This window comes from Alnus glutinosa, chromosome 1 (genome assembly GCF_958979055.1).
Source record: "Alnus glutinosa chromosome 1, dhAlnGlut1.1, whole genome shotgun sequence".
NCBI lineage: Eukaryota > Viridiplantae > Streptophyta > Magnoliopsida > Fagales > Betulaceae > Alnus > Alnus glutinosa.
In genome coordinates this window covers 36,816,423-36,877,370 of record NC_084886.1, presented here as the reverse complement: position 1 = coordinate 36,877,370, position 60,948 = coordinate 36,816,423, and the positions used below count along the sequence as shown (strand labels likewise).

At 37.6% G+C, this 60,948-nt stretch overlaps 2 protein-coding genes and 2 non-coding genes across 4 annotated transcripts; 2 read left to right on the top strand and 2 right to left on the bottom strand.

Moving 5' to 3' along the window:
• Nucleotides 1-13,098: 13,098 nt before the first annotated feature.
• On the top strand, nt 13,099-17,755 carry LOC133879781 (probable protein phosphatase 2C 42). Its single transcript, XM_062318557.1, has 4 exons — nt 13,099-13,691; nt 14,404-14,774; nt 16,151-16,387; nt 17,235-17,755. The coding sequence occupies exons 1-4, from the start codon at nt 13,367-13,369 to the stop codon at nt 17,448-17,450; spliced, it is 1,149 nt and encodes a 382-aa protein (XP_062174541.1). The 5' UTR covers nt 13,099-13,366; the 3' UTR covers nt 17,451-17,755.
• Nucleotides 17,756-23,537: 5,782 nt separating this feature from the next.
• On the top strand, nt 23,538-31,750 carry LOC133879771 (uncharacterized). Its single transcript, XM_062318550.1, has 16 exons — nt 23,538-23,892; nt 24,420-24,614; nt 24,711-24,785; nt 24,899-25,066; nt 25,213-25,376; nt 26,292-26,510; nt 26,889-27,015; nt 27,489-27,677; nt 28,027-28,113; nt 28,283-28,437; nt 29,102-29,221; nt 30,136-30,361; nt 30,554-30,613; nt 30,690-30,863; nt 30,954-31,063; nt 31,232-31,750. Exons 1-16 carry the CDS (start codon nt 23,692-23,694, stop codon nt 31,395-31,397), a joined length of 2,436 nt encoding a protein of 811 aa, XP_062174534.1. The 5' UTR covers nt 23,538-23,691; the 3' UTR covers nt 31,398-31,750.
• Nucleotides 31,751-34,271: 2,521 nt separating this feature from the next.
• On the bottom strand, nt 34,272-34,363 carry LOC133859037 (small nucleolar RNA snoR118). The gene has a single exon (XR_009898703.1). It is a non-coding gene; the product is annotated as a small nucleolar RNA snoR118 (small nucleolar RNA).
• Nucleotides 34,364-34,432: 69 nt separating this feature from the next.
• Nucleotides 34,433-34,506, bottom strand: LOC133858999 (small nucleolar RNA R66). Its single transcript, XR_009898667.1, has one exon. It is a non-coding gene; the product is annotated as a small nucleolar RNA R66 (small nucleolar RNA).
• Between the last annotated feature and the right edge of the window lie 26,442 nt (nt 34,507-60,948).

The window sequence follows — 60,948 nt, the reverse complement described above, 5'->3', positions numbered from 1 at the left end:
TGGATGTAGACCTAGCAGTAGCTACCCCTGTAGAGAAAACTGTAGTATGTACCTTCATAGTTAGAAACTGTCCTATTTCCATACAAGGACATGTCATGCCGGCTAACCTTGTTATATTTGAAATGAGCGAGTTTGACGTGATCCTAGGTATGGATTGGTTATCCATGTACCATGCTTGTGTCGTTTGTTTTTGCAAGGAAGTAGTGTTCAGACCACCAAGAGCAGCAGAATTCAAAATTCAAGGGAATAAGGGTTTCAACTTACCCAAGCTAGTATCAGCAATGCAAGCGACTCGGCTTTTGAAGCAAGGGTGCTCGGGATTCTTGGCATGTGTGACAAAAGAAGCACTAGAAGCAATGCTCGAGGAGATACCTATCATGCGGGATTTTGTAGATGTGTTTCCAGAGGATCTACCTAGGTTACCTCCAGACAGGGAGACCGAGTTTACTATAGACTTATTACCTGGCACGGGACCTATATCCAAGGCACCGTACCGGATGGCACCACTTGAACTGAGAGAGTTGAAAGAGCAGTTGCAAGAACTCCTAGACAGAGGATTCATTCGCCCAAGTGTATCTCCTTGGGGAGCTCCCGTTTTATTTGTGAAGAAAAAGGATGGATCGATGGGGTTGTGTATCGACTATAGGGAATTGAACAAGGTAACCGTCAAGAACAGATACCCGCTACCAAGAATTGATGACCTTTTTGATCAATTACATGGTTCCCAAGTATTCTCTAAGATCGACCTAAGGTCCGGATACCATCAACTCAAGATTAAGGAAGAAGATATCCAAAAGACAGCATTCAGAACGCGTTACGGGCACTACGAGTCCCTGGTGATGCCGTTCAGACTAACCAATGCCCCGGCCGCATTCATGGACATGATGAATCGAACCTTTCGAGAACTCGTTGATAGGTGTGTGGTGGTATTTATTGATGATATATTAATTTATTCGAAGAGTCGAGAAGAGCACGAGGAGCATTTGTCTACGGTATTGAGTATCTTGAGGAAACATAAACTTTTTGAGAAATTCAAGAAGTGTGAATTCTGCTTGGAAGAAGTAACATTCTTGGGGCATGTTATATCAAAGGAAGGAATTTCGGTGGATCCTAGTAAGGTGGAGGCCGTGGTTAATTGGGCAAGGCCTACGAGTGTCCATGAGATACGAAGCTTCTTGGGCCTCGCAAGTTATTATAGAAGATTTGTTGAAGGGTTTTCCAAGCTAGCTGCACCCTTAACCAAACTTACCAAGAAGAATGAGGCTTTCATTTGGTCGGAGGATTGTGAAAGAAGTTTTCAAGAACTGAAACACCGACTGGTCTCAGCACCTATTCTCACTCTCCCATCCGGGACTGTGGATTCGTAATTTACAGCGACGCTTCCTACAAGGGATTAGGTTATGTTCTGATGCAAAATGGGAAAGTGATTGCCTATGCCTCAAGGCAACTAAAAGTGCATGAACGTAATTATCCGACTCATGATCTTGAACTTGCTGCAGTGGTTTTCGCCTTGAAGATTTGGCGACACTATCTTTACGGGGAGCATTGCAAAATTTACACAGATCACAAGAGCTTAAAGTATTTCTTTACCCAGAAAGAACTCAACATGCGCCAAAGACGGTGGCTGGAACTCCTCAATGATCATGACTGCTCCATCAACTATCACCCTGGGAAAGCAAACGTGGTGGCCGACGCCCTCAGCAGGAAGACTACAGTGGGAAGGGTAGCAGCAATGTTTACAACTCAAAAGGAGTTACTTCTGGATATGGATAGAGCGGGCATTGAACTGGCAGTGGAAGAAGAGTAGTCTTACCTCGGAAGGTTAAACTTGGAACTAACCTTACTAGAACAGATTAGAGTGGCCCAGCTAGTAGACGATGAACTAGTTAAAATTCGGGCGGAAGTCGGTAAAAGTGGACGGGAAGATTTTGGTATTTCTGAAGATGGGGTGCTAAGGTACCGGAACCGTTTATGTGTACCTAAGGAAGACAATTTGAAAAGGGTGATCTTAGCAGAAGCTCACCAATCACTGTATACAGTACATCCGGGAAGAACCAAAATGTATCGGGACTTAAAGGAGCACTATTGGTGGAACGGCATGAAGAGGGAAGTTGCACAGTTTGTAGAACGTTGCCTTACCTGTCAGCGGATCAAAGCAGAACATCAGAAACCAGTAGGGATGCTCAAACCATTAACCATTCTAGAATGGAAGTGGGAACATATAGCCATGGACTTCGTCACAAGTTTACCGAAGACGGTGACTGGATTGGATGCAGTTTGGGTAGTGGTCAATCATCTGACGAAGTCAGCACATTTTCTGCCCATTAAAACAACATATGACATGAGTCGTTTGGCAAAGGAGTATGTGAGTGAGATTGTACGACTACCCGGTGTGCTAGTGTCAATCATTTTAGATCGTGACCCACGCTTTACTTCTCGATTTTGGCAGAGCCTGCAAGCTGCAATGGGAACGAAGCTAAACTTTAGTACCGCATTCCACCCTCAAACGAACGGGCAATCGGAAAGAACAATCCAGACATTGGAAGACATGTTGAGAGCGTGTGTTCTGGATTTCAAAGGTAGCTGGAGTCAATATATTCCTTTAATAGAATTTGCATACAATAATAGTTACCAAGCAAGCATCAAGATGGCACCATATGAAGCCCTCTACGGGAGAAGGTGCCGATCACCACTCTATTGGGACGAGGTTGGAGAAAGACAATTGACAGGACCAGAACTAATCCAAGAAACTGCAGAGAAGATTACCTTAATCAGACAGAGACTGACCGAGGTTCAGAACCGGCAAAAGAGCTGTACGGATCACCGACAGAGAGATTTGGAGTTCACAAATGGAGATAAAGTATTTCTAAAGGTAGCACCGATGAAAGGAGTGACCCGTTTTGGGAAGAGAGGTAAGCTGAACCCTCGATACATTGGACCTTACGAAATCTTGGATCGAGTTGGCCCTTTAGCATATCGCTTGGCATTGCCGCCCCATTTGTCTGGAGTGCACAATGTTTTCCATGTATCGACTTTACGAAAATATGTTGTAGACCCCTCACATGTGTTGGAGGCTGAAACGATTCCCTTACGGGAAAATTTGTCATACGAGGAGATACCCATGAAGATCATTGATAAGAAAGAGAACGAATTACGCCGGAGACGGATCTCAATGGTCAAGGTAATGTGGAGTAACCACCAATCGCCAGAGGAAGCTTCGTGGGAATTGGAAGAGACTATGCGTGACAATTATCCGCATTTGTTTGCCTAGTAACCGAATAAGGAAGTTGAGGTAGGTAAAACTAATTTTCGATAAATTCCGCAGATTTACTGATATTTTTCTCTCCCCCTTCTTTTTGTAGTTATTGGAATTAAGTATGCCTATTAGTTAACTATTCAATTAACATGTGCAATAACGACCTCAGGGCATACACTAGACGAACCAAAGCGCACGACCCTAGTTCCTGACCTCGTCAAGCATGGGACCGATTTATTAAGGAGTTGAAGAACATACTAAGTACAACTCTGATACTTCAGGTACCTTTCGTAACTACTATTGTAGTTGATTACCGAATTTCGAGGACGAAATTCTTATAAGGAGGGGAGATTGTAATGACCCTGATCCTTTTCGAGGGTAGAATAGTCTTTACCACCTATGAGAATAGATAACTAGACGGGAATAATAAACGCCTGATTTTTACATATGAAAATTTATTTTATTCCTTTTTGTTAAATAACCGCTTCAATATTTTATTAAATACCTGGCTTTAAATTTAATAATTTTATATCAATTTAAACTTCACTTTTACTGTTAATATTTTATGTTATAGTTAAAAACCCTAGCAGCCAATTTCTCCTCTCATCACCGAAAAGGATTTTCAGCTTCCTTCACTTCTACCTGCAGGTATATTTTTCATATTTCTGTTCTTTTCTTTCTTTTCTGTTGTATCGACGTAATGTACGTCTTTCTTGTTCTTTTGTTTTTTTTTTCTCTCTTCTTTCTTTTCCTTACTGACTATCGTAGCGGCCTTAACGTGCGGTGGCATGGCCTTTTTAGTTTAGTGCAATCATCTCAAGTCTCTAGGACTAGCTAGATTTTTTTTTTTTTCTTTAGCTTTGCTCTTGACTTTTCTTTTTGGCCTTGATATTTTACTTTTCTGCTTGGCATACAGTCAAGGCTCTTGTCCTATTTGCATGTTGTTTTTTTTTTACTCTTTCTTTTTCTAGCACCAACGTCACCCTCCTATTTCCTCCAATTCCCTTACAGAAATTCTGTAGTACCACTTGCCAAACTTGCAATTCCTTTTATTATCATTATTCTTATTCCTTCAAGAAGCTTCACGCCGAGTGCCTCTCTCGGTTTCTTAATTTATTTATTTCTTTTCTTTTCTTTTCTTTCCTAGCAACAAAATCACAAGAGGCATAGCCTTTATTATTTTTATTATTTCCTTCTTTTTGGACAGCAGGGTCTCCACGCCCGAGTGATTCATGTTATTTATATATATATATATATATTCTCTTCTAGCCGTAAACATAGCAAACTAGCCTTACTGTTTATTCTTTTATTTTTATTTTATTTTATTTTTCTTTTAAATCTTTTCCACAGAGAAGCAAAACTATTTTAGTTCAACTGTTTCAAACCTTCTCGTAAATTTCTTAAAAATCATGGATCATTTTTATAAACCATTTTTATTAAGAGTATAGTTCGTGATATCGGAATTTATTAAACTTTATTATATTGAAGGAGAATATTTCTGATGACAATTATCTTTATTAATGTCTTTAAACATATCTAGGGAATCCATTCTCAATATGCTAGCAAGACGAACCGTAGTAGTGTTTGGATATTTTCTAGTGTCGAGTATGTAGTATTAATTTGTTGGAACCTGTACTCAGGTGACTAGTTAGCTGTCAAGGAATTTGCTTTAGTTGCATTCGGAGAGGTAAGGGATCCTCTACCCCTTTTCAAATTGTTTTATGTCATATTACTTTATCATTTTTTTTAAGCATATTTGCAATTAATTGTTCTTGTTCTATATTTCAAATTATATTGATACATGAAGGACTGTTTTAAAAATAGTTTTGAGATGAAAATTATCGGTATAAATGTTAATCTTGAAATCACTGTTTTAAAAGAAGCTTTGGTTATAAAGGATTTTCTAATTATTAGTAAATTGTTTAGTTGGTTCCCGAGACGGGAAGTTACAGCTTTTTGAAATTAATGAGAAAAGGAGAGTAAAAACCCTCCCACACGTTGCTTCAAGAGTTATCAAAGTTATAAGAATAATTTATGATAATGAAAATTTTATAAATGATGCACGTGTGTGGAGGAGACTATTATTTTGGCCCTAGATATATTCACAGAGATTTGCAGAGTTTAAGCTCGGTACCGTTGCTTGGATGGAAGCGCAACCGCTAAAGGACTTAGAGAATGCGGTAATCCATCCCTATGTCATGCTAAGTGCACTTCAATTAATTAGCTGATGTGATGTAGCACATGAAGGTCCCTAGAAGTTTCTAGAAGGTCCCTAATAAATAGCTTTTCTTTATTTGATTTCTTTTTAGAATAAGGTTTACTTTTACTATTAGGATAAGGTTTACTATTGTTATTAGAATAAAGTTTACTATTACTATTAGGATTAGGATTACTTTCTCTACAAGTATTTCTCTTCTATAAATAGGTTTGCTTATTATGTAAAAACTCAATCAATGGAATTGTTATAAAATTAGGGAATTCTCTCTCAAATACTCTGCGGAGTTTTATCTTTATTTTAGCCTGTGGGCTTGTTTTATCTTTTGGGGTAGAAGACAAAGACGCTTCTCCTTGCAAAATCGAAGACACTGTTCTTTGATTAGTTACCTTAGTCTTCCGCTACGTCAGTTGGTATCAGAGCAGGCTTTATCCTGATCATGGCCAATCAACGCAACGGTGACAATCCCCCTAACGACGCTGATCGTGACAGGGAGGCTCCTTGGAAAGCCGAATTCCAAGAGTTCCAGCAAACAATGCGAGAAGAGATGCGACAAGAGATGCGCCAGATGCGAGAGATGATGGAGCGCATGCACATGGGTCCTAATCGTAATCATAGGGACAATGATGCCCATGATGACGATGGGATTCGAGTGAGGCCTATTCTTCACCGACAACTTGCACCCATAAACCGACCACCGGTCTATGAGGATCTTAGTGACGATGAAGACTTTGCTGAAGGGGTGTTCGGACAGAACGATGGAGTAGATCGATGAGGGGAAGGACGTAGGCGCGCCGGTCATGGCGGCGGCGCAGGCTTCAGAGGTTATGAGCGCGGTGGAGCTGGCCATATGGGGAATGTCTATGAAGGCGCTGGCCACCGGGATGCTTATGGAGAGCAACCCAGACGTCAGGATCACGGTAGGGAGGAATCCCATGAATACCGAATGAAGATTGGTCTCCCATCATTCAACGGGCATCTTCAAATTGAAGATTTCCTAGATTGGGTGACAGAGGTAGAGAGGTTCTTTGATTACATGAATATTCGCGAGGATCGCAAGGTGAAATTAGTGGCATACAAATTCAAGGGAGGAGCTTCTGCTTGGTGGGAGAAATTATAGATTTCCCGTGCCTGACAAGGGAAGGGACCGGTAACTTCATGGTTGAAGATGAAGCGGCTACTCAAAGCACGGTTTTTACCACCGGATTTTGAGCAACAACTATTCTAGCAATACCAAGAATGTCGACAAGGAGGTCGAACCATCCAGGCGTATGTTGATGATTTCTATCGCCTATCCGCCCTGAATGATCTCATGGAGACAGAAGATCAACAAGTTGCAAGGTTTATTGGTGGACTGCGTGTAGCAATACAAGATAAAGTCTCTATGCATCCTGTCTTTACTTTGAACGAGGCAGTTAGCTTGGCAACTCGAGCCGAGAAGCAATTGGAGCGGCCTAGAGCACCAACTTGGGAGCGAAACCCGAGCGATTCAACGAGAGCAACACAAGGTCGGGGAAAGCAATCTCTAGTTCCGACGGTCACACCAAGTCAACCAGTGACCTCCACGGGAAAAGGAGCCAGTAGCAGTTCAAACATCCCGAGACAACCATCCAACAATCCATACGCACGGCCCGGTCCAGACAAGTGTTTCAAATGCAACCAACCAAGACATAGATTTCATTAATGTCCCCGGAGACAGATGGTAAACTTGATCGAACCTGAGCCAAAAGAAGGATCCGAGCATGGAGATGATGATACACCCGAATATGAGGAAGAGGAGTTGGCTGACGCTGATGAGGGAATCCCACTTTCCCGATCCTTAGTAATTCAACGTTTACTCTTGACCCCGAGGCAAGAAGATCAATCCCAAAGGCACAAGATTTTTCGTACTCGCTGCACAGTCAACCAAAGGGTATGTGATGTGATTATTGATGGTGGTAGTGAGGAGAATGTAGTGTCAAAGGAGATGGTATCGAAGTTGGGTTTGAAAACTGAGAAGCACCCTGCTCCATACAAGATCGAATGGATCAAGCGAGGAACCAAGACACTAGTAACCGAGAGAAGTCGTTTCACATTCTCAATCGGTAAACATTACTCAGATTCTATTTTATGTGATGTAGTGGAGATGGACGCATGCCACTTAATCCTAGGAAGACCTTGGCAATTTGATGTGGATGCCCAGCACCAAGGAAGGGCTAATGTTTACATTATCTTTTGGGATGGTCGGAAGATAATATTTCGACCCTTACAAGAAGTCGAAAATTCAACTCATTCCAAGGGTAAGCCGGTCCTCCTATCCACTGGTTCAGAATTTATAGAAGAAGTTAAGGAGGCCCGAGACATCGTAGCATTGGTGACTAAGGGAACGCCGAATTCTGTCTCACAAGAAGTTCCCAAGATAATGCAACCGATATTAGAAGAATTTCGAGACATCATGCCTGAAGAGATGCCCGAAGGCCTGCCACCCATGAGAGATATCCAGCACTGTATTGACTTAATGCCAGGAGCAAGTCTCCCAAACTTGCCACACTATCGAATGAGCCCAAAAGAGAATGCTATTTTGCAAGAGCAGGTAGATGGGTTAATTCAGAAGGGACATCTGCGTGAGAGTATGAGTCCATTCGCAGTACCGGCCCTACTTGTACCGAAGAAAGATGGAAGTTGGCGAATGTGCGTGGATAGCCGGGCAATAAACAAGATCACGATCAAGTATCGATTTCCAATTCCCCGAATAAGTGACATGTTTGATATGCTATCTGGGGCTAAGGTTTTTTCGAAGATTGACTTGAGGAGTGGATATCACCAAATTCGTATACGACCGAGAGATGAATGGAAAACTGCGTTCAAGACTAAAGAGGGGCTTTACAAGTGGATGGTAATGCCTTTCGGTCTTTCAAATGCACTAAGCACTTTCATGCGACTCATGAATCAGGTATTGAAACCTTTTATTAGAAATTTTATTGTTGTCTATTTCGATGATATTCTTATCTATAGTCGCAACCCGGTGAATCACATGGATCACGTGAGGAAAGTATTGGAGGTCCTCCGTGAAAATAAGTTGTTTATCAACTTAAAGAAGTGTAGCTTCATGATGGATCAATTAGTCTTCCTCGGATTTGTGGTTAGTGCCAATGGAATCAGAGTGGATGAAGAAAAGGTGAAAGCCATCAGAGAATGGCCTACGCCCAAGACAGTGGGAGAAGTAAGAAGTTTCCATGGGTTAGCAACTTTCTATAGAAGGTTCGTTCGGAATTTCAGTAGTATTGTAGCACCAATCACTGAGTGTATGAAGAAAGGAAAATTCAACTGGGGTGACGAAGCTGAGCAAAGTTTCTCAATCATCAAAGAAAAACTATGCACGGCACCTGTACTTGCCTTACCCGACTTTGACAAGCTGTTTGAAGTTGAGTGTGATGCATCAATCATCGGGATATGAGCTGTGTTATCTCAAGAAGGGAAGCCTGTGGAATTTTGTAGTGAAAAGCTCGGAGAAGCAAGACAAAATATGAGTTGGAGCTTTATGCTGTCTTAAGAGCGCTCAAGGTGTAGGAGCACTACCTAATCCAACGAGAGTTTGTCCTCTATACCGATCATCAAGCATTAAAGTTCATCAATAGTCAAAAGAATCTAAATCGGATGCATGCTCGGTGGGTTTCTTATATCCAACGGTTCACTTTTTCTCTCAAGCATAAGTCGGGCAAACTGAATCGTGTAGCTGATGCTTTGAGCCGTCGAGCTACCTTGCTGATAACCATGAAAGCTGAAGTGACTGGATTCGAGTGCCTAAAGGAGTTATATGAGGAAGATGAGGATTTTGGTGAGACTTGGAAGTGTTGCAAGGCGGGGCAACCAGTTTCCGAGATACACATTCAGGAGGAGTATTTATTTCGTGGGAATCGGCTATGCATTCCGAGGAGTTCCTTACGGGAACAAATAATCCGAGAATTACATGCTAGAGGATTGGGTGGTCATCTGGGAAGAGACAAGACTATTGCTCTGGTAGAGGAGCGATATTACTGGCCGCAACTAAAAAAAGAAGTAGGTAATTTTGTCCGACGATGCCAGACTTGTCAGGTCGCCAAGGGGCAAACTCAAAATATAGGACTATACATGCCTTTACCAATACCGGAAGAACCGTGGGAAGATGTATCTATGGATTTTGTATTGGGTCTCCCGAGAACCCAACGAGGAGCAGATTCTATAATGGTAATTGTGGATAGATTTTCCAAAATGGCTCACTTTGTTGCTTGTAAGAAAACATCTGATGTTGTTCAAGTGGCCAATCTATTTTTTCGAGAGGTGGTTCGATTGCATGGGATCCCAAAGTCTATCACTTCTGATCGAGACACCAAGTTCTTGTCTCACTTTTGGCGAACATTATGGAGGCGGTTCGACACAGCATTGAAGTTCAGTAGCATGAGCCATCCGCAAACGGACGGGCAGACAGAAGTTGTTAATCGAAATCTAGGTAATTTACTTCGTTGTATTGCAGGCGATAAACCGAGGCAATGGGACCTGGCTTTAGCTCAGGCTGAGTTTGCCTACAACAACATGGTGAATCGATCTTCTGGGAAGGCACCATTCGAAGTCGTCTATGGGAGAACTCCGAGACTTGCAGTAGATCTGGCAGTTTTACCTAAGTTATCGGGAGCAAGCGTCGCAGCAGAGCATTTAGCAGAACAGGTGAAAGCTACCCAAGAGGAAGTTCGTCAGCATCTAGAAAAATCCTATGCTAAGTACAAGGCAGCAGCAGACAAGGGTCGGCGATCAAAGATTTTTCAAGAAGGAGATCTTGTGATGGTATATCTACGCAAGGGACGATTACCGACTGGTGTTTCTGGAAAGCTGAGGAATAAGAAGTATGGTCCATGCAAAATACTTAAAAAGATTAAAGATAATGCATATGTCGTTGATCTTCCCGAGGACTTGGCAGTATCTTCAACATTCAACGTGGCAGACATTTTTGAATACTTTCCACAAGAGGAGTCGGAATTTGACTCGAGGACGAGTTCTTTTCAAGAAGGGGAGACTGATGTAGCACATGAAGGTCCCTAGAAGTTTCTAGAAGGTCCCTAATAAATAGCTTTTCTTTATTTGATTTCCTTTTAGAATAAGGTTTACTTTTACTACTAGGATAAGGTTTACTATTGTTATTAGAATAAAATTTACTATTACTATTAGGATTATGATTACTTTCTCTACAAGTATTTCTCTTCTATAAATAGACGCTTCTCCTTATAGAATCGAAGACGCTGTTCTTTGATTAGTTACCTTAGTCTTCCGCTACGTCATGATGGGGCAGGGCCTGTGACTATAGTTTACCTGCCTGAGGTCGCAGTAGACCGTGCAACCCTAGTACACAGGGCGTAATAGTGTACATGGACCCTATATATGAGAAGTCTTAATTGTTAACGGGTATTTTATGTGTTAAGTAAAATGCCGAATTTTGAATTGTGTTCTAGAAATTTAGATTTCAAGTATATTTTAATAATTGTTTTAAAGAAAATGAAGTTAACTCAACCGTTTTATGGTTGAGGGTTGTCTTACTGAGCATTTCTCGCTCACCCCTTATTTTTGTTTTGTTTTCAGGTTATGAGCAGAGAGACCTAGGCGGCCGGGATGGGATCTAGGCTAGCATTAGGACATTACATCTCAGTACCTCAATAAGTGCACTTGCACAATAAATTTGGTTTTTCTTTAGATTTTCAATTATTGAATCAAACATAATTGCTCTTTTTGAAATAACTGTTTCTGCATTTATTAAAGCTCTGAGTTTTAAAATTATTATTATTATTTTTTTATTTAAATCAGCATATTAGCTAGGTTATCTGGTAGACCTTACGAATCTTTGCAGTTTGGTGTATGAAAATGGACGAACCTAACCCTTAGCGGTTTGGGGGCGTTACACCATTAGTCTCCTCTATTCCATCCTTTACAATTTACGCCATGCACTCTCATTTGTTTTGACCCTCATTTGTGTCTTCTTTGCCACATCGGTTTACCTTGAGTATGCTGGTGCAGTTGTTTCTTTGTTGGGCTAGAGATTGAATTATTGGATCGTTCGAGGTTTGTAGTCCTTGTGCCTCTAGGCTACCCCATTCGTGGTGCGTCTTACTAAACAGCCTTAATTTGCGATCACTTTTCTTGGTCTTCGTACCAAGAATATATAGGATCACGTCATTTATTTAATGCAGTTCCTTTTAATTTATATTTACCACCACCGATGAGGTTAATTCGGAACTCTTTGTTGGGTTATTTTTAGTTGTTGTAATTTCTTTGTTGATGTACCATAATGGGGGTATTTGGCTAAAGAACTACTAGACATCCCAAATTTTTTTTTTTTCCAAAAAATTGGTTCCCAAATGATGTGTCACAATCCCATGAAATTATGACACATTTTTCAAAATGATAAATCATATGAGATTGTGACACATCATTTGGAAGTCAACTTTTTAAAAAAAAAATTGGGATATCTAGCATTCCTCATTTGGCTATGGCGTCCAACTTTGTCACTAACATACACTGACCGGTCCACCGCAAATGGCTCTTGATCCGGCATGAAATTCAGCGCATAGACCGGAACATGTCCCAATCAGGCTGTAATTAGCTTCCGATGAAAAAAAAAAAAATCCCGACCAATTCCAAGAGAAGAAAAATCCATCATCTAGTACAAAAACAAAAATGATAACATGGGGCTCTCGACAAATGTTGGAAGCAAACCCACCGTCCAACAGGTGAAAGAAAACAACAGAATGGCTACTCGACAAATGTCTCAAAAGCTTTTGCGTTTGATTGAAAATTTGCTACCCAGAACGCCGTCAAACTGCCCCCATTAGTTGCTCGGTGGCATCGGCGTTGCGCTCTTTTCAGGAACCAAGCACTAATTTAGATGGTGCCACAAGGGCAATCATGTATGGTGGAGCTTCATTTCGGTTGGCCTGTCCCGTAAAGCGCAACACCTTTTGACTGAAGTGAAAGGAAAATATGATGCCAATGAACATGACGATGCATGCGGCTACAAAACAAAACTAACCCAACCCCATCACAAATCTTTTACCATCTGATTCTCTCCGGTTCAATTGAAGCGGACAGCATCCGGTTGGTTATATTTAGATGGTAAAATTATCTTTAAAAAAATGTAGAAAAACAATTTTACCCTTAAAATGAGACCGACTTAATACTGTCCACCGGAGAGAATCCTTGTCCAATCTTTTAGTCCCAGTCCGTCCAATCCTCATCCATGCTGACCGTTTATGCCTGCCTTCATCAACTTTACTAAAGCAAATGTGAATTGCCTCGAACGTATATTCAAACATTTGAAATCTCATGTAAAGACCAAAGAAACAAAGGTAGGCTGGCTTTTGACTTCCATCTCCAAACACCAAACGGAGCATCAAAATTATTAATTTAACAATCTAGGCCTTTCTTTCTTATAATCTTTGATATTTTATTATTTTTTTAATTAGAGCATTCATCTTTAAAAAGTATCAATTTAAAATATTTATCTTTCAATTTTTTTTTTTTTAATTTCAACTTTCAATTAAAATTTTTCATTAAATCTTATTAAAAAAAAAAAAATTCTCAAAATACCCGTAATTCTCAAAACTTATATGACGGACATCGAAAACAACACTCAACAAAAAGGCTTCCCCACAAGGGCACACACCATCTTCCTCCCACAATGCGATGCCCCCTGCGCTGTTCCTCTACCACCGTACAGCCGCAAACCTACGCACCCTCCCCCTCTTAACCTAAGCACCCCCTTCTTTAAACCTAGAGTTTCCCTTCCCCTCTTTTTCTCTTCAAAACTTGGAGACCCATTTTCTTAGACGACGAAAAAGGTTCCAGTGCTCTCTCTGGCTAGAGTTTGGGTTAGGGTTTATGAGAGATGTGGGATGCTCCAGGCATTGATGAATCTGTTCTCTCTCTGCTTGAAGCCATTCGGCGGTGAGAAACTCGATTCCGTCGGCGTGCTCGGCACCAATTGCAGCGACGGTTCCGGTGGAAGAGAAGGCAAGCATGGACTGCTGTGGTTTCGCGATATCGGAAGGTCTGCGGCCGGAGATTTCTCCATGGCCGTGGTCCAGGCCAACCAGGTCCTCGAGGACCAGAGCCAGATCGAGTCCGGGCCCTTCGGGACCTTCGTTGGCGTCTACGACGGCCACGGTGGCCCCGAGGCTTCTCGCTATGTCTGCGACCACTTGTTCCGCCATTTCCAAGGTCCGTGGTTTCGGAACCCCAATTTTGTATATATACGGTGATATTAGGGTTTTGGTACTTGTAGTTTTCAATTGGCCACGTCTGGGAACTATGTGTGTGATTGCTTTCATGGATTGCAACTGTTTTTGTGATTAGTTAGCAGTGCTTTTCGAGGATCAAATTTGCTTTCCGTGATTATGAAACCCCCCAACTTTTCTTTATATACAGTAGTTTTAGGGTTTTTGGTGCTTCTTGTGCTTTTCAATTGGCCACGTCTTTGAACTATTTGTATGATTTTTAGTGTGCTTTCAATGGAATGCAACCGTTTTTTGTAATTAGTTATTTGTGATTTTTGGATCAAATTTTGCTTTTCGTGAGCCTTTGAAAAGTTGTGGTTTTTGATTGGGGCACTTTGAGATTTTAGATTGCAAAGAATGGTATCGGGTACAGTTGAAAGAGGCTGTACAAATGTGTGGTACTGTTTAGTTAGTACTTTTTTTTTTTTTTTTTTGCTTTTTAATAGCTTAAAGCAATTTTGATTTTGTTTTCAAAAGCAAGAAAAGTGCTTCAGAAAATGCATGCTTAATAAGTAATTTGACATTAAGTTATCCTTTACCCTTTTCTCTTTCTTTCTTTCTTTCTTTTTTTTTAGTTTTAAATTTTCTTATTTGTTTAGTTTAATAGGGAAGGAGACTTTCTTATGTTGGCTATCTTAGGCTTTGTGTTTATGCAGCAATATCAGCGGAGGCAGAGGGAGTTGTGTCGACTGATACCATTCAAAGAGCTTTCCGCGAAACAGAGGAAGGGTTTACTGCCCTTGTGTCAGAGTTATGGAGTACTCGACCCAACATAGCAACTGTTGGGTCATGCTGTCTGGTTGGAGTTATATTTCGGCAGACCCTCTTCGTGGCAAACCTTGGAGATTCCCGTGTTGTATTGGGCAAGAAAGTTGGCAACACTGGAGGAATTGCTGCCATACAGTTATCGACAGAACACAATGCAAACATTGAGGCTGTCAGGCAGGAGCTTAAAGAGTTACACCCTGATGATCCTCAAATTGTTGTTCTTAAGCATGGAGTTTGGAGAGTAAAGGGCATTATCCAGGTTATTTCAAAATTTTACTTTTTGTCTAGTGTTTCGAATTTTGGTAATTTCCTTGAGTTTTATACTGTTGCTTGAAATCTCCAGCATATATTTTAGTGGATAGAATTTAGTTTTAGCTGAATTTTTTTTTTTTCGAGAAATGACTAAACTTAGAGATCTTTAGGTGCTTCCCTTGTGATTGCCTAATGTATGTCAGTACATTTGATCCAGAAAAGTTTGAAGTCCATGTGTCAAGACGGTGCAAAGAGACGACCTAGGTGATTGCCTTTTGAAGTGTTTTTATTAGCGATTGCCTAATGTATGTCAGTACATTTGATCCAGAAAAGTTTGAAGTCCATGTGTCAAGACGGTGCAAAGAGACAACCTAGGTGATTGCCTTTTGAAGTGTTTTTATTAGCCCCGTCATTCATGGAGGTTTAAAAAAAAAAAAATCTCTTACTTATCAAAAAAAAATAAAAAATAAAAAAATTACAACTTCCATCACATATGGACTAATTGGCATCTGTGCTCTGGTATGTACCATATTGGCATGAGAGATGAGTTTAAGGATAATTGTTAATCACTTGGGAAATCGATGAAGAGAATGGGCCTTTTGAAGTTTTTCTTTCCTATTCTTATTTTATTTCATTTATGTTGCTGCATTAGTATCAATTTTTGTCAGAATCTTTCTTCTCTTTTCTCGTAAGTAAAGTATCAATTTTTGTAAGAATCTTTCAAACCCAAAATCACCATAACTTGATCAGTCAGTTTCTTTATACATTAGTAAGCAAAAAAAATAAAAAAATGTTAAGCATCTTATTGATCAATGAGTAGCTATTGTTACTGAAAAATGAGACTTTTCAGTAAATTGTTCTTAACTTTGAATAACTTTGTCTAAATATTGTGTAAAAAGAAAAGAATTTGCACCGACTTAGGAAACTATTGAATTTCCTGTTTTGTCATAATGGATGAAATGTTTAGTCATATGTAGGAAAAGGTCCAATAGTGTATGGTTTTTGCTAAATGCTATTGATACAATTTTAGAAAAGTGAAAAGTTTGTTTACATAAAAGAAAATTTAATCACTTTTTTCCACAGCTTGATTTACTTATTAAAAAAAATGTTTGTTTACATAGAAGAAAATTTTAATAACTACTTATCAAAAAAATAAAATTTATTAACTTTTTTTTTTGACAGCTCAATACAAACTTTCATAGAAAATTAATTATGAAAACAACTGTTTGATTTTATTTTTCTTGAGGAATTTCTTATGATTATTCTAATTTGGATCAATGTGAGAATCTATATCTTTTATTTTTTTTTCTTTCCAACTTTCTATGACCATGTTCCCTTCTTAAAGTGATATCTTTTCATAGACGTGATTATAATTTGATTCAGGTTTCTAGATCCATAGGGGATGTATATATGAAAGATGCGCAGTACAACAGGGAACCGTTTAGTGCGAAATTCAGACTTCCTGAACCTCTGAAGATGCCAATCTTGTCTGCTGTTCCAACTATTCTTTCTCATCATATCCAACCAAATGATTCTTTCCTCATATTTGCATCTGATGGTCTATGGGAACACTTGAGTAATGAGAAGGCTGTGGATATTGTCCAGAGTCATCCACGAGCAGTAAGATTTTGTCCCGTATAATCTATTAATATTGCAGCTTTTTTTATTGCTAGTCAGATTGTTGACCGATCGGGATTTACTTAATTCATCTAGATGTGAGGAAAGTAACTGAGGATATTAAGCCATGTACTGGAATTGAGTGTTGCAATATCATTATCAGATGCACTTATAATTTATATGTCCATTTTCTTTTTGCTTGACAACGTTTAGATTTTATCTTGCAGTCTTCCTCTTTGATTGATCAGGCAATTTCATAAGCTCATTCATATATGATCATCTAGCTTCTTGTTCACGTCTGTTGGCTATGTGTTCTGGATTCAGGAGTTTATTATTTTAATGTAGATGTGTATGAGATGTTAAAGACCATCACAATGTTCTGCTTTGTTTAAACAGCTTCTTCTAAATAACTCAGCATTGATGATTGAACGGATTGTTCTGCTGTTATCTGCTAGTGTCATGTGCTTTATAATTCTACTGGCCCCTCAGTTTTTACAAATCCTGCCCTACTTCTTCTGGTCAAATGAAAATATGGTTATTTAAAGCTAGCCTCCAATTTGACTGCCATTAGAGCCTATTGAGGAGTTTTTCATGTAGAAGGTTTAGAGCCTTTGATGCTGATAATAAATAATAACCGTGGGAGTGCTCCCCATGAGGCTGCCGAATTTTTTACATTCTCAGAAACAGAATCTTATATCTTCATATATGGGGCTGAGCTGAATCATTATACTTTTACATTCACGATGCAGTGAAGGGATTTGATCCATTTGCTTGTGTTTATTTTATATATCATTTTGATAGTGTTCTGGTTTTCTGGCGTATACGGTGCTCACCAACTTCTTAAATGCAGGGAAGTGCAAAAAGACTTGTCAAGGCTGCCCTGCAAGAGGCGGCTAGAAAACGAGAAATGAGATATTCAGATCTTCGTAAAATTGACAAGAAGGTTCGTCGCCATTTTCATGATGATATAACTGTTATTGTTTTGTTCTTAAACCACGACCTTATAACCAGAGGCATGGTGCAAGAGCCCCCGCTCTCAATCCGAAGCGCTATTGATCACTCATAATTTCTGAAAGCAAACGTGTTTCTGCAACATCTGATTTTGGCCGACATCCTTAAAACCGACCACTCTACCAGCATAAGATATGATTGCATGGCTTGAGAGCAGCACTGACAAAGCAGTTTCACTGCTTGGATACCTATACCGAGATACCTTATCTGAAAGAGGCTTAAAATTTGTATAATGTTGTGAGAGATTACTTTAATTACTACAAATTGCATGTTATACATGGATATAGTTTATTATTTAAATGCACCTTCTTTGATTTCCAATCACATATACTTGTGGCCACGTTCTTTAGGCAGTATTAATATTTGCATTTGTTAATCATTATGGATAATGTATCTGTATAATCTATGGTTTATTAAAATCAAACGTAGGAAGAATCATCATGCATCAGCTTCTTGAGTCTCTGCTACTTTCCATATGGGAGTGAGCCAGTGAGGGCCGCCCAAAGATTGGCTGTTCGTCATCCCGAGGAAGGTTCCGAGCATTGACGATGGAAGTCTTTAAGACTAGAGCTGCTGGTCTTGACCTTTTGTTTTGTTTTTCTTTTCCTTCCCATCTCCAAAATTAGGGTTACAGAACGGAAAGTAGTCTTCTCCTCAGGCATAAAACCTTCGCATCGATGTCAATTGGCAAGAATACATGGTTGTAATTTGAAAATTGCAAAAACATGTAGTTCGAACTTTGATGAACTTACTGTGTTTGAGCCAAAGGTCAGAAACTCTGGTACCAAAATCTCCCAGAAAAGTTTAGATCTTGATTGATCTCATAGATTTTTTTATTTTTTTTTTGGTAAGTACATATCAAGAATAATTACAACTAAGAATAACAAATTAGGGCCGGGCAATCTAACAAGAAGCACCAGATAAAATATAAATTAAAAGGGAATACATCAAATAAATGATTCGGCTCTATTATATCTTGGGACGAACGCCAAGAAATGTGGCTGCCAATTAAGGCGGTAAAGCAGGTCATTGATAGGGGTATTGTAACAGCTCATTCTAACAACACAATATTATCTGTTTTTGGCTCATTTGAACTAGACTTTTTCAAGAGATCACCTATCTTGGTACTACTCTCGCAAAAGCACGCTTAACTGCAGAATTCTGATAGGTTCATGGTCATTGCAGCTTTAAAACGAGTTATGTCAAGAATAATGTAAATATACATGTAAGCACATCCACATTCCCATAGCTAGGCGATGTGGGACGTCACAGGTATGACTGTTGCAAGACCCTTCAACCTTATTCGAACTCTGCGAGAAAATAATTTAGATAGGGGCATAACTCTTGTGATACCCTTCAACTCTACCTAAACGCATGAAGGGGAACATAGACAACAAAAGCATACAATGAAAGAGAAAGAAATTTAAGAACAATACTACGACTAAAAGCCCCGAAAAAAACAAAAGTAACACAGCAAAACCAGCATTGGAAACAAGTAGGAGGCCGTTGTCTTCAATCCCATCCTCCCGCGCATAGTGGTCATGTTCAGACTCAAAATGACCAGAAGAGAGAATACCACCTCAGGAGACCCGTAGCAATAGCGAAAGACAGAGGAGGAGGCAACACGCCCAATGGAGGCTTGTCCGTCGACAACCATTGGGTGTATTGGTTGTTTTCAGGGGAGAGAAGAGAGTGTTTGGCTCTCTATGTCTAAGGGAGTCTTTTTGAACTAAAAGATTTTAAATTTGACACGAAGTGATAAGATTGCTCTTTAAATTAACATTTCTCTTGCCACTAGAAATCAACCATTGATTTTAAACGTATCATATCTGGTAGCAGATTGACTGATATTCAATTGAGATGGTGTGGCACTAAATAACATTACTCTCTTTAAAAAGTGGCAATTATCACTTTGGAACCACACTAGATTTCTACGTGGTCTAGTAATTATCTAGTGCGTGTGAGGAAGGAGAGACGTGCTCAATATTAATTGGGACAAAGTTACATACACTCATTATCCAAAATAAATAAATAAATAAATTAATTTTTAAAATTACGTTTCTTTTTTACCTCACAACTATCTCAAACATTTTCTTATTTACTATATCTAATTTTGTAGTAAAGAAAAATCACGACCCAAATACCAAAATAGCCCAACATGTAGTTGCGTAACTATTATCAAAAGTGGGGCCATTTTAGGGATTAAGTATCCACAACTTCCAACATTCACCCCAGCAGAGCTCAATAACCCCCTGCAGGTTGCAGTACTGCGCTCGAGGGGCGATCACCATTTTCAGGCATGCCAAAGACCAACCAATAGTACGGATTGTTGGGTTGGGTTTCCCTCCTAAGTGAGGATGGCCCAAACTTGCCCAATACTAGCCCATGTGTGGAAGGACCAGAATCTTCTCCAGTTGAGAGAGGAATTGGAGAGGAGCCGGTCCTTTATACACAGGGGCATTTTTGTAATTTCATATCATGTGAAATTACAAAAATGCCCCTGTGTATAAACGATTGGCTCCTCTCCAGTTGAAAATCAATTGGAGAGGATCTTGGTGCTATGTGGAGAGGACTATTTGGGAGAATATGGTTAATAACCTTATCCTTTACTGCTGCAAAGTGTAAGTGAGCAATCAAAAAAATAAGAAGAAAAAGAAGAGAGAGTTGCCGCCAGAGAGAGAGAAAGAAAATAGAGTTTTTGAAATTTTATGTCCAATCTTGATCAACTGCTCGGATCAATAAGCGTTTGTGGTTTGATTGAACTACAATTTTACAAGGATGTTCATGACACATGAATCTTAATTGTGAACGGTGAAGATTGGATTCTGAGCATTCGGTGTCAGTTTTTTAACTTGTGATAGTAGCCTCTGTTTTGGCGAGATCTTTCTTTAATTATTGTAGAAGTTGATTTAAGCCATGAAATTGTATTTGTTGAAGATTGTTGAGACAATTTCCAGCATGGTGACGTGTCGGATGATGAATTCGGCTGAAGATTCGCTTTATTCTTTATGATCTGCAAAATAATAAACACTGCGTCGGGGGGGTGCCGATGATCCCCCTCCAATGCCCAAGTCAAATGATAGTTTGAATATGAGCAAAGTAATTTTTAGAAGCATAGAATCTCTCACAGTATCTGAAGAGACTTTGGTATTTATAGAGATTGAGGAGCAATTAGGATTGTTCCCAGTTTGTGCAGGGATCGGTAGTTGAGGAAGACGTGGCCTCGGGCACACGGACATTTCGGGTTCCATGACCGCCTATCTTGGGCGCACGATCCTTTATGGGTGACATGTTGTTTGGAGAAACTTCGGGCGCACGATCTAGTTGTGTATTGTGCGATGTGTCCCTTAAATCTCGGGTAATACCGAGATGTTCGCGAACTCGAGTGTTACGAGGTATCCGGGTCGACTACCCAGGTCGGGTCGGTTGAACCGGTTGGGCCCAAATGATTTTGATGGGTTTTGATAAACTAATATTTTCCCTAACAAAGATAATTGCTGATTGTATGCCTCTAGTTGAGACTAAAGAAGGCTCATGTATTCCAATAATTGTTGATAGTGTAATTGTTTGAGTGGACTATGGTCCTGTGGTTTTTCCTTCTCACACCAAGAAGGTTTTCCACGTAAAAATCTTGTGTCTTGTGCTTGTGGTGTTTGGATATATATTTTCGGCATATATATTGCTCTATTTTATAGTTTCCTACAAATGCATACAAAGAGGGAGTTTGAGTATTGTTGTTGATACCCTTCAACCCTACCTAAATGCATGCGGGGAACATATACAACAAAAACACACAATGAAAGAGAAAAAAATTTAAGAACAACAACACTACAATAAAAGTCAAGAAAAAATAGAAGCAACACAGCAAAACCAGCATCAGAAACAAATAGGAGGCCGTTGTCTTCGATCCCACGCTTCGGCGCATAGTGGTCATGCTCTAACTCAAAATGGCTGGAAGAGAGAAGACCACCTTAGGAGACCCATAGTAGTGGCGAAAGACGGAGGAGGAGGCAACACGCCCGATGGAGGGTTGTCCGTTGGCAGCCATGGGGTGTATTGGTTGTTTTCAAGGGAGAGAAGAGAGTGTTTTGCTCTCTATGGCTAATGGAGTCTTTTTGAACTCAAGGATTTTAAATTTGACACGAAGTGATAAGCTTGCTCTTTAAATTAACATTACTCTTACCACTGAAAATTAACCATTGATTTTAAACGTATTATATTTCTTAGTAGATTGACTGACATTCAATTGGGATGGTGTAACACTAAATAACATTACTCTCTTTAAAAAGTGGCAATTGTCTCTTTGGAACCACACTAGGCTTTTACGTGGTCTAGTAATTATCTAGTGTGTGTGATGAAGGAGACTACACGTGCTCAAGATTAATTAGGACAAAGTTACATACACTCATTATCCAAAATAAAAAATAATAATAAAAAAAGGTTGATGTTTAAAATTACAATTTTTTTTTTTTAATCTCACAACTATCTCAAACATTTTCTTATTTACTAGGGGTAATTACATTTTCCCTCTATGAACTACCGGTCATTGTCAACATCTACTATGAACTGACTCCTTCGCCAAAAGAGAGCATTGAACTACCATTTACATACCAAAATCCCACTTTTGTTAGTCAAATTTGTGAAAAGACTAAAATACCCTAACTTAAAATTAAAAATTATACAAAATATCCTCAATATTAAACAAATAATAATAAAAAAAAAAAAAAAAAAAAGAAAATGGGTGGTTGCCACCTTAGGGGGAGGGGGTGGTCGCGCAAGCTACTCCCGGGTTTCATTTGAGGTGGCTCGCGGGATACCCCAGGTTTCGGGGTGGCCACGAGCCACCCTAAAAGTGGCGCCATTGAGAGGTCTTGCAAGCCACCCGCCTCTCCCTAAGGGGGTGGTTGCCATCGGCAAATACTCATTTTTTTTTTCTTTTCTTTTTGTCTTTATTATATATATTAAGTTTAATATTTTTTATTAAATTATTGTTTGAGGGCATTTTTGTTTTTAAATAAAATTTAACTTATAAAAATATCATATTCCCTTAGATTTAACTAAATTCTTTAACAGATCGAGAGTTTTGATATATAAATGGTCGTTTAATACTTTTTTTTATAAAGGTGTCTGTTTGGAATAGCATACTGACACTGACACTAACCGATAATTCATGAAAAGAAAAAGTAGGAAAAATTGCACCGTTGGTCCTTGTGGTATGCCATAATTATTTTTTACTCCCTATGGTTTAAAAAATTATTAGGAGGTCCTCGTGGTATGCAATAATTACAAATCGATCTCTGGCGTCAAATTATGTTAAATTTTTTAACAGATTCTGTCAAATGCCACATCATCGATGGCGACACGTGTCCATCTTAATAAAAAAAATATAAATTTATTAAAAAATAAATAAAAATACTTATTATTATTTTTTTTTAAAAAAAAAATTTCAAAAAAAAAAAAAACTAAACAGGTGGCTTGGCCACCCATTTGGGGGTGGCCTGGCTGCCCCCAGCTACTGGGGCTGGCCGCGCGCCACCCCCAGTTGCCTGGGGTGGCCCGAAGGCCACCCCCTGTAGCTTGGGGGTGGCCGCGCGCCACTCCTTGCGGCCACTGGGGGTGGCACGCGGCCACACCCAGTGGCTGGGGGTGGCCAAGCCACCCGTTCATTTTTTTTTTTTTTTGAATTTTTTTTTTGAATTTTTTTTTTAAAAAAAATAAGAATTTTTATTTATTTTTAATAAATTTATATTTTTTTATTAAGATGGACACGTGCCACTGTAAGATGGCGACACGTGTCGCTGACGTGACATTTGACGGAATCTGTTAAAAAATTTAACAGAATTTGACGTCAGGGATCGATTTGTAATTTTTGCATACCACGAGGACCTCCCAGTAATTTTTTAAACCATAGGGAGTAAAAAATAATTATGAAATACCACAAGGACCAACGGTACAATTATCCTGAAAAAGTAATTACATCTATTTACAATGTCTAATTTTGTAGTAAAAGGAAATCACGACCCAAATACCAAAATAGTCCAACACGTAGTTGGGTAATTATTATCAAAAAGTGGGGGCATTTTGAGGATTAAGTCTCCACAACTTCCAATGATTCACCCCAGCGGAGCTCAATAACCCTCTGCAGGCTGCAGTAGTGCGCAGTGTGCGCTGGAGGGGCGATCACCATTTTCAGGCACGTCAAAGAAGACAAAGACCAACCAATAGTACGGATTCGACTTAAATCCTATATATATCCATTTGCGTAAAAAAACTTGCGGCTAATTCTCAGAGCGCTCATGGCTCTGAAAAGCTCATTATTATCATTAGCATACGCTTTAGTCCTCGCTCTGAATCTACTCGTAATCCCATCTGAGTCGGCAGCACGGCAAGCATTTCGGAGAGATCCGGGACATCCTCAGTGGCACCACGGAGCCTTCCACGACGTCAGAGATACCGTCCGAACCGATGTCCATCGCTTGCTCCATACTCGCGCCGAGGTACTCATTTGGCTTCGATTTTTAGTTTTTTCGAATTTTTCTGGTTTACAATATGAAAAATTAATTTATTTATCTAAAGATTGAGATTTCATAAATTTCCTCAGCTCGATTCAATGGAATACTCACTGTTAATTTTAAAAGTAGATTGTGTTTGTGCATTTTGAATGTTTCGATTTTCGCTTCCAATTTGGATTTTTTTTCTTCATGTTTTTTCTGATTTCTGATAGATAATTTACTTGTATTTTGTGCCCTTGAGTTGAGTGTTTATTTTTCTCCCTCATACTCCAGTAACAATTATAAAAATTAAGTTATTTATCTAAGGCTATAATTTTCATAAACTTCCTCAGTCAATTTAATGGATTATTCAATCCCTATTTCATATATATACAAATAGTGATTTTTGAGATTGTTGATTTTTTTGAGGTAGTGTTGAGATTGTTGTTTTAACGAAGGTGTTTACTTTAAAAGTTGAAATTGTGTGTGACTGCTTCATGAATGTTTTGCTCATGTATACGAGTGTCGGGCAGGTTCCGTTCCAGGTTCCACTTGAAGTAAATGTAGTCCTCATTGGTTTTAATGGCGACGGAGGCTATAGGTACACAGTAGATGCGCACAAATTAGAAGAGTTTCTGAGGGTCAGCTTCCCGTCCCATAGGCCCTTGTGCTTAGAGACCGGCGAGCATCTTGATATCGAGCATCATGTTGTTTATAACGCATTCCCTGTAAGCTTCACAAAATCGTTTGATCGCTGATACTATCATCTTTTGCATTGTTTCAAGATTTCTAATATTTTGTGTTTCTAATTTTTCACACTACAGGCTGGACAGCCGGAACTTATAGCACTCGAGAAGGCACTGAAAGAGGCCATGGTTACTGCTGGAACTGCAAGAGAGGTGACCAATCAACACAATATTTTATCAATTACTAGTGCTCATATTTGTTTCTGAGGAAGTATATTTATCATTTGTCTTCGATAATATTCTAAATTATTTTTTAAAACTTTTAGACTGATTTTGGAAGGGAGGTCCCTTTATTTGAGGTAGATGCAACAGCTGTTGAACCAGTATTTGAGAAGCTATATTCGTACATATTTGACATGGACAATGTTAGATATTCCGCTGCGGAGATGGATAGACCTGTGCCAAGTGCAATATTTATCGTCAACTTCGACAAGGTAGAGCCTTTAGTCATTTGTTATTAATTTATTTGTTTTGTCTTTTATTAAAGTCATTTGATATCAAGATTATTCTTCCTCATGGTTTATTATTCTCCTTGTGCTCATGGCTGTGTGATCAATTGTGAGCTGATATTTTTTTGCAGGTGAGAATGGATCCTAGGAATAAGGAAATTGATCTCGAACATATAATGTATGACAAAGTTACCCAGCTAACAGAAGAAGATATGAAAAAACAAGAGGGTGACTACATATATCGTTATCGGTATAATGGTGGAGGAGCATCCCAAGTTTGGCTTGGCTCTGGCAGGTATAGTTGATGTAATATAGTTCGTGGAAGAGACACTCTCGAAACTGATCCCATTAGGCTTTCATATCCTACTATCCTCTCTCTGCACAATGTTGATTTATTTTCTGAAGATATTCAATGCTGTCAGATACATATGTTTGTTATGTTGCCTGACAGTCTGAGGGATTTGAGCTGTATAGAGCGATTCCATATTTCATATTGAATAAGCTGTATCTAACTTCTTTGATATTTTTGTTGGTTGATATCTCACAAAGTTTCATCATCAAGTTCTAGCCTGACCAGATCAGATGAATATGGTTTTATCATTGATGGTTTTATCATTGATGGTTTTACATGTTGGTTTTTTACTTGAAATCCTAAAGTTATGATCCATGTATTGGATTTCATTTAGCTTGACATAGAGTGCAAGGATATATTGTAAGATGAATTTTATGTAATTAATTATTGGGAAAATGATAATGATATTGCTTGAATTCAGGAACAGTGGTTGGAGTGCTGCTGCTACAACCACTGGCAATTCTGTTGTCATGTTAGAGTGAATGTATTAGTTCATTGAGTTATAAACTTATTCATGGCACTATTCATCTCTGATGTTATCGAGATGTTCAATAGTGGTTTCTATGGATGGTTACTCATTGTTGCTGACACTGTCAAACCTTTCTTTCCTCTAGTAGTGTTAATCTTCATGTACATAACCTGATAAATATAGGAAATGATCGATGAAACCATATTATGATTTCATTATCAATACCGTTGAATCCCTTAATTTATGCCTTGAATTCAGTGTTTATTCATTGTATTTGAGGACAACGGTAAGTTACTCCTTTCCATTTCTCTCTCGCTCTCTCACTCTGTGTGTGCGTGTGTGTGAGGCTGTGTTTAATATGGGTCTAACTGTCTGCCTATACTATACAGATTTGTTGTGGTCGACCTCTCAGCAGGTCCATGCACCTATGGAAAGATTGAGACTGAAGAGGGGAGTGTTAGTGCTAGAACATTGCCACGCTTACAGCATGTGATGCTTCCAAGAGGTGTAGGTCCCGCTAGTGGTCAATCTTCCCATGATATATTTGTTGGACAACTTGCCTCTTTGATATCAACCACAGTTGAGCATGTTATAGCTCCAGATGTCAGGTACTTGTTCTATTTCTTGATGTGGCAAATGAGCTTTAGCTCAAATGGTACTTCCTCCCTTTGTAGCAAGGTGGAAGGTGAGGTCGTGGGTTCAAGCCCCACCGGGTGCATGGGCAAATTACCAATAATAATTATAAAAAAATAAAATAAAAAAAATTCTTGATGCGGTGCATTGTTTCACTCATCTACTGAAATTTTGCTGGCTTTTTACACATGAACAGTATTGATACATGCACCACATTGATTTGAATGTTAAAATCAGGCCAGACTTATGAATGCCTAGTATGCAGTTGATTAAGTACCTCAATACTATACCTTATTACTGTGTGCTGTATCTTTTTCCCAATCTGATCATTTGTTTATCCTTTATAAACTCAGGTTTGAAACTGTTGATCTGGCAATGAGGTTGCTTGTACCTATCATCGTCCTGCAAAATCATAATCGATATAATATTATGGACAAGGGTCACAATTACAGTATTAATATTGAAGCAATTGAGGCAGAGGTGAGTTGTTCTTTATGCTTCCCCATGACTTATATGTTGCATTCTATGGTAGTTTTTCCGGAAATCATATTCATAAAAAATAAAATAAATAATTTTCGGGAAATTATTAGACAATTGGCTACTGTTAGATTGGAGACAAGGGAGGAACTATCTTTGCCACTCGTGTAGCTAGCCTAAAGTGCTTGTGTCTAGGGCTGTTTTGTTAATCTGAGTGAGCTGGTGATTTCGGAAATGGTGTCAGGTGGAGCCTCTGGTCATGCTCCAATGGGCAATTGCATTTTCTTTCTTTCTTTCTTTCTTTCGTTCTTTTTTTTTTTTTTTTTTTTTTAAGTGATGCGGATTCCTTCACCAGTGATTTTTGAAGTTGATTCTAAGAAAATTTCTCCTGAATGTGTTATAATTTTGCAATCACTCTGTGATAAACCTAGAAACACTTGTCAAGTTTCTCTTATCTGATATTCTCTTCTTTTCAGGTTAAGAAGATGGTTCATGATGGACAAGAAGTAGTTATAGTTGGAGGTTCACATTCATTACATCGCCATGAGAAGTTGGCTATTGCTGTTTCAAAAGCAATGCGAAGCCATTCCCTGCAAGAAACAAAGAAGGATGGGCGTTTCCATGTTCATACGAAGACATATCTGGATGGTGCCATTCTTAAAGAAGTGGGTATTTTCTTTGTTACTATAATATATCTCCATTTCTCAAATTACCTGGTATTTAAGTATTGAATGATGCGATTATCTATCACTTGTTAGGAGATTGGCGATAGTATTCTTACTTGTTTGTAGTTATTAGTCATTAGAACAAACTCCCATCATCTTTGTAAGGTACATTGGTCATGACTTTCGTACAAGAGAAATGTAGAGTTTACTTTTGGCAGATATAGCCAAAAAAAATTTAAATAGCTTTTTTCTTCTTGACATAATGACAATGCTTGTGGTTGAGTTTCTGAATGACAATATCTATTTGTGCATTCTATCTCACATTTTTTCTTGAAAATTCTCATCTCAGGAGATGGAACGATCTGCTGATGTGCTTGCTGCAGGTTTGCTTGAGGTGGCTGATCCATCTCTTTCAAGTAAATTTTTCCTCCGCCAGGTTAGTCGGAAGGCGCTGCATTTTTCATTATTGTGTGGAATGTCAAAAGCGAATTAGATTTGGCCTTTTCTGATGGACTTTCTTTTAATATAGAAGTCCATAGCATATTCCAAGCCTTTGTTCCCTCCTCTTATCTTTATTGCTGTAAAATGTATTTTGCTTCCCACAGCACTGGATGGATGAATCTGAGGGGTCAAGTGATTCCATACTGAAGCATAAACCTCTTTGGGCTAGTTACAACTCAAAACAAGGCAAGAAGAAAAAGAAAACGGAAAAGAAACAGGGGGATCTATACCGGACTTATGGAACAAGAGTCATTCCTGTGTGAGCATGCCTCCTTTTCTTGCAGTGTCATAATTTTTACGGCATTTTCACAATAGTATATCTCCAATCTCCTACATATATCCTAATTTTATTGAGGATGTATTGCTCACTTCTTGCTGAAGTTTTATCCATAGACAGCTGTTCAAAAATAGCATAACTAGGATCATTGAAGTTTTGCCATAATCATCAAAAGTGTTGTCCTTCATTTTATAGTTGACTATGGTGGTTAATGATGTAAATCTAAATTGGAACTGTTCTCTTTGTCTTTAATTATTCTTTATTTAAAATCAAATGATATTTCGATTACTTATCAAAAAGAATAATTCTTTATAAAAGATCCAAAATTTGAAGCTCTAGAATTGCTTGGCCATGTTGCTGCAGACTTCTAAAGGCTCAACTCTAAATATCTCACAAATTTTAGCTTCAATAAATTGTTGGGAAAATTTGAAGGCAATGGCTAGGTGTTCATGACACCTTTTTAATTGCAATTGTATCAGTACATATAATATATCAGACTGCTTAGAATTAATCTGCAGTTATTGCTGTAAACAATTCTTTTAAACTCTGAATTAATGATTTTTTTGATGCTGTCTGTTGTTTTATTCGATATGAGAGTGATTTACGAGGTATTTAAATGCGATGAGCTCATTTTTTTTTTTTGCAGTTTTGTGCTATCATTGGCTGATGTGGATGCTCAACTTATGATGGAAGACGAAAGTCTTATATGGACAAGCAATGATGTTGTCATTGTACTTGAGCATCAAAGTGAAAAGATACCTCTGAGGTGAGTGGCTACCAGCTTTGCTGCATTGTTGACTATATCCTGTTGGGGTGTTGTAGTCATTAAAGTGTCATTGACCAAAACTATCTTGTTAAATTCCATAACCTCATCCCGCTTTGGGGCCATGTGTACAGGTAAATGGCAATCCATAGTCAACTCTGGTTCATTATGAAGTGTTACCCCATCTAGGAATGCATAATCCATTGATTTATAGGGCATCGAGCCCTTTTTTAGAAACTCAACCATGTCCTTTTTAGTCATTCTTTGTAGGACCTCTAACTTAGCAATGTCAGTCTGTGCTGAACCCCAACCCCTAAAAAAATTACCTAAAGCTGCCTTTACAAAACCATTTCAGGCGAGTATCTCGCTTCTCATCGTTGGTGGTGACAGTAGTCTGTCGGTTGTCATAGCATAGGCACTCAACTCTGGTTTTGATCAATCTTTTCTTGCCAATGACTCATCTCAAGATCCTCGGTTGACCTACACTCTTAATGGATGTATTGCTCATTTGCTGCTGAATATTTGGACTATAAATCATGTTCAACTTTCTAGCCTGTCTGTACATATGTACTTTTTCCTTCAGTTTGATAGATATACTTTTTCCTTCAAGCAACATTGTGGAAGCTCTTACTGCTATTCATGCATCCTCAGCTCTGAGTTTCAACTTTTCAATGTCACTATGTTCGTGGGTCATTGAACCAAGATTGGAATAATGGCAACAATCAGCTATCTGTTCACCATCCAGATACATAAGTTGTAGGTTTCCTGAGAATGCAAACATGCAGGCTTTCATTCCTTGCACAACGCAATGTCCAATTTGTCAGCATTGCATTATGATCTAACATTCGCTAAACTATTGTATATTTCTGCCTTTGAGAAGTGGGTGTTCTCATAATATTAATTTTCTTGTTGGACAGTTACGTTTCAGAAACGGAGAGAAGGCATGCTATCCCATCACAGGCACAGCGCCATATATTGGCAGGGCTTGCTTCTGTTGTGGGTGGGTTGAGTGCACCATATGAGAAGGCTTCTCATGTACATGAGAGGCCAGTTGTGAATTGGCTTTGGGCTACTGGTTGTCATCCGTTCGGACCATTCTCAAATACTTCTCAAATTAGTCAAATGCTTCAAGATGTTGCATTGGTAAGGTCCATCTTATTGCACCCAAATACTCCATAAATATCATTTATGAGACTTTGGGTCATTGATGCATCATGATCATAGATATACGGTTATTATCGATGTCGTTATTGTGAATAGAAAGTTTTAGTCTTTTTATTCTGACATTACTGTGGATAACATTTATCTGAAGTCACTTTGTTCTCTTGTTGGCAGAGGAACACAATATATGCACGCGTAGATTCTGCACTTCACAGGATCCGTGATACCTCAGAGGTGATTTAATCTTCATTCACCCATCTTTTATTTGCATTATTAGATGCTTATATAGAGTCCTGTCTATTCTGCACAGGCTGTCCAAGCTTTTGCTGCAGATTACCTCAAAACCCCACTTGGTGAAGCAGTCAAGGGCAATAAGAACAAGTCAACCACTGAGCTCTGGGTGGAGAAGTTTTACAGAAAAACAACTAACCTGCCTGAACCTTTCCCTCATGAATTAGTTGAACGTTTAGAGAAGTACTTAGATGTAAGACACTCATGAGCTAAACTCAAAACTCTTCTCTTTAACAGCTTCAATATCAATAAATGTTGCTCTTTTATGTGATTAAATGCACAGAGCCTTGAGGAACAGCTTGTAGATTTGTCTTCCTTGTTATATGATCACCGGTTACAAGATGCACATTTGAACAGTTCACAAATTCTACAGAGCTCCATGTTTACCCAGCAGTAAGTTATTCTGCAAAATAGTTTCTGTAGGCAATCAAATTCCATTTATTTTTTTTTTTTTTTTCATTTATTTCTTCTGGACAAATGTGCCATTACATATCTTGAGTACCCATTTGAGTAGCTTCTTTTTGAAATTTTATGATTACCCTCGGCATGTTTGAAATGCAGGTATGTAGATCATGTCTTAGCCAGCGAAAGGGAAAAGATGAGGTGCTGCGAAATTGAGTTCAAATATCCCGTGCAATCCTCCCAAACATACATCTATGGGGGCATTCTTATAGCTGGATTCTTTGTATACTTCCTTGTCATATTCTTTTCCTCTCCCGTGCGCTGACTTTAAAAAACACCAATTTTTCAAAGCTCAGATGCTCATATATGTAGAAGAAGAAATGCATATTTGAAACTCATAAAAATCTGACAAGAATTTTGACCATGCCATATTTCTATGGTTTTTTAGTACACACAGTGAGTAGCAGATCAGGGCAGTCCACGTCTCTTCAGTAACTGGTTTTTGGGAATTATTACCAGCGCTAGAGATTCTATGCAGCCTTTCCTTAAGCCAGATGGTGCTCTTTACAGTTGTATCAGGGTATGCGTTTCACGGTTTTGTGGGTGGAAGTGGAAACAAGGTTGTGCTTTGTGACAATGTAGTAATTGACCAAATCAAATTATTTACCTTCCGAACAAGCTTTTACAGGTCAGGAAAACTGCATTTCTAGTCTCTTAAAAAGTTATCCTGTACTGAACACTTTTCTTCCAACATGGATTGATTTCCACACACAACTAAGAATGTACAGTAGTGGGTACATGTCAGACAAACTTATGCTCTTTTTGTTTTTACGTAAAATATTATTGGAAAATTGTTTTCCTATTTTTCAAAATGCACAACTTTTTTCTATTAATCCTTAAATAAACATAGAAGGTGGAAGGTGCTATGCGCTGGTAAAGTTGTACAAGATGCACGGTATGACTTAATGAAAAAATCTGAGCAAGGCAGAACTTTGTCATGATCATAATGAATTAATATAAGGATTAAATACCTTTGTAGTTGGTCCTTTGGATTTTTATCAAACTACTCCATGGGTTTTGAAACCGAAACAACCTTTGTGCTTTTATCGTTTATTGTTTTACTTATTTCGTCCGTATTCCGTTAAAAAAAATTAACAGACCTTTGCCACGTACACGCCACCATGTGTCCATTCTTGCCATCTCAACATATTCTTTAAATAATAATAATATTTTTTTTCAAAAAAAAAAAAATGGTGGTCGGTCAAATGGTCATTGGGGATGGAGGAAAACCCCATTTGCAAGTGGGTCGTGGGAAAATCTCATCCTTGGTGTCTCTTGGAGTGGGTCGGGAGGTGAGATATCCCTTGCGACCTCGTGAGTGGGTTTCGGGGGACGCTATCCCGGCGACTTTTCTTCTCTCACAGGCTAGGGTTTCTTCTATCTCCAAATCATCTCCACTTAAGGTCGTAGTACAAACAGCCTCTAGCAATTCAAACCATATCATATATGATTTTCTTATTGGACTAATCTAACCTAAAACCAACTCCAGCTAGTACAAAGACTCCAAAACAATCACAACTATGCATACTCCTAAGCAAAGCATACCCCTAAACAAACTTGACTTCAACAGAAGAAACTCATAATAAATTGTAGATTGTGCAAGTAAATGCAAGAAGATTAGAAAAAATGGTATGTTCTTATTCTTTGATAAAGTTTACAATACAAAAGGAAAATAATTTCTTTAAGGATGTTGCAGAAACTTAGCCATTTGTACCCGACACATTAGTATAGAACAACAAAAGAAAGTAGATGAAAATACCATATTTTTCTTCAAACTCTTCAAAATCCATATTCCCCAAAGTTACCGCCTTCTCCGAATGCCCTTTGTGCTACTACCCTAGATTTATCAAGCCAAGCCAAGCCCGAGTATCTTCACGAACAGTTCTGTTCATTTATAACTTTAGATATAATCAAATCTGGTTACCTAAAAACGAGAAAATTAGAATTAAATTTGAAATCAAATTATACATTCTAACAACTATGAACAATTACATCAAACTTTAAGGGTGATTTTGAGAGGATTATTTCACTAGTAAAATTTTGGTCTCATTATCTACCTAAACACCACCAAAACTCTATGTGAAGAGAGAAAAAACTTTCTTTCTCTCTTTGAATAACGCTCTCTTCCCCTCGGTGAGGGAAAATGGTTTCCCTCATCTCTTTTATTGCTTGTTGCTATTTCCTTTTTTGAGTTTCTTTTTTCTCCGAAAGTGAAATTTTATGCCGACTTCTTATGAGGCTCTATCTGTCATCTTTGTTGACGATCTATCTTCCATCCTCATAAAACCGCAATGTCAGCCTTCCCCCCTTGCCGATCATATCATCCACCTCGCCTTTTGCCTTCTCCAACACGTCGTATGCCAGATCTGTGAAGTTTTGAACATTTGTTTTTTTAAAGTCAAATCTTCATTTCTCTTCCGGTTTCAGCCTGTCACATGCCCCTCCACTACTCTCTTCGGAGTCCCAAGTTCCCAACTTCCCAATGCCATCAACTTCTCCACATCTGACACCCACACGCCTGTGTGTGGATCTCTACAACAGACACATGGGCCTCACGCACCGGACAGTATCATCTCGCCGCCTTCTTTTGCCTCGTCCTACGCCAAAACTGTTTTATAAGTCTTTTTCGTTATTTCTGTATTTTTTCTATTGGATGTTGATATGTTGTTGTTTAACACTTAACCTGAACTATTTGGATTCGGCTATTCTCTCACTTAGTCTGTTCGGTCTCCTTGGAAGGAAGACAAGGTCTTAGATGAGCCTCATTTTGTGCCATAACGCAATTATTAGTCTATGCAATTAGTTTGAAGACTAATCAAAGAAAAACGTTTTTCCAGGAATCTTACCATCAAAACTTAAACCCATCTTCCTCTATTTTCCAGCACTCTTTGTACATCAAGTGTTCAGTCGTTAATCGTCACAAAAATTAGCAACCTTCACCATCTCATCTCTATTCAGAGTGAATAAGGTGAACGCCTTTGCTTCCAAAGCTTGAATTGGGATTTTTCAATTCCATTTTAATAAACGCTTTAAAGTCTGTATACCCCCAAACACTGATATTTAAGAAGCACGGTTGACTAACTTTACGTACAAACAACACTCAATTAGAGAATATAAAAAAAAAAGAAAAAAAAGGAAAAGATCAGATATAGCTTTCTAGGCTGCAACTGTCCATCAAATATAACAGCTGATCTCAACTGCTCAGAGCCCAGTGCATATTTCATCATCTCCATAGATAACATGAAATTATCATTTTCAAAACAAAACCCATGTAAAAGAAGAAACAAATATTAATAAGGCGTCCTCAGAAGATATGCTTATAGTTGTCATCAGATTAGACAATCAGTTCTCAAAGATTTCATGCCATCATTGGAGCCCCCATGTTCTAATATCTAAGAAGCTACGAAAGTAGCTACAAATAATTATCAAAAAATAAAACGAAAAACAGAGGATGATTGTAAAATATAAAACTCTGTAAGGGGATTTGGCAAGGTGTTATTCACTGTGCCTGGGGATCAATACTAGGGCAAAGTGACTCAACACCCTTGCACAAAACTGTGCCTCCTAATCCAATAAGACTGGAAGAGAACACCATCAATCCATGGGTATTAGATCAAAGGCATCCAAATAAGAGGCATCTTTACCAGCTACAAGGAAAGACTTATAAACAAACACAGGCAAACAGAGAGAGAGAGAGAGAGGGGTGTGGCTCTCTATGGCGTTGTTGGGTTTATATACTGGGACATTGAATTAGGGTTTCGGTAAATGGGTTTCGTCGCCGATTCGCAAAAAAAAAAAATCCTTCTTTTTCTGTAAAATTACGAATCGGTCGAACTCTTTTGGGGCTTTTGCACAAATTTTGGTGTCTCATTACAGGGCCCAAAGTCTGACCCAAAGTGAACAGCCCAACAAGAGTATTTGGACCCGAGAAAATAAAATTAACACACTATTCATTGTGAAATAGGTCCGGGACATTTCTGGATTCGAAAACTGAAAATAATACAAAAAGCCATTATTATTATTATTATTTTTCTTTTTTTAATATATAAGTACAAAAACCCATTATCAAACATATTTTGAAAATGAATTCTATGGTGCAGCGGATGTAAACGAGCCAAGCTATTTGTGAGTATATTCGGGTTCGGTTTGACTAAACTTAACTTGTGCTCAACTTGATTATTAAATGGGTTATTCGTGAACACAAAACTAAGTTCGAATATTAAACGATGAATACTCGTATAAACTCAGCTCGACTCGACTCAGTTAATGTTCGTAAACCTGCTCGGATAAGGATCAACTTGCTTGTTTAGGCTTGAATCGTCTATATTTATTAATATGTACGTTCGTAAATCTGTTCGGATAAGGATCAACTCGCTTGTTTAGGCTTGAATCGTCTATATTTATTAATATGTACGTTTATATATATATATATATATATATATATATATATATATATATATATATATATATATATTATTTATTAAGTAACAAATAATAATTGAAAATATATATTAAGTAGCAATAATTAATTGGTTATATGTATATTGAATAGTAAAAGTGAATAATATCAATACTTAATCATATGATCTAATGACAATTCAAATACTTAATCATATTATTCATATAATATAATAGGACCATATGATCATATAGTAATAAAACCTTGTTATGATCATATAATCAATATATTATACAAATTAGGCTTGGCAATTTTGACACGACCCGCGAATCTGACATGAATACGACACGAATATATAGGGTTTGGGTTTAGGCTATAACCCGTTTATGATCCGTCAACCCGTTTATGGCACGTTTATGACCCACCAACCTGTTTATGACACGTTTATGACCCATCAACCCGTTTATAACATATTTAGGACGCGATAATTACACATTTTTTTACCAAATTAGTTAAATGGGTTGACACGCTAACCCGATGGGTTGACACGCCAATCAAATGGGTTGACACGGCAACCTGAATTGCCAAGCCTAATACAAATATGATCATATGATCTAAGTATTATTATTAGATACTTAGGAATTAGGATAATTATAACTCATAATGATCACACTTACCATAGATAATCTCATAAGTCATATGATATGAAATAATTCGTAATTCATAACTCTCTTTCTCTCTCTCTCTCTCTCTCTCTCTCTCTCTCTCTCTCTCTATATATATATATATATATATATATAATATTTACGAATTTAAGCACAAGTATAAATTATGCCACATAATGTCATATAAGTATACAAATTCATACTAATACAATGATTAAGTATGAATTAAGATTCTAAGTATCTAGCAATTCTTACTCATACTTAGATAGAATAATTAGGTATATAGATTACAAACGTAAGTATGAATTCACATTAATCATATGATATAATGACAATTCCGAAACATAATCATATTATTCATATACAATGGTAATGTGATTCATATAATCCTAAATTAAGTGATTAGGACCATATGATTATATAATAATTATCATTGTGAATGTTATTAACTTAAAATATGTTAGTTAATATTTATATTGACTATTGTTACAATTTTCTATCGTTAGAGATCAAATTATAATACTTTTTTGTTCGTGATCATATGATAATACTTAGATCATATAATATCATCATTAGGTCTATATTAAGTATGTAAATATTAATTTTTTTGATTAAGTTAATAACTAAATTTCATAGCTTATATACAATTTATAGCCAATTAATAGATTTTTTTTTGTTAAGTTAATAAGTTAATTTCATAGATTAAGTATAATTTATAGCCAATTAATATTTCTTTTTCCAATTCAATAAATTAATTATTTTTTTAGTGAATAAGTTAATTATGTCAATAAGTTGCCTTCATTTACAAAAAAAAACAAAAAAGAGTGCCTAGATAAAAAGATGCGTTGAAGTTTGAACATATTATGGTGATTGGTGAATGGTGGGTTACAAAAATGATCTAAATAATGCATTTTATGATTAAATGTATATTGGGTTAAAATTAAACGATCTAACAGTAGGTGGTGGTTTGATTAAATGTGAACGCATTGAATGGTGAACTGTTCAATTTGTTTGATTAAATGTTGCAGATTTTATTGTATATTTTATGTCGTCCGATTTGTTTGATTAAATGTGAACCATTCGATGCATGATGGAGCATTACAGTTGTAACGCATAAACTCGTGTGGAAATAATCTCTTGTTCCGCATGTCCATTAGTGCATGAAGATCCGACAATTTTCATTTAATCACCAGATAACATCTTTTATTCCACGGCCATGATTGATCATTGGGCGATGTGGAGCTTAATTGTGTGCGGAGAAACTCACATAGTCACATTTTTCTCCAAGCATGGCTGCTTGATGCTCATGCTTACCGAGGCCAAAAAACACGTTGTTCATTTTTAATCGGGCCATTCAATTATTTATTGTTGAATCAGAGCAGTTCGTGAAGGGAAAATGGGATACAGTTGTAATGCAGAGCATGCTCTGGAAATTATGTGGTGTTTGAAATGACCATGAGTGCACTCTTATAAATATGATCCGATGACGTAAGTTGAATCATGAAATTGATGATAATAATTAACGCTTAGGATCACACGTTGCACCGATTTCAGCTATATACAGCCATAGTGATATGAGCGTAGCCTAGGGTAAAGAATTTCAAAACTTTAAGTTATGAAACTTGAAAGTTGAAACATTGAAAGGCACGCCGCACGCCGCACGCCACACGCGGGGAAATCAAATAACAAAAAAAAAAAAAAAACTCATTTCTCAGTCATTTCTTCCTTAATTCTTACACGAGAATTTATGATCAATTAGCATAGTGGTTCAGAAAATTAAAGCCTGCATTTAACGCAGTTGTTCCCTTCTCAACTACACGTTCCCTCTTGTTCAAAATCTAGCCTTTGATTTCCACTCAACCATTTGATTGAATGGCTTCTAGCCTTCTATAAGATTTTTCAAAACCATTTTTATCAAATTCTAACTAGATCACTAGATCGGCTATCCCATCTCGCTGTGGGCCGCCAAATCCCAAATTTTGTGGTAGTCTTATGCTTTCCTCACATGCACCAATGGCAGAGGCAAACATGATCCTTGATATGACTGATATGCTACTCGAGTACTATGCTTTGCGTCTATTGATTTTGTTGTTTTTGTTCATTTCCTCTTGAAGGGTGAAGAGAAAACATTTTGAAAGTGAAGAGAGAACCCGCACCCTGGGCATGTCTCTTAAGTCTTGATTGTTGAAGAAGACTACAAAATAGCCATGTTTCAAATACTCATAACCCTTTCACGTTTTGATGTTCATTTTATTTTTCTTTCACTTAGTAGCTATTTTTCAGTATTTCTAAATTCTAATGTTACTATGTTAAATTGTTAATGTTGATATGATTTTTCAGGGGCTAGTCGATTAGCCTCTACCTCTTTGATTTTGTGTTTTTAATTCTACCAGTTACAAACTCGATACTGGCTCTGAGTCTTTTGTTTTTTTTTTTTTAATTATTAGATTATTTTTTATTTTTTATGCTCTAAATAAAGACTATCAAACCTAATATTGTCTAGTTTATGCTCTGATTATTTTTCAATTAAAGTAATGTTGTGTTTTATTTATGATTAATGATCATGATTATCAAACCCACATAATGAATGTTCAACATGCTTAGCTCACCATGTTTAGAATTATTTACCACGATTAAAATTGTTCAATATGCCTATTTAGTCTTCAACTTGCTACTTATCAATACTCATAGTTATCAAATATGACAATATGTGTTGATTTATCTATTTAGAATTGTTCTTGTTCATCTTTTTAGTTACATTGTTCACCATGTATATATTTTATTTTAGTTAATTTGTTTTCTATCTAGTTACTACTTGATGTGATCTGGGCTGATTTGAAAAAATAAATAAATAAATAAAAAATCAGATTACAACTAAAGTTTGAAGTTTCTAACACTTGCTCTTTTATTTTCTCCTAATAATACCTAATATGATATTTAATAATTAAAATACATGGAGGGTAACTTGCACGAGCTTGACCCAATTGAGGAGGAAGAGTATGAGAAGGAGGGTTCTTTGAAATTAGCCATGGTGCTACTGCGGAAAAAACTATCGAGGTTCAAGATACTGCCGCTAATGAGGTTCCAAATGAAGAAGGCACGCAAAACAATGCACATATAGGAAAGCCTAGGAAGAAGACTTTTGTTGTGTGATCATTTTTCTAAAGTGGAGGTAGGTAGTGTTAGAAATAACCAATGCAAATGGTGTAAGAGCAAATTCACCAAATTAAAAATCGGGTTCTACATCTACTATGGTTGATGCTAGTGAGGTTAATGGTGTGAGCACCATTTAAAATTTTAATTATAACGGAAGTAAGGTGAGAGAAATTTTGTAACAACCTAGGGAAAAACATTAGTCACATCTGCGCTATCACTCCTAAATGACTAATAAATTTAGAGCTTTTCTAAAATATCTTATAAAGTTCGGTTTCACATAGTAACTAAGCAATGTGGAACTTAGCACCTATGAGCATCTAGTGTAAGCCAATTGCTCTATGTTAGTTACTCCTTATCTTCCAAATGTGAGACATGAGTGTTCAAACTTTGTTCTCACATGATCCTTTATCATGAGTATCCCTTTATGCAAGTGAAACATCTGCTATTTAAGAAGTTTATGAAACCTTGCATACTACACTGCCATAAGAGTCTTTGCTTTGCCACCTATGAATCAGAGATAAAGAAATTAAAAACTTTGGTGAATCAAGTTCCTAAAAGTTAACATCACAACTAACAAGTGGACTTCGTGTCAAAAAGTTTCGTATATGGTTGTCACATGTCATTTTATAGATTTTGAATGGCATTTAAATAGGCGTGTGTTGAACTTTTGCAGTATTCTGCCTCTACACTCCGGACATATTATTGCTGATGCACTCCATAAATATTTTAGAGACTAGGGTATTGAGAAGAAAATTTGTTCAATCAGCATAGACAATGCAAAGGCAAATGATGTAGCAATGAGGCACTTAAGAGATTTTTTAATATGAGAAAATCCCTTATTGTTGGGGGAAAGTTGTCTCATATGCACTGTTGTGCACACATAGCTAACTTGATGGTTCAAGATAGCCTTGGTGAGATCAGTGTGATTGTTGATTGTGCAAGGGAAGGTAGTAAATACCTGGTAGCATTTGAGGGAAGGTTAAGGAAATTTGTTGAAATGACAAAGAATTTGCAATTGTCTTCCAATAAATTTGTTTTTGGATGTACCTACTTGTTGGAATAGCACATATTTGGGGAGTGATAGAGTGACCAAAGCATCTTTTGAAACCTTTTAATGAGGAAAAGCTCAAGTGACATGTCTTATGCTATTGTTGGATCTGAATAAATTGATTTCTTTTTCTTTTTTTCTTTTTTTTTTTTTAAAAAAAATCATGAACAAACTGAGAGAGAGTTACCTCTCTCAAAGGATGTGACAACCCTGTTAAAGGAGCTTTGTGACGTCCTACATCGCCTGGGAATTAGGATGTGCTTATATGTATAAATACACCATCTATGACACAACGCATTTTAAAGCCGTGAGGGTCATGAACCTATCAGAACTCCGCAGTTAAGCGTGCTTCTGCGAGAGTAATCCCAGGATGGGTGACCTCCTGGGAAGTCTGGTTTGGGGAGCCAAAAGCGGACAATATTGTGTCATTGGGGGTAGGTCGTTACAAGCTTTTACAAGAACAATGACACAAATGCAGATGTGGCGTAGATAAATAATGCTAGTGAATATATATATATATATATATATATATATATATATATATATATATATATATATATATATATATATAGGTGGTTGTTTATAATTGCATTTAGCTTTATGTAGTATAAAAAGTGACTTAGAGCTTCCCGTGATAATTATTACCAATATATATATAAATTAATCATAACTCATAGCCATAACCTTGACTTATTATGAACTCTATAGGATTGCGACCTGTGCACTGTGGTCCCAAAACATAAAGGAATAAAGGAAAAAGGAAAAAAAATAAAATAAACTAGGAGTCTGTAGAGAAATGGCAATCTTTATCCTTATTAGGCAATCTCTATCACAATACGCAAGTCTATGGTTTTTCCAAATAAGTCAAAACGTCAATCGAAAGTTTGAATGCATTTGCTTGCGTGGACCAACAAGTGGCAAACCAAATAAAGAGACAGCGAAATTAAAGCACTTTATCGAAATTATTGCCCCTATCTTCCCCGATGAAATGATCCAAAACAAGCTTCCATATACATTACTCTCACTTTTGCATGTGACAAATGGTCCATATTTTGGGGTATTTGGTAAAGATTGTTGAGTTGATTTTTTTTTTTTTTTTTTGAGTAGTAGTAAGAAATGATTGATATGATATAAAGTAGAAAGAATTTCTATGAAAAAAGTAAAACAATAAAATAAAATAAAATTGTAGTTGAGTTTTTTATTTGAATAATAATAAAAAATTATTGATGTGAATCATGTGATATAAAAAGTGAAAAAAGTTAGAATATTTTGAAGTTGGTTGTTTTTTGGAAAAAGTAAAAATAAAAGAGGGGAATGGGGTGTTTGTTACCAAACACCCCATTGATGTTAACAATTGCTCTTGAGCTTAGGGAGGTCTTCCCTAGGTATGGATACAATGATTGACAATTTACTTGGGTTTCGTCACATGAGGATTGGGCTAAAGTTGAAATTGTGTGTAAACTTTTGGAGGTCTTGAACCGAGTAACCAAGTTGTATCCAGGAGTAACTATCCAACAACTAATTATTCATTCCTGAAGATTGGTGAATGAAAGACGTCCTAACCAAGATATGTTGGGATGAAAATGACTACATCAAATCCATGGCACAAAGAATGAAAGCCAAGTTTGATAAATATTGTAATGTCCAATAAATTATTTAAGGGTTAAAAACATGAATTAAACTAATTAAGTGATAAATTAGGAAAAACACTTAGAAAATGCTTTGAAGAGAGTTTCTGAGTAACGCGTCCGAACGGACCGATTTTGTGATTGAACGGGTTAGTCAATGAGTTCAGTTCTTGGTGTGTGTCTGGACGGACTTGGCAAAAACCCTATGTCTGCTGCTGTGTCCGGACGGGCCTGTGAACGGGACTTCCAGTAAGTCCCAGACTTCATGCGTGTCCACACGGACCATTTTTGTGTATGAACAGGCCTTACAAAAAATTCACATCTGCGATTTCTCATACACGTGTCCGGACAGGCCACTTACGTGTTCAGACAAGTTTCTTTTAAAATTGCTAGACGACAATTTCCAGCTCATTCCTCTCGTTTTCTTCCTTTCTCTTGCACAAGTTCTCTTCTCTCTCTTAGGGTTTTGACCCAAAACCCTAGATCCTAGTATATTGAAGCTTCTAAACTCAAATCCAACGCAAAAAACGTGATCCTCGAAGCAAGATCTACGTTTTCAACAATGGTTTGAAGTATTGTGTGTTTTGGAGTGTTCTTGATCACCTCAAAACATTGGGTTTTATTTTAGTGAGAAATCAAGGTAAAATTCATAAACCCTCGTTTTTGTCTAAATGTTCTAAATTGGTAAATTTTGTGTCTAATCCTAAGATTATCTTATGGGTTGGTATTGTTAGTTGATGGATTGTCACAAATATTGTGATCCTTTATCATGATGTATCCCTTTGTACAAGTGGAGCATGTGCTAGATAACAAGTTTATGAAGGCTTGCACTCTGTATTGGCAAAAAATATATCGTGCTACTGCTAAAAGATTTTGCTTTGCCACCTATGAATCAAAGAAAAAGAAATTGAAATCTTTGTTTAATTGGGTTCACAAAGTTAATATCACAATTAACATGTCGACTTCATGTAAAAAGTTTTGTATATGGTTGTGACATGTATTTTATTAGATTTTGAATAGAATTTAAATATGTGTGTGTTGAACATCTGCAATATTTCGCTTCCACTCTCCGGACATATTATTGTTGATGAACTCTATAAATGTTTTAGAGACTGTGGTATTTAGAATAAAATTTGTTCAATCACCGTAAACAATGCAAAGTCAAATGATGTAGCAATGGGGCACTTAAGAGATGTTTTTATATGAGAAAATCACTGATTGTTGAGGGAAAAGTTATTTTATATACGTTGTTATGCGCGCACAACTAATTTGATGCTTCAAGATGGCCTTGGCACGATTAGTGTGATTGTTGATTGTGTTACATACAATATTAAATACCTGGTAGCATCAATAGGAAGGTTAATGAAACTTGTTGAAATGAAAAAAGAATTTGCAACTGTCTTCTAATAAATTGTTTGTGGATGTACCTACTTGTTGGAATATCACATATTTGATGTTAGTAGCTGTTCTTGAGTTTAGACAGGTATTCCCTAGGTATGGATACAATGATCGGCAATTTTCTTGGGTTTCGTCGCATAAGGACTGAGCTAAAGTTGAGATTGTGTATAAACTCTTAGGTGTCTTCAACAGAGTAACCAAGTTGTATCCATGAGCAAGTGCGGAGGGAAAGAGGGTTGAGAGGAGTCAAACACCCCCCCTCAACCCCTAAAATTATTTTTTACCCTTAGTAGAAGTCCTCTTGATGCCCTGGTTGCCCACCCTCAACCCCTTCATCAAGGGCATCGACAATTTTCGAGAAGGACTAAGATGCAATCAGACACACGCCGTTTTCAAACTCACACAGAACGTCTTTGTGTTTCTATTTCACTATTATTGTTTTCAGATATTTAGGTTAAAATAAGGAAGAAGACGACTTCTCATGTCTTTTAATTTTTTGCCCAAAACAATGTGTTTAAATTATATGTCAAATTAGTGAAATGAGGCGTTTAATATGTGGGTCTGGCTTTCTTCTCAAGTTGGCTGAGGTGGCTCATTTCAGTTTACGAGGCGTTTCAAGTTTTTGTTACTTTTGTTGAGTCCATCATCTGCCAACTCAGAGGTCCCCAATAAGGTTTAGAAAAAGCACCAGACGTTTTAGTTATGTTTGTTTAGTGATTGAGTAGCATTAAATTCGTTACTCATATAATACATTTTTAAATCAAATATTAAAATATATGAGTTTTGATGTTATTGGAATAAGGTTTCAACATTTTTGAATATTTTTAGGTATATAATTAAATTTTTATTTTTAAATTTACTATTAAGTAATAAAATTATCTATCTAAAATTTTAGATTGTTCTTTTAAATTGATTGTTGATGAATATGTATATATATTTTTTTAATATATTTTAATTGTATGAAATATATAATTATAGTTACTAGAGATTATGGAAAACAATGATTCTATTGAATGCCAATCGAATTCTAAACGAGCTCATATCGAGGTAAATTAGTAACTTTCTCAGTAGATCCTTACTTAAGAAGAAAAATATATGACTGCCATACTAATGATAGAGACCAAAATCGAAGAGCATATCTACAAAAACGACATTGTTAATCATTTAATTATGATTTACCTCAAGACAATTTAGAAAAATATTTGTTTCATTTTAATCCAAATAGGTTCAAATAACATGTTGATCGGTTGGAATATAACATTTTAGAAGATAATGCTTATTGCTTAAATTACAAGTTATATTTTTACTGCCCCCTCTGAACTCAAGTTCTGGCTTCGCCATTGTCCATTAGTGACTATCCAACAACTACCTTATTGCTTCCTAAAGTTTGGCGAATGAAAGATGTCATAACCAAGAAATGTGGGGATGAAATTGATTACATCAGATCCATGGCACAAAGAATGAAAGTCAAGTTTGATAAATATTGTGATCCTTTATCATGAGTCTCTCTTTATGCAAGTGGATGAAGGCTTGCACAGTGGACTAGCAAACAATTTCTTGAGCTACTGCTAAAAGTTTTTACTTTGCCACCTATGAATCAAAGAAAAAGAAATTGAAACGTTTGTTCAATCGGGTTCACAAAGTTAACATCACAACTGATATGTGGAATTTGTGTAAAAAAGTTGCAAATATGGTTGTGACAAGTCATTTTATAGATTTTGAATGGCATTTAAATAGAGGCGTGTGTTAAACATCTGCAATATTTCGCATTCACACTTCGAACATATTATTTCTTATGCACTCCATAAATGTCTTAGAGATTGAGGTATTAAGAATAAAATTTGTTCAATCACCGTAAAAAATATAAAGGCAAATGATGTAACAATAAGGCACTTAAGGTCTTTTTTAATATGAGAAAATCCATGATTGTCTGGGGAAAGTTGTTTCATATGCGCCATTGTGCACATATAATTAATTTGATGGTTCAAGATGGCCTTGGCGAGATTAGTGTGATTGTTGATTGTGTCAAGGACGGTATTAAAGACTTGGTAGCATCGGAGAGAAGGTTAATGAAATTTGTTGAAATGGCAAAGAATTTTCAATTGTCTTCTAATAATTTGTTTTTGGATGTACCTACTCATTGAAATAGCACGTATTTGATGTTAGCAGCTACTCTTGAGTTTAGGGAAGTCTTTCTGTTAGAAATATAATCATACATTGCGGAATAAATAATTCGATACCTTTGCTGTATCAAAAAGAATTTGATTTTACGTAGTTGTTCTAAGTGCTTTGTTCTTGAATTCTTTTTTCGGTGGTAGAGTATACTACTAGAGCAATACCCATACTATTCACGGTCTAAGTGCCTTCCACAGACTCAGAAAACAAAGAGATATATACGCAAACACACATGCTGCCACAGATTTTTCACGGAGACATTTTCTGTCTCATATATTCTCTATTAAAGCAACTGCCGCAAGGCATTGTTATATACAAATGTATATGGCATGTAACCGTTCAACCACATGTAACCGTTCAACCACATTTGTACTAACACACCTGTTGGGAAGTAGTATGTAGGGACGGTTGCTCACTTTGGGCGTATAACTAACTGCTACACTTTCCTATCTATGAATACAATGATTGGCAATTTACTTGGGTTCTGTAGCATGAGGATTGCCTAAAGTTGAAACTGTGTGTGAACTCTTGGGGGTCTTCAACCAAGAACCAAGATTGTATCGAGGAGTAACTATCCAACAACTAACTTATTTCTTCTCGAAGTTTTGCAAATGAAAGATGTCCTAACCAAGAAATGTGGGGATGAAAATGACTACATCAAATCCATGACACAAAGAATGAAAGCCAAGTTGATAAATATTGGGGTGAGTGCAATTTGTCGATGGCAATTTTAGACCCAAGGTTTCAACTAGTGTTGATACGATTTTGCTATCATATCTATTAAGAGTTGAAACTACTAAGAATATTGAACTTGTCAAAAGAATTTTAAATGAGATATATGATGTGTATGTTAATGAAAATAACTCAAATCTTGTGGAACAAAATCTTCTAAGCAATCATCATGGATGTTCTTCATGTAATTATGCAATCAATGCAGTTGGTGAAAGTGTTCAGATTGGTTTAAAAATGTCTGAGTCATTCATCAAAAGTGCAGATACGGTGCAGCAACCTATTAAATCAAATTTAGAAATATATTTGGAGGATGATGTATTCATACCTGAGAAGGGTTTGAAATTTAGTGCCTTGAAATGGTCTATTTATACCTAAAAAGGGTTGAGAATTTAGTGCATTGGAATGGTGGAAAACAAATACCTTGAAGTATCATATTTTGTCTAAAGTGGCCAAAGATATATTGTCAACACCGATTATTATTATGACTTCGGCGTCTACATTTAGTGGTGGGGGGAAGGGTTATTAGGGTGCGTTTTGGATTACAATTTCGTAGAGAAAAAGTGCGATTTTAAATCAAATCGCAGAAAATGAACCGTTTGAAAACTGCGTTTTTAAAAAATTGCGATTTAAAAATGCAGAAAAATGCTTATTCAAATCGCAAGCAATGATGTACTTTTTTGAAAATGCAATATTTTAAAAGGTTAACCTGCGATTTTAAATGCCAAACTGTGATTTTGCAAAACGCTTAACTGCATTTTTAAAAATCACTTTTTTTAAATTGCACATTTTAAAATCGCTATTTTTAAATCGCACTGTTTGAAATCGCAAACCCAAACGGACCCTTAATCCCCATAGAACTTCATAATCAACTAAGACAGTTCATATTTTATTATGCGGGGTTAATTGGGTCGAATCAATATATGAGCTTAAAAAGAAATCTACGGTGAGTTTTACATTTTTCTTTTCTAAAGGTATTATTTTCATTTGCTTTACAACATACTAATTACTCCTTTCTATTTATGTTAGGACAACTAATGCGAGGTGTAGATAACTTTGCTAGAGGCCAATTAATTGTTCTTCTTCTTGGCCTTTACAAAGATTTTTGAAGTGTTGTAATATAATTGCATATTTTGGTTTGGGGATTATGTAGGACGATATTATTTTGTTGAATATCTGGTGCTATGTTATTTTGTTGAAGACATGAGGTAATGTATGATTTCAATGATTTAGGCAAATTAAATTATGTTATAAGAACTAAACAGTCAAATTTAATTCAAATTAATCGTTTTGATCGACTGTTTTTACATATATTATAAGTAAAAAAGCATTAGGAACTAGAATGAACAGTGCAGTAACAAGAAATGCGAGAATATTTATTTTCATAATCTCATCGTTTCATTATTAATTAATTCGCAATAACTCGAGCCTTGTGTAAATAATGCAAGAGAGTAAAAATTAACTTAATTTTTTTTTTAGTGTGTTTAAATGTTTTTTTTTCTTCAGAGAATTCAAAGTAGTTAATTATCAAGTAGTGCACCTATTTATATGTTCTAGACTTGAGGTGGCAATTTGCTAAGAAGGTGATTGGGTAGCCTTAGCACACTCAGATCATGTCTATTGCGATATGGATTTTCAAAGCTGGTTTGTCTTTGATTCATCTATGCATGCACTTCAAAAATGATTCTTTTTGTCTTTGAATGAGAGTTTAGAATATGCCATTTTATTCAATATTCTAAAATTAATGATGAATGGTTCTTTTCATTAGTCATCTTAACCATTTTGGTAAGACTTGCTTAGATATATTATAATTGGTTCCTAAGTTTGGAAACTTGATTTGAGCTTTCTAATTAGGGTTAAACACTTTTTTGCCTTATGTGGTTTAATGACTTTATTTTTTGCCCCTTGTACTTTATTTTGTATCGTAGATGGTACATTGTTTATGGCTAAAGATGGAGATGATACTTCCATCCAACTTTCACCCATAAATTGATGGAAGTCCACGTCAACACTCTTAAGAAATTGAAACACATCCTATATACCATTAAAAATAAAATTAAACAATTAAAAATCATTTAAAAAAAATATTAAAAACATTAAAAAAAAATTCTTTTTGAAAAAAAAAAAATTAAAGGTGGCTGGAGCCATCCATTTGGGCAAAATGGGAGAGAGGGAGGGGGGGGGGGGGGGGGGGGGGGGTGGCCGCAAAAGCCTTGGGGATAGCACGACCATCCCTAAGAGCCTGGGGGTAGGGTTCAACCACCCTAGACTGGCTGGTATGAGAGTGGCCGAACCACCCCTATGTCCAAACCCTAAAATGATTTATTTATTTATTTTTCTTTTTCTTTTTGGCCTTGTGGGGTGGCCAAAAGGGGGTGGCTAAGCCGCCCCCAAGCTCTTGGGGTTGGTTTCGGCCACCCCCATTTTGCTCGTTGGGGGTGGCCGAACCACCCCTATTTTTTTTATCTTTTTTTTTTTCAATATATATTTTTAATTTTTTGAATATTTTTAGTTTTTAGTTTTTTAATTAGGCATAAGGACACGTGCCAATTTTCTAAGGCTAGTGACGTGGAGTTCCATTAATTTTTAGACGAAAGTTGAACGGATGTACCATCTCCATCTTTAGCCATAAATGATGTATCATCTGCGATACGAAATGAAGTACAAAGGACAAAAAATGAAGTCTTTAAACCACATGGAGGCCAGACATATTTAACCTTTCTAATTATATTGATTACCATTTCCTTAAGTGAAGTTGTTGCACGTCATTCATATTCTTAGGTGAAATCATTGTGATAATGGTAATGTACAACTGGGTTGTAAATTAAAATGGAGTCAGATTTGTCGAATACAAGTTTTCACTCATCCAGATATCTTATGTTGTAGTTTTCTTGTTTTGCAAACACATTTTCATTTTTTATAATAGATTAGTGTAAAGAAACATGTAAAATTTAAAATTAATTTAAAGATTCTAATGAATTTGGGGATATTATTAGGTTTCATACTAGATCAATCATAAAAGAAAAAAAGTTTTATACAAGACTGTTACATCAAAGCTGGACTTCTAAGAAAAGACATGTAAAAAGATAAATGGTAGTTCATCAAACTTGACAATCAGAAGCAAGCAGTTGCTTCTCCTTGTGGATTTAACTGTATCAGTATCCTTAGCTGTTGTTTGTTGTTTGGGTATTATGATTCAATGCTAAAATATTTTGTGTTAGAAAAACATTCACAAATGAAAAATCTTCACAAATGTATTATGATTCAATGTCTTCATCTGCCTATAGTGTTAAATCAACTTCTTTAGTCTTGAAAATCTTCCATTTAATTTGAGGAAAAACATCTCCCTAAGCCCTCACTTGCTGAAATTGTGCCTTCTTTCATCTTTTTTGTTGTTCATTCATTTACCTTGGACTTTTTGCAACAATATGCTCTTTATGTATTTTTATTTGAATGTGATTAGGAAAAAAGTTGCTTCTACCGTACAATATGCTTTCACTTTGATTGCTTTTATCAAGTTTGGCCTCCATCTGCTCATAATGTTAAATCAACTGCTTGAATCTACTGTATAATATGCTTTGGCTTTGAGGTGATAATGTATGATTTCATATTTAATAATTTAGGCACATTAAATTGTGTTATTAAACATTCCTTGACATTTTTACCAAGTATATAGAAATTGTGTAAATACTAAATAATTCAAAACAATAAAAATTAAGTTAAATTTTTTTTTAGACTATTTACAGGTTTTATTTCAGTCAATTTGATGTTGATAATTATCAAGGCAAGCCTTTTAAGTTGATGGTGTAACCAAATAATGAAATAAATATTAAATGGTTATAAAGTTCGAGCTCTCATAGGAATCCCAGCATGGCGAGCCGAGCTCGAACACAAAATGGAGGCTCATGTCGAGATCGAGCTAAAAAAACAAACACACAAGCTGAGCTTGAGCAAGCAGTACTTGCTCAAACTCGGTTTGTTTACACCCCTACTAGAGTGTGTGTTGCGGTGCAACAATGCCGCTTTGCTCACGTGGACGACTCTTAGAACATGCCTTGCGGGTTGCGCTTTCGAATGCCATAAAAGGCTTTAGCTTCCTTCACTAGACACCAATTGGTTTTCAGATGAGATGGTCAAAAGTCTGTGTAACTTCGTGTTATATAATTGAGAACATATATGGTACTCTGTGTAACTTCCTTCACTAGACACCAACCGTTTTCATTATTTTATTTGGAGTTCATACATGGTAGGGCATTGTATCTAGAAGTGGTGTTAAGAATACTATATTATTCTCTAGGTTTATTGTCTTTCCTATTAGGGTGTATTCCCTACCTTATGTATTCTAGGGTTTTTTTGTCACTACTCATTGTCTCTCTATAAATAGAGACCTATGTAATGTTATCATACTCTACTTCAGTACAATGTAGTCTTTACACTTCCTCTCTCTCTTCCGTTCTCTTTCTCTTTCATATATTTCTCCAATATATATAACATGGTATCAGAACCACTTTCTTGTGGCCCTCAACAAACGTCCTTGATGTTTTCCAGGCATCCTTCTCGTGCTCTATGACTGTCTCATAATTCTAGTCATGCACATGCAGCCTCACACCTTTAAAATTGTTGTTAGTTTCTTCCATGCCTTCATCACAGCCCTATCTGGAAAAATAATCCAAGAATCAGGTCTGCAAGTACAGATCTTATGATTTGAGATCCGCCACCGACGATAGCCTTACGTGCCTCCACATGCCACCCATACATTCTGCCCGTGCTTCCACACGCCTCCAAACTCGGCCAATAGCCTCTGTGACAACACCAATAGCATATCCGGCTCTGATGGTCCTAGATTAGCCTTGATCTTCACCATAAAAGGTTCCACACGCCTCCACGTGCGTCCAGAAGTTTCTACGCGTCTTCTTTACACATTCAACATGTCAGGGATTCCTTCACGTGGAGACATCTACTCTCACACGCTTCCACATGTCGGTACTGTCCCAAGCGAGTAATATCCACTCCCTATGGGTTCTCATGTGTTGCACACGCTTCACTTTTCTCAGCGTGTCCTTCCCGCACCTCCTGTACATCATGCACATTTGTTGCACACACCCAAAACCTGGATCCTCTCTCGATTCGGTTCAACCCTACAGAGCTCAACCCGGGTCAGTCGACCAAGCCAACCAGCCCAACCAATTCGGCCCAAACTCGTTCCAGCGAGTTTCAACCCGGTTCGATCCAATTGGTTTCTCAACCTGAATCGACCCAATGTTCACTCCAGGCTCAACCGAAAAAAGTCAGCCCAACCCAATTATCGACCTGTAAATCGCGGTTCAAAATCGGATTTTACACAAGTCCAACCTGGTCCAAGCCTATTAGGCCCATTATCGAATCGGTCCCCAGCTCGTCAACCCAGAGTAACGGGTTAGACCCTCTTCACATCAAATCGGGCTGCTTAGCCAAGCAGGCCAGTCAGCCCACATTCAACCCTTCCAACCCAAGTTTACAAGCCCAACCCAGTTCAGCCGAAAAGGTCAATTAGGCCGAAGTCAACTCGATCCAAAATCGGGTTTAACCCGGGTCAGCCATGCAAGCCAGCCGAGTGAGCCCATTAATAAGGCCAACTTCAACCTGGTCAACCGGGTTCATGGATGTTGTGAGTTTTAAAGAATACTCGCAAGTGCACGAACCGTTTGCAATATAGTGTTATGCAAGTGCGAAGTCGAATCTACAGGAAAATGGTCAAAAGTTAGTGTTTTGCTTAATCAACCTCATTCTAACCTAGTTCCAAGAGTTTGAGGGTTAAACTTGCACCAAAAATGCTAAGTTAAAGAGGAAGAAATGAAATATGTAAAAAGGGACTAAGGCTAGGGAATTTACCAAACCAAATCCAACAACTCACACTCTTGGTTTCCACTTGAACACCCAAAGAACATTAAGCTTAGGGTGTCATTCAAGTTTTTCAACCATAAACCTTAGAACCATTAAATGAATCCAACTCAAAGATAAATCACAAAGAGTACCCATTTGAAATCAAATCATCCATTGTATCCATTCAAAGAATAAATCACAATGGATATCATCTTTCAAATCGATAAAACAATGTATCCATCGGTTGAAACACATCTAATGTCCTATTTCTACCACCAACCACATTCATTGCAAAAGATAAAGCATTAAATGAATGGAACTTGAACAACATAATGATATAACATTAAATGTGCAAGTAGTACTACAAGAGTGTGAGTGTCATCAATGGAGAGGTTTCATCCTCAACCTTAGTTGAGAGTTCTAGCCTCCCATGACTAAGAACACCACAAAAACTTGAAGAACAAACATGAAAATGTAAGAAAAGCTTTACAAAGACAAATGTCTAAAGAAAAGAACTACTGAAATAAACTACAAAATACACGAAATTAAACCTAGCTACTGCTCTCAAAACTCCTTCCAACAAGGAGGCATGGCTATGACTTTATAGAAGGAAATTAGGGTTAGAAACCCATGTAAAATGACTCCTCTAACCCCCTCTAGGGTTCCTTTCTTGCTAGAGACAACCAAGGTCACGAAACCAGCGTGTTCTGCTGCGAAAATCAGAGGGAGAACTGCTTTTTGTTGTGGAGAAGCTCCTGATTGGGCGTTTTGGCGCGCTTCTGCAACAGGCAGTTCTGAGAAAATTCGATCTGAAAAATTAAATGGACTTCTAATTTAACAGTGTGTGTGAACAGTGTGCAACAAAATATTAAATGTGGAATTAAAGGAGATAAATATTTTGTTGACGAAGTGGAAACTCAATTAAGAGAAAAACCACTCCGGGGCAGCCAAACCTAGGATATCCACTATTCAGAAGACAAAGCTAGATACAAAGCAGTAGCACTCACATACCCCTTATGGAATGGTCGTACCTTGCTCTCTAACATGTAACCCAACATGAACGCCTCCCAACTAGGTCTCCTACCTGAAGAGGTTTTCAATGGAATCATTTACCTTAGGGCCAACCCCTAAGATAGGCTTCACAGCTGATCAAATCACACACTGGCAAAGCTAGAGAGCTAGCAAATCTTCAATATCTCCCTAAACACCCTCTCTAAGCTGTAGAGAATTCACCACTGAATTCTGTAATGAAAGCATGCCTCAAGCCCCTTATTTATAGGCTTTGGAAACCCAAAATCGAGTCAAAAATGGATTCTGAGGCACGCGCGTCCAGACGGGATCCAGAACCGTCCGGACGGGCCAAGTTTTTCTTGTCCGGAAAGTAATTCTGGAATTTTCTGCAGGACCATCTGGACAGGCAAATCTTTCCATCCGGACGCTACTAATGGCCATCTAGATGCTCAAATTATAGAACTTTTTCTTAGCTTTCCAACGACGCCGATTTCGTCCCAATCCGATATTTGAGTAAAACGTTATGACCAAAATACTCGAGGGTGTCTGGACGGCTTGACCGAACGTCCAGACATTCAACTGCAACTGCTTTTCCAAAGTAGCACTGAAAGCTTCCATATAAGGCCGCGTCCGGACGGTGTTGCCCGAGCATCCGGACGGTTGCACTTCGGCTGCACATAATTACCATAATAAGGCTTGGAGCGTCCAGACCTTGGAGGCTGACGTTCGGACGGTTGAACTGGTGCACGCAATTTCCATATATGAAGCTTGATCGTCCGGACCATTAAGTCTGACGTCTGGACGGTTGAACTTTGTATGCACGTCTTGCCTTATAGAGAACCTCGTCCAGACGGGATCACACATCGTCCGGACGGTAGCAGCTGTCTTCCCATAACTGTGTCTTGAGGCAAAAACCCTAATACTTGTCAAACACTGAATGGCGTCCGGACGGTATAGCCACGTCGTCCGAACGGATGCACTGGAACACTGGGATCTTCTCGAACTCTGAAGAGCGTCAGGATGATTTGCTTTACGTCCGGACGGATGCAATCTTGAACTGTTCGAAGCTTCTAGACACCGATGGGCGTCCAGACGGAAAGATCTCGTCGTTCGAATGGATGTTGCTGACTGATGAGCATCCGGACGGAATACCACGTCGTCCGGACGGCTGACAGGGAAACGAAATAAATCCTTGAAAACTTCACAGAATCTTCTCGAAGAACATAGCTGAAGAGTAGACTCTGGATAAAGCAGCATCCCTGTGCAAGCAGCAACATTACATAGAAGTGATTTTGTCCAACAGAATGCAGCCAACACAAAAACTAACAAACTCCCCCTTTGGCCATTCTGGGACAAAAATCACTTGACCGGTTAAAAATACAATCCCGGTCCAAGTCAAAAATTTCTCCCCCTTTTTGTCACAAAGGGACAAAGGGTAAAAAAGAGTAATGAGAAAAACCACAACGATTACTCCCCCTCAAAGTCTCAAAAGTACAAGGGTAAATAGAGTAATAATATCCACAGACAAAAAACTTTCTAAAATCCAAAACAATAGGAAAATAGAGAAAAGTCTGCAAGTGGCTCAAAAGAGAGGAACAGAAATACTCCAAGTACCAAATCCTGCTGATCCACTGAAATCAAGTAACGGAGAGAAATTCGTAAAAGCTGGATTTGTACTACTTCGGCTTCTAGCTCAGGAAGCCAAGAACCACGAACTGAAAATCCTTCAATCTATTGATTTTGCAAAGCCTGAAACTGGTTATCCATAGATTGACATCCTCTAAGCAACTGGTCTGCAAGATAACTGAGGAGAGTCACCACTGAACCTCAAACCGATGCAGATCTAAGGGAATGCTACGGAAGGCTCTGCATGAGCTAGGGGGAAAAAGCTCATCTTAATCTTGAGACCTTTGAAATTTGAACATCCAACTTCAACAACAGTCAATTTTCCAAAGGATCCATCTGTCAAACATTGTGCTGGGAGCCGCTGGATATCATATTCCTGAATCAAAACCAACCAGATATATCTCCAGAAATACCATTAGATCCTGTTAGTTCCAAAAATAATGTAGTATTTAACACGGCTGTCAAATGGATGCCAAAGAGAAATATAAGCAATGCAGCTACTCATAAGACATAAATATATCATGATCAGCCCAACACACAGACAGAAAAGGATTTTCATGCACACTATCTCAAGAAAATATCCCAACAAATATTCTAATATTCTAAAAGCACAAAGACTTAAAAGAATAACGGAAGACACAATGAAGATCATGGGATGAAAAGAGATGTGCAAAAAATGCCAAAATCTCGGGAGAAACCCACGAGAAAAACACACAAGATGCCATGATAAATCAATAAAAATGCAAAGATGTGTGTATGAGCTAGGGGGAAAAAGCTCATCTTAATCTTGAGACCTTTGAAATTTGAACATCCAACTTCAACAACAGTCAATTTTCCAAAGGATCCATCTGTCAAACATTGTGCTGGGAGCCGCTGGATATCATATTCCTGAATCAAAACCAACCAGATATATCTCCAGAAATACCATTAGATCCTGTTAGTTCCAAAAATAATGTAGTATTTAACACGGCTGTCAAATGGATGCCAAAGAGAAATATAAGCAATGCAGCTACTCATAAGACATAAATATATCATGATCAGCCCAACACACAGACAGAAAAGGATTTTCATGCACACTATCTCAAGAAAATATCCCAACAAATATTCTAATATTCTAAAAGCACAAAGACTTAAAAGAATAACGGAAGACACAATGAAGATCATGGGATGAAAAGAAATGTGCAAAAAATGCCAAAATCTCGGGAGAAACCCACGAGAAAAACACACAAGATGCCATGATAAATCAATAAAAATGCAAAGATGTGTGTATGGCAGAGAAAGAGTCGCAAGTCTTAAACCTGTAAAGATCCTGTCCGAATGTGTCACTTAACCATCCGGATGGCAACTGCTAGGTCAGCATATGGCAAGACTGCGCTTGTCCGGACGTAAGATAGGTCCGTCCGTACGCTTCACATTGAAAAACAGAAGATTGAAGAAAAATTTACAGAATTTTAATTTTTCTCAAGTCAGTTTCAGAACACGCATGTATAATCCACTGATAACACAATCAGGGAGCATCTCAAAACTAAGCAGAGATATAAAATAGAGTTGAGAGTTCAATCAGCACAAACATTTTCCTGCACATAGAAAATTCAAATAGACAGCTCAACTCATGCAATGCGTGTGTGTGTGAAGACTTAACCCACAAGGTATGACTATCACAGAAATGACAAAGAGCAACCAGATTTTCTAGACAAGAGAGAAAATCCGTGACAGATTAGCCAAAAGTCAAACCTTATAACTTACTGGGGCCTAGCCACCCTCATCTGATACACTCCCCCTGAGATGCAGCACCTAATTGTTTTTCTTGTACCATGAAGGACAAAGTAAAATTTTTATTTGCACGTAGAGGGCAAGGCATGTAGCAAATTCAGGACATAAGCAGTGAATATACAATTTAAAGTGCATAATTCATATGATTTACTGCTTGATTCTTATGGTGCTGCAATCTAAAGGGAATGCCAGAGTTTTTAGGTTCTAGGTTCAACTAGTATGTGGTCAATTTGGCTATCTTATCAAAAACCTCTTCTTTTATCCAGAATTTCTAAAAACAAAAAGTCAGAGAAGGAAAGATGTACCTTTAGGGAGTCGTGGATAGTGCACATTTTTCATCGCATGAGAAAATAAGCTATCCTATTTTTGCATATACAGGAAAACACTTGCAAATTATAGTCAGAAACTTTCAATTATATCTAAGCAAAGTAAATTAATACCCAAAGAATTGAGATATCAGGAAAAAATACAAGCAATTATCTGATATGCCAAGAGAAAAAATATCCTGCAAATTCCCCTCAATTTTTTTTTTTTTTTTTTTTTTTAACTTAAAAAAATGCAATATGGAAAAGACATCATATGCAAGGCAAGATCAAACCTGATGATGCCAATACAGAAAAAAACAGTTGCTCGACCTGCTTTTTTTGTCTTCCCCAACAAGTACCTTCAATGCTCTCTCAAGAGAATAGGGGGCACAACAAACTGGTTCCTCGATTGCACAAATATAACAAGTAAAAGTGGAAGCAATCAAACCTGATGCCTTAGGATTAGGAACTGAATCCTAGTCATGAACACCTTCTCCTGCTAGGTACGTTCATTCCCCCTCATGGGGTGAATGATCTCATCCTTCTTGACCCATACCTGCTTAACCCGTGGAGATGGTTTGCAGGTCATGTCTATATTGGCCATACTCCTTAGCATATCTTGCATCAGGCTCAGCAACCCTTCATAGCCATGGTTGCTAGTGGGCTTCTGCGGCTTCCTCTTGTAGCGCCTTGGTTTGTTCTTCTTTGATTTGCTACTCTGATAGGTAGGAACAAACTATTGCTAATGCCGTGAAGCCTGAAGTGTCGTAGAAGATAGAGTGCCTGATGTATCTCTTGTTGGCAGCTTCTTTGGCTTTTGAGCCTGGAGCTGTGGACACTTGAGTCGGATGTGACCGATGATGCTGCAGTGATGGCAGGTGGGCAAGCTTCTTTTGCTTGAATGGTTCTTGACATTCTCAGCAGAATTATAGTTAGCATTCTTACAAATAACATTGTCCTTACCTTTTATATGTCTCCTATGCGGAGAGACATATTTTGCTGAGGAAGAATCTTCAACTTCACTTTTCCTCAGAGCATCCTGCTTAATCCAAGGACTGTGGGATTTCAACAAATAACAATTTGGCCTAATATGATCAATCTTCCCACAATTATGACAAGTAGGGACAAACTTACCATAAGCTTGTGTACCTGTATCTTTGGATTTTGGCATCACATGATTAGTTAAGCAAGAATTTTCTAAACAAGCTGTATCTACTATCACAGGTTTAATATCAATAGAATCTATTTCAGAATCAGAAGCATGTGAAGTAGAAGTACTCATATCATCAACAATTGAAGGAGGCTTGTTAGAATTATTTGAATGAATACAAAGCATGCTTTTCAAATTATCACTTGAGAGAATTTTTTCAAGAGATCCTCAGATTCTTTTAATTTATTCTCAAGTGTATCAATAATGTTAAATAGCATGGTATTCTCATATCTCAAAGAGTCAATCAAAGCATGTGATTCAGATAACTGAACAATCATAGACTCTTTTTCTTGCTTCACCTTTTTTAGCTCGAAACAATTTTATCTATTTTAGCAAAAACTTTAGAGAGCTCAATATCATGATTTTCTTCAGATAACTGAGAGAAATCCATGATAAAAGGTGTAATCAAAAAAATAGAAGTCACAAGAGATAAGGATCACACTCAGGAAATAAATCCTTTCAACGGAGTGTGCCTGCTATGATACCAATTAAAAAATTAAATAGACTTCTAATTTAACAGTGTGTGTGAACAGTGTGCAACAAAATATTAAATGTGGAATTAAAGGAGATAAATATTTTGTTGACGAAGTGAAAACTCAATTAAGAGAAAAACCACTCAGGGGAAGCCAAACCCAGGATATCCACTATTCAGAAGACAAAGCGAAATACAAAGCAGTAACACTCACATACCCCTTATGGAGTGGTTGTACCTTGCTCTCTAACGTGTAACCCAACACGAACGCCTCCCAACCAGGTCTCCTACCTGAAGGGGTCTTCAATGGAATCATTTACCTTAGGGCCAACCCCTAAGATAGACTTCACAGCTGATCAAATCACACACTGGCAAAGCTAGAGAGATAGCAGATCTTCAATATCTCCCTAAACACCCTCTCTAAGCTATAGAGAATTCACCACCGAATTCTGTATTGAAAGCATGCCTCAAGCCTCTTATTTATAGGCTTTGGAAACCCAAAATCGAGTCAAAAATGGATTCTGAGGCACGAGCGTCCGGATGGGAGCCAGGAGCGTCCGGACGGGCCAAGTTTTTCTTGTCTGGAAAGTAATTATGGAATTTTCTGCAGGGCCGTCCGTACGGGAAAATATTTCCGTCCGGATGGATGCCATCCGAACGCTATAAATTACCATCCGGATGCTCAAATTATATAATTTTTTCTTAGCTTTCCAACGACGCCAATTTTGTCCCAATCTGATATTTGAGTAAAAGGTTATGACCAAAATACCCGAGGGTGTCCGGACGGCTTGACCAAGCGTCCGGACATTCAACTGCAACCGCCTTTCCAAAGTAGCACTGAAAGCTTCCATACAAGGCCGCGTCCGGAAGGTTGCACTTCGGCTGCAAGTAATTACCATAATAAGGCTTGGAGCGTTCAGACCTTGGAGGCTGACGTCCAGACGGTTGAACTTTGTATGCACTTCTTGCCTTATAGAGAACCTCGTCCAGACAGGATCACACATCGTCCGGACGGTAGCAGCCGTCTTCCCATAACTGTGTCTTGAGGCAAAAACCCTAATACTTGTCAAACACTGAATGGCGTCCGGACGGTATAGCCACGTCGTTCGGACGGATGCACTGGAACACTGGGATCTTCTCGAACTCTGAAGAGCGTCCGGACGGATGCAATCTTGAACTGTTCGAAGCTTCTAGACACTAATGGGGGTCCGGACGAAAAGATCTCGTCGTCCGGATGGATGTTGCTAACTGATGAACGTCCGGACGGAATGCAATGTCGTCCGGACGGCTGACAGGGAACCGAAATAAATCCTTGAAAACTTCACAGAATCTTCTCGAAGAACATAGCTGAAGAGTAGACTCTGGATAAAGCAGCATCCCTGTGAAAGCAGCAACATTGCATAGAAGAGATTTTGTCCAACAGAATGCAGCCAACACAAAAACTAACACGATCGATCGATCGAATTATATTCGATCGATCGACTTCGGGCAAAATTCGATCGATCGACTTTTGAGTTCGATCGATCGACTTTCGGGGACTTCCGAATTTCCAAGCATTTCCACATGAAATTTTGCCATTCCTCTCTTATTGACCTACAAAACACAAAAACTAACCAAAACATCAGAAACTAACAAAGCCAAAGGTCTAACTAGTGTAAATCTAGGGGTCCAAATACACAATATTTGGCACTCATCGAATACCCCTAAACTTACATTTTGCTAGTCCCTTAGCAAAACAAAATGAAAAACAAGATTAAAGCATGAAACATAAATCCTCTTTCGTGGGAGAAACGATTACATTTAGCATATGCAACAAGCCTTTTAAACCCCTAGGACTCCTTAGTGGACAAGTGAAGTCTCATGAGGGTTTGCCAAAAATGATACCCACAAACATTGAAATGCGGTATTATCAATTGAGCAAAAAAATCCACATTCCAACACCTGGTTCACACATCATGAGCATGTTTAACAAAATGAATATCACATCATCATGTTATCAAAAACCGATCGACTCATAGTTGGAAAATTTAGACAGCACATGTTCAAAAGTGTAAGGTGTTGATAACATAGAATCATGAGGTTTCAATTTTTCTCAAAGCATGCGTATCCAAAAACTCACAGGAGTTCCATCAGATGAGTATAACCAAGGCTTAAATGTACAATTACTTTTATTCATTATTTTTGTGCCGGCTGTACAATGCTTGACACCTTTAAGCTTTCTAATTGACTCATGTAACAAGTGTTGGGCCAGTGACTCCCAAACCAGATGGTTTTAGGGCACTAGATGTAAAAACATCCCTAGAGGCTTAATTACTCAAGTCAAAAAGGCTACGAAGTCAAACTAGCCAAACAAACAACC

What these genes read in the sequence shown, in the direction of transcription:
- LOC133879781 (XM_062318557.1), top strand. Translation starts at nt 13,367, where the DNA reads ATGCTCCAGGCATTGATGAATCTGTTCTCTCTCTGCTTGAAGCCATTC. An exon ending in CTTGTTCCGCCATTTCCAAG is followed by an intron (nt 13,692 to 14,403) that starts GTCCGTGGTTTC and finishes GTGTTTATGCAG; the next exon opens with CAATATCAGCGGAGGCAGAG. An exon ending in GAGTAAAGGGCATTATCCAG is followed by an intron (nt 14,775 to 16,150) that starts GTTATTTCAAAA and finishes AATTTGATTCAG; the next exon opens with GTTTCTAGATCCATAGGGGA.
- LOC133879771 (XM_062318550.1), top strand. Translation starts at nt 23,692, where the DNA reads ATGGCTCTGAAAAGCTCATTATTATCATTAGCATACGCTTTAGTCCTC. An exon ending in AGTGAAAAGATACCTCTGAG is followed by an intron (nt 29,222 to 30,135) that starts GTGAGTGGCTAC and finishes CTTGTTGGACAG; the next exon opens with TTACGTTTCAGAAACGGAGA. An exon ending in GTTTAGAGAAGTACTTAGAT is followed by an intron (nt 30,864 to 30,953) that starts GTAAGACACTCA and finishes TTAAATGCACAG; the next exon opens with AGCCTTGAGGAACAGCTTGT.